Source organism: Amblyomma americanum, chromosome 10, assembly GCF_052857255.1.
Source record: "Amblyomma americanum isolate KBUSLIRL-KWMA chromosome 10, ASM5285725v1, whole genome shotgun sequence".
NCBI classification, from domain to species: domain Eukaryota; kingdom Metazoa; phylum Arthropoda; class Arachnida; order Ixodida; family Ixodidae; genus Amblyomma; species Amblyomma americanum.
This window is the reverse complement of record NC_135506.1, coordinates 90,812,618-90,884,706: the sequence shown is the minus strand read 5'-3', so window position 1 is coordinate 90,884,706 and position 72,089 is coordinate 90,812,618. Positions and strand designations below refer to the sequence as shown.

The 72,089-nt window shown below is 47.3% G+C and overlaps 1 protein-coding gene across 2 annotated transcripts; it reads right to left on the bottom strand.

Moving 5' to 3' along the window:
• Positions 1 to 19,896: 19,896 nt before the first annotated feature.
• Positions 19,897 to 37,060, bottom strand: LOC144106239 (uncharacterized). 2 transcript variants are annotated; one of them, XM_077638998.1, is made up of 3 exons: positions 36,889 to 37,060; positions 26,539 to 26,884; positions 19,897 to 21,404 (listed from the first exon to the last, which is right to left on the bottom strand). In XM_077638998.1, the coding sequence occupies exons 2-3, from the start codon at positions 26,839 to 26,841 to the stop codon at positions 20,337 to 20,339; spliced, it is 1,371 nt and encodes a 456-aa protein (XP_077495124.1). In that variant the 5' UTR covers positions 26,842 to 26,884; positions 36,889 to 37,060; the 3' UTR covers positions 19,897 to 20,336. The 2 variants fall into 2 exon arrangements, with proteins under 2 accessions (XP_077495124.1, XP_077495125.1); XM_077638999.1 differs by lacking the exon at positions 36,889 to 37,060 and adding an exon at positions 35,513 to 35,662.
• Positions 37,061 to 72,089: the final 35,029 nt, after the last annotated feature.

Below are 72,089 nucleotides of genomic sequence, written 5' to 3'. Positions count from 1 at the left end.
ATTTCGCCTAGACCGCCTGTCAAGAGGCGGGGGTTTACTAACTTTAGTCTCTTCAAAATTTTGCCACCGGGCTGTGGTATCTTTTCAACAAATGTCTCCTGACTGTGAGATTTTGGCAATAGACTTTGTACTTCCTGGGTGCTCTCCATTTTCAATAGCAAATTGTTATTTCCCCAATGGAGTCCAGGATGTTAGACCTCTGGATTTTTTGCTCGTAAACTGTAAAAACCCAGTTCTCGTGGCTGGGGACTTCAATTCTCACCATGTGTCTTGGGGTTTTAGGACTAATACATGCGGCAAGCGCCTTTGGGACTGGGTTTCTGATCACAACCTGATGTGCTTAAGTTCAGGATCGGCCACTTATCTTCGCTCACACACTCAATCTGTTTTAGATCTCACGTTCATTTGTCCTGGAATTGGCGTAACGAATTGGTCGACAGTTTATAGCGGCACCTCAAGTGATCATATACCTATTCATTTTGATATCATATGTCGTGTTACTCCGGCGTCTTCTCAGTTGCGGTCACATGTAAATTATGACATATTTCAGACGGCGTTGCGCTCTGCCCTTGCTCCAGTGTCTAACATCGCCGAGGTTCACCAGTCAGCAAGCATATGTCTGGCTATTAAGGAAAGCCGTAAAAAATCGGAGTTCCTGGTGAGGCCAACAAAACGGAATTCTTCTAACTGGTGGAATGCGGACTGTACAAGAGATTACAGGCGGAGGAAGGCAGCATGGAAAAAGCTTCTTCATAACCAATGTCCGAATAACTGGAGTGATTATAAATTTATTGCAGCCACCTTCAAACGCACAGTTTCTAGCGCAAAGGAAAAATATGACTCAGAACACTTCGATTATCTTCCAAAGGCGGGCAACCGACGTGCACTATTCGGTGTTCTACGGTCTAGGAAACAGCTCATGTCCTCTCATAATTTTCAGTCACTAGTTATGTCACCTGTAGAAGCTATCCAGGCGGTTGAATTAATAGCCACAGGCCTGCAAAAGCGGTTCTCGTCTTTACTACCTTTGCGACCATTGTTGTTTGCACCAGTCGTACCAAATGATAATGCCTCACAAGTAAATCTATCATAGCTTTCACAAGTTGTCCAGAGATTGCCAGCTGCTGCTCCTGGTCCTGATGGTGTTACCACAAAGATGCTCAAGATTCTATTTGAAGAGTCTCCCAACTCCTTATTGCACCTAATAAACTACTCTCTCAAACACGCTTGGGTACCTTCTGAGTGGAAGCTGTCCAATGTGATCCCTTTACTTAAACATCAGGGTGGAGGCTACGAATTGGATAATATTAGGCCAATTTCTTTAACATCAAACGTGGTAAAGTTGATAGAAAGGGTGTTACTAATTCGGGTGTCAGCCATTGTGGACCGCAAATGTATACTCAGCCCGTGCCAACTCGGTTTCCGGCCACGGTGTTCGATATGGAATGTTCATGCTGATCTTGAGAGCAGAATTCTCCTTGCTCGTCGTCAACGCCTGGTCGCGGCTTTGGTTACGTTAGATGTCGCCAAAGCTTACGACAGTGTAGAACACTCCATCCTGATACATAGGCTACAGTTTCTTCAATTTCCAGATTATATAGTTGCATGGATATCTGCATTTCTTCATAACAGAGAATTCTTTTGCGTCCATAATGGTGTTCATTCAGAGAGGTATAGACAAACGCGAGGTGTACCGCAAGGAGCTGTTCTTTCTCCTGTGCTCTTTAATATTCTGTTAAGCTCAATTCCTCTCCATCGCCATGTACGCACTTACGTCTATGCGGACGACATTGCGTTTTTTGCTGCTGCACCGGATATACATTCTCTGTATGGTCTGTTGCAGCCAGATTTGAATACACTTGAGCACTGGTTGAGCGCATTACACCTGAAGTTAAATGTTGGCAAGTGCGCCACTCTTGTTTTCCCTCTATTCACTCCTGTAGTGGTCTCTCTCACTTGCCAGTGAAAAATAATACCGCAGGTTCAATCCCTAAAATACCTAGGGGTCATTTATGACAACAAACTCACCTGGCGACCTCACATTGACCATGTCGCGGCGAAAGGGGCTCGTGCCGTGGGCATGTTACGGAGATTATGTCACCACCGATACGGCGTGCGTAGAGATGCGCTATTAATGATCTACATAATTTATGTCAGGCCAATTTTAGAATTTGGATCAGTGTTGTTTTCAGGCTCGGCTCCATATAAACTTCGCCCTCTCGTCCTTTTAGAGAGGGAAGCACTTCGCATGTGTCTCGGCCTTCCAAAATTTGTGGCTATCAATGTGCTGTACCTTGAAGCCCGCATTGCGTCTCTCTTATCACGACTTCAATTTCTAACTGTGCAAACTTACCTCAGGATCTATGAATCCCATTTCCACCGTTCCCAAAGCATTTTCTGTTCTCAGCCGATCTCCTTTTTTGGTGTCCCCTGGTCTCGTTTCAATTCCCCTCAGGTAGTGTTTGTGCAAAGATTACTTCAGCCTTTAGATGTAAACATTTATGATATCCTTCCTGCGCTTCGCAATGGGCCCGCTATCCACATTGTTTTCGACGACATATTCCCAAAAAATTCAAAACTTTTGCCACCGAGTATTCTAAATGGTCTTCTAGAAGATCATCTGAGGACCCTACCTACAGATATAGCAATAGCCACTGATGCATCGCAATGCAATGAAAAAGCAGGTGTAGGAATATTTTATTCGCATTTAGACCGGTCCTTTTCTCTGCGCCTTCCAGATTTCATCCCTATTTTTCAAGCAGGGTTTCTAGCAGTCGTACTTGCTCTACGCAAGCTAGACCCCTCTATTACAGCAGTTGCAGTAATTACTGATTCTTTATCTTTGTGTTCGTCCCTCGCTGCACATGTTGACGGTCCCATTTTATCAACTTTCTTATCCCTACTTCCTCCGCATTTGAGCCTTGTTCATTTAGTATGGGTTCCCGGTCACAGCAGTGTGACAGTAAATGAGATTGCTGATAATCTCGCAAAGGCTTCCCTCAGCGGCCCCGTGTTGCCAATCATCCCAGCTACAGCCTATATTACAGCATCTAGATTTAGGCGACGTGCGTTTTTAAGCACGCAAGACACATCACTTTTAACATCGGCGGATTATGAACCCCTTAAATATTATTGGAACATGAAACTTTGTTGCTCTCGGCAGCTTGAAGTATCACTGACAAGGCTGCGCTGCCGCATCCCCCCTCTAAATTTCTATTTACACAAGTCGGGTTTGGCGCTCTCTCCCCTTTGTGCATTTTGCCGTGAGCCTGAATCTATTGAACATTTTTGGCTGTATTGTCGCCGATTCAACTCTCTGAGAAAACGGTTGCTGGAGGAGTCCTTGCAGCATCTTGGCCTTAGTTTGAGCAGCCCGCTCTTGCTATCATTTGGCGCCACCACATTTGGGTTCAGCCACAGATCTGTTTGTACCGCTGTTCTAAATTTCCTGATAGAATCTCACCGACTGCCTTGCTAAGTGTTCCTACCTTTTCTTTTCTATCAATTATTACCTTTTGACTTAATCATTAATATTTAATCCCTCTCTTTATTATTAATCCTAAAATTTTCAAATCAAAACACTCATCCCTTTTCTGTTCATGACAAAAAATTCACCGGTGTTGCGCTCCCACGTGCTTTTCCTTTTGTTAACTGCGTTCAGGTGAATAGCCACCCGATTTTTGGCCGATCCCCCAGTGTGGGTATGTGCCATCTTTTGATAGGCTAACAACAACATCATGTCTTAAGAGGATGAAGAAGAAGTTGCGGGATGAATCTCCCGCGTGGGTATGTGCCATATTTACTGAGGTGGTTTAGAAGAACTTCTTGTTGGGCTAGTTAGTGCATTGCTTTGAATAACCACGTTGCGCATTCAAAACAGTCAAAGACAGGAAAAGCCAAGAAGACGGAAAGAGCGAAGAACAAGAACAAGGCCGCCGACCCGGACCTGCCTGCTCCCGCCGCTCGTCCCGTCTTCGATCTTGTTGCCTCCTCCGGGCTCCCTCTTCACTCTTATACGGTGGGGCCGTTTCACGTGTTGGTGTTATGACCAAGTCTTGTTTTTTTTTTATCGTTTAAACTGTATTTAGGGTAAATGTCCTCTTAGGCTTTGATCTGTGTCTTTAGCTTCCGCGGCTTTGATTGCGGCGCCAGGTTCGCCAGCCTGCTGGTCCAAAGCTCGCCTTTAGAATCATCCGGACGGATCGGCGTCAGTGACATTCCAGTGGCGCATATTCCTACTGTAGACGGAGCCCTCAAACAGAAAAACTCAAAAATAATCCAGGAGCAGCAGAAGGTTATTACCAGCCACCCCCTGGAGATCTCTGAGGTGCGTCCTTTCGGCCGGAAGGGCATTCTGCGCCGAGCCTAGGATGTGCAGTGCATGGTGTACTTCCTGCATTGCACATCATGCGCGTCTTTTTTGGGTAATCCTTTCATACAAGAGCAACTCGCTTGTTCAAAAGGCATTATCCGTGACGTGGACCCATCGGCCTCTCCTCAAGAATTGCGTGAGAGCTTTAAGGACACCGGTGTTGACGTGTTATCAGTACAACGCTGTGGCAGAGATGCAGATGGCTCTCGTGTGCCGACAGAGCCCGTGATCGCAACTTTTTCAGGATCCTCGTGCCCCTTGAATAAAGGCCATGGTGTACCGTTCCGACCCGCTTCATTCTCGTCCTTTGCAATTCATAAATTGCTGGCCCTTTGCTCATAACATAGATGCTTGCAAATCTGCTACTCATTGCCCGCTTGGCGGCGACACCCATTCATCAAGCATTTTAACATCTGATGTGGCCAGTCGCAGTCTCTGTCGCGGCGTTTTTCCCGCTGATGATGCTGGCTGTCCCAAATGCTCTCATGAACGGAGTGTTATGCCCATCATTCAGCAGTGGAGGTGCTCCAGAACTTATGCCTGTGAACTATTTGACAGGAAAAGGCATTGTTATGCGGGCCTTGCTAGGTCATTGAGTCTGATTCAGAAGCAGTGCCGACTAACTCTGTGTTCTCAGCCGTTGAGAAGGCGCTAGCAGGCGTTGCAGATCCCATGTTGGCTACCTTCACTGAGCCTCTCTCACAGGTCATTTCTAGTCGGTTTCGCTCTTCACCTGCTGGTTTTCCCGCTCCACCAAATAGTCCTTCCCATAGAATCTCTGGTGACTCTCCCAGACTCCTATTTAGGCTACGTCCTCGTCTGTGCCTGTCCATGACGCCGGGGATACCGGCCTCTCTACCATTTGCACTTCCGAAGTCGAGATGGCGAGTCCTTTCTAGAAACGTTGAGCTCCTTCCTCTTAGTCGAAGTCTCCCTCCCAAATAACAAAAGCAAGAAACGTTCCGCCAGTAATCCGCATAAAATCTTATGTGCTAAAAAAGGCTACCACAGCCTCTCTGCTTTTACAGCGACCATGGCAAGGTTAAAATACTACAGTGCAATAGTCGTTCAGTTGCATCTTCTTTTCACGATTTACAGAACCTTGTCTCTCAATTCGAACATGAGATAATTTTATTTCAAGAAACTTAGCTTACCCCATTAGGCCATTCTCTCTTAAATATTTTCGGGTATTCCGAGCCGATCGCAATTGTGGCCAGGGTGGTTGCTATTTAACATTTATTTCTTCTAATATATTTCATCGGGCGCTTGTGTCACACCACATTCTAAGACATGACTGCGAACTGTTGGCTGTTGATATCGCAATTCCACAGTGTGCTCCACTTACCGTTGTTAATGTCTACATTTCTTCAGGTGACCAAAGCACAGGTTATTTAAAAAATACCTGCGTTCTAACTTCAGAGTGATAATAGCTGGCGATTTGAATTCTCATCGCGCAATTTAGAGTTTCCGTACAGATGCACGTGGGCAGCTTCTTGGGCAAGGAACGTACGCTGGTGCAGCAGTTTGGGAGTTACTTACATGCGTGCCGATTCACAGTCTGTCATTGACTTAACATTGGCAGCGAACGGAGTTAAGGCCTCGTCGCGGTCTCCAGTGGGTTGTGGCACTTCCTCTGCTCATTTTCTGATAACTTTCATCATAGTAGCCTGTCCCCTTAGCGCGACTTTTTTATACAGAGATTCGTCAACCGCGCACTTTTCCGAAAACTTCTGCAATCCTTTTTCACCTCGACTGCAGCATCTGCAAATATGAATCCTGCTCAACAAGCTTTCTCTTCCGTGTTAGGTGCCACTGAGCGTTCCGCGTTCATAGTGCAGTCTATGGAGAAACGTAATCAGCTCTCCCTATGGTAGAACTATATGAGTGTGAGAGAGCATATCGTCTTAGGATAGCTGCCTGGAAGAGCCTCTCTCGTAATCACTTCCCGCTGAATTGGACAAATTAAAAATTTTTATCTGCTTATGTAAAAGGACCGTTGCTAATGCGAAGGAAGGAGGAGTACAATACGATTTTGAGCAGTCATCTATTAAGCCCAATTAATCTTAAAGCTTTGTACCGGTTCATAGAACGCAACCATAATTCGCCGTGCTCTCATGTAACAGAGTCCGTGATGTTACCGCCCCTGGAAGCAAAACATCATCTTGACCAGATAGCGAAACGCCTTACTGTGCGCTTTCAATCGCAGTTGGTGATTCCCTTCGTCCTACCCACACCGCGCGCAGACTACATTGCGGTTCAACCCTCTGAATTATTTTTCATAATTTCTGGACTCGAACCTGCAGCTCCTGGATACGGCGAGGTCGCTATCAGTGTCTTGAAGTCTCTTGTGTATGACTTTGCCACTGATGTATTTCATATTGTTAACGTGTCCCTTGAGACAGCTCGTCTTCCTCCTGAATAGAAAAAAGCGAAAATAATCTTACTCCTTAAAGAAACTAACAAGGGTATTGTTATCGATAACATTCGGTCGATTTCCTTGTTGTCTAATTTAGTAAAACTTATTGAACGCATTGTTCACAGCCGTCTAATAATTACTTTATGGCATCACATGCCTTCAATGCTTCTCGGATAGGGTTTTGTCGAGAGTGCTCGATCTGGACTGCTCGTTTAGATTTCTAAAGCGGAATTAGGGCTGCAAGGCTGTAGAGCATTAAATAGTTTTGAACAACCCAAGCAGCAGAGGTAATTCGCCTAATATTGGAAAAAGAAGGTTTGGCATTGGAACTTTGTAGGACCAGCATTTGCCAATACATCTCCAATAATGGGCTGATCACCTGCGCTGCTTGGGAAGCTTGACGACATTCGGCCACCTTTTTACATTCTTACATGGGTAGAGCAATTGCTAAAAGATTAACTTTTCCTCTTCTGACGGTTTCTTTAGTTCCAAAACCTTTTCGCAGACTACAGGTGTGCCTCAGGGATAGGTACTGTCACATTTACTTTTTAACAGACTCATGCGGGACACATCTATTCAAGGTGACATCAAAGTGTATGTGTATGCGGATGACATAGCCTTTTTCGTACCTACTAGAGATATTCCGTCACGGTACTGGATATTGAAAATATACGTCAAGGCCCTGGAAGCCTACCTCAATGCTGTTCAGGTTACATTCAATTCTTAACGTGAACATATCTTCCGTTCTCGTTTATCCACCAGCGTCCCCTCTTCGTATCTGTCTACTGTATCGTGGCACCCAAATCGAACAAGTTGAGTCCTTAAATACCCAAGTGTATTATACGACCCTGATTTAGACCAACGACCTCGTATCAAAAGTATTCTTCTGAAAGGTGTGCGGGCTCTCCGTCACCCGATGCGAATCTAAGACCAATTTTAGAGTTAGGCTGCGTTTTGTTCTCCGATGATCCTTGATACAGAACTGAACCCCTGGTTTCTTTAGAGAGGCGCTCTCTACGGCTTCGCCTGGGTTTGCCAAAATCAACTGGAACTTGTGTCCTCTTTCTGGAAGCCCGCGCACGAGACTTGATCTCTCGCTACCGGCTCCTCGCAGTGCGCACCTTCTTGAAGGGACTTCAACCTATGCCTGGAGTGGCTCCACCAATTTTTTTGACAAACCCAGCTTTTTTTCTTGAGAAACAGTGGCCGCATTACAAGCGGCCTCAATTTGTGATTACAGCGTACCTGTTGTCTAGAAGTGCAGTGTCGCTTAGGGCCGTGCAACGCGTTAGTATTATGCAGGCTGCACCAGCTGTTTCCTTCGATCGAACGCTGCCGCAATATGAAAAGAACTTGACTGCACATGTGCTAAAATGTATTCTTAAAAATGTCTGTTCCAGTATCCGAGCCATGCTTTTATTTTCACAGATGCCACTCAACATGGCGAAAAGCAGCCGTAGGTGCTTATTCCCACATACTAGATTGAAGTTATTCCAACCGGGTCCATGATTATACGTCAGTGTTTTCCTGCTGCATTTCTCGCTACTCGTTTCGCAAAACGTTCTCCGCTATAATTCTTACGTAATCATTTCCTCGGACTTTTTCTCAGTCTTAGCAGCGCTTGAAAGCTCGAGGACTAGGCTCACGTACCGATCTCTAATGCACTTTGTACCCCTTCTTGTGCATGAAGTTCCATTTCAGTGGACTCCAGGGCACTATGGCATCATTCAAATTCGATGGCCGATTTCTTAGCGAAATCAGCCATCAATTGGCCTGTTTTCTGCGTCCTTCCAAACCGTACCCTCCTGACCACGTCCCGATATGAACGTTTTCTACTACACCAGAACCTGAGCGATGAGCCCATAATTGATACAGCGGACTATGAGCAATGTAAGTTCCCATGGAACATTCCTTCATGTGCGTGAATGCAATGTAAGGTTTTCATCTTGATCTTGCGCTGCAGGATTCCTTTATTTACGCCGTTCATGGTTCACGCTGTCGAATTTATGTGCGTCATGCGGGGACGATGAATCCTTAGACCATTTCGTCCTCTCCTGTCGGCAGATTGCATGGCATAGAATTAAGTGTTTGCAAGTTCCTATAGCTCAGTTAGGGCTGCCATTTACTTTTCGCATCTTCCTTTCCTTTTGTGCAACCGTTAAAGGGCGTGGCCTTTAACAGTGATGTAAGGTTCTTCGCAGGTCCGTTACCGAGAATTTCTGTTAACTCTTCATTGCATTTTCTTTATTTATTTATTTATTTATTTACAATACCCCTAAGGGCCCTCGTGCGAGGGTATTACATAGGGGGGGGGGCGATACAAGCATAAAATATGGCACAGGCATTAGAAACAAAATACACGTAATAATTAATTAAAACTAGTAATGTACACAAATAACAACAACAAACAACGCAGAAGAAAATACTCAGTAAATGCACATAATACAACAAAAATACCAAATCTGTTAGTCCATGGTTTGTTTTAACGAATGCTGAAACGATTGTGGGTTAACCTCAGTAGCTATGTGTGATGGCAAGTTATTCCAATCTATTATAGTGCGAGGAATGAATGATTTCGAGTAGAGCAAAGAACGGCATGTGACGCGTTTTATTTTGTTAACGTGGTCGCGGCGAGGAAAGACTGCAGGGTGTGGCAAAAAGAAGTCGTCGTGGAGGGTGGGATGGTGATACAGTTTGTGAAGCAAGGTTAGGCGAGCGAAATGGCGTCGACATGATAGCGGTTCCAACTCGGCACGTTGTTTTAATGCTGTGACACTGGTGAAGCGTGAATAATCTGAAAAGATGAAGCGAACAGCACGGTTTTGCAGGGATTCAAGGTTGTTTATGATGTAAGCTTGATGAGGGTCCCATATGGCAGACGCATACTCAACTTTCGGGCGGATTAGCGTGATGTAAGCAAGTTTTTTTAAGTGTGAAGGCGCGTGTTTGAGATTACGCCTAAGAAGGCCGAGTGCGCGATTTGCTGATGCTAATATTGTGTTAATATGGTAATGCCAAGTTAGGTCAGACTGAAAGTGAACTCCTAGGTACTTGTAAGTTGTTGTAAGTTCAACTTTATCGTTATTGAGGAAGTATGTTGTAGCAATTCGAGTGGAACGGTTAGTAAACGACATTAACTTTGTTTTAGATGCATTTAGAGACATTAGCCAGGAAGAACACCAAGCCGTTACAGCGTCAAGATCAGTTTGAAGTGATTGGCGGTCGGTTTCATTAGTAATATTACGATATATTACACAATCATCCGCGAATAACCTAATTTGAGACGATACACACTTGGGTAGATCGTTAATAAAAATTAAAAAGAGCAGAGGGCCAAGTACACTTCCCTGGGGGACTCCAGATGTTACGAGGACAGAAGACGAGTTAAAGCCGTTGACAGAGGTGAATTGTTTTCTGTTATCGAGGAATTGTTTTATCCATGAAATAACGCTGGGATGGAGATTTAAGTTTGTCAATTTGGTTAGGAGCCTGTGATGGGGAACGCGATCAAAAGCTTTAGAATAGTCTAAAAATACTGCGTCAACCTGTAAGCCAGCGTCTACTGCGGAAAATATGTCGTTAGTAAATCCAGTGAGTTGTGTGTCGCATGAATAACCCCTGCGAAAACCGTGCTGGTATTTGAAAATGATATCGTGCTCCTCTAGATAATTAATTACTTGAGTATGAATTATGTGTTCCAGGAGTTTACAGATGTTGCTGGTTAATGAGATAGGGCGATAGTTAAGTGGAATGGTGCGGTCTCCGGATTTGAAAATGGGTATTACTTTCGCTGTACGCCAGTCGTCAGGAATTGTACCAGATGATAATGATTGTGAAAAAAGTGATGTCAATACTTGATAGAGGTTTAGAGAGGCATTCTTTAGTATTTTGTTATTAAATCCAAGGTGATCAGAGCTAGTAGTAACTTTGAGGTTATTCAAAAGGGCTAGAATTCCTGATTCGTTAATGATAATTTCTGGCATGGAAGTGACGGAAGATGACTGTAACATGGGCGAGGAAGTGGTATCTTCATGGGTGAACACTGAGACGAATGCGTCGTTAAGAAGCAGTGCACACTCAGTTTCAGTTACAGGATCACCGTCAGGATTAGTTAGTACGATTTCGGGGTGGGAACTCGGATTGATGACGCGCCAAAATCTATGACAGTTATTGGTTAACATGGTGGACAGGTCGTGACTGAAGAAATGATGACGAGTTGTATTAAGCAGTGACTGATATTCATGATCGCAATGCCTGTACTTTGTCCATGATGATGGAAGACCTGTTTTGACTGCTTGGCGGTACAAGCGTTTTTTCTTATTATTAAGACGACGAAGGCGATTTGTGAACCATGGTGCATTTTTATGATATCTGATGGTGATGACCGGCACAAACTTGTCAACAAGATTAGTTAATGTGTCTTTAAGTGATTTCCAATTTGTTTCGACAGAGCGAGATGAACAGTGAGCTAGGAAGTCCTCCGAAAATGATTGCAGTGCAGAGTTAATCCCATCGAAATTAGCGCGGTTGTAGCAATGAATTCGCTTAGTGGATGTTTTCTTTCTACCAAATGGACGAGTGATGTACCCGGTGATGATTTCATGATCGGATAGGCCTTGTAAATGCAAGATACCGAAACAAACCTCAGGGTTATTTGTTAGGACGAGATCAAGAATATTTGCCGTTGTGGCGGAGCGGCGGGTAGGATCAGTGATAAGTTGAACAAGCGAAAAATCTAAGCAAGTATGAAGGAACATGTGGGCTTCCTGGTCACTGGGGTTAACCGTAAGATTAGGCCAAACAATGTTTGGGAAGTTAAAATCACCAAATACAAGGAAAATGGAGTTAGGAAAACGCACGTATAAGTCACTCAATATTCTATGAAATTCACCTGAAAATGTGGCAGTGCGTGAATGCAATGTAAGGTTTTCATCATGATCTTGCGCTGCCGGATTCCTTTATTTACGCTGTTCATGGTTCACGCTGTCGAATTTATGTGCGTCATGCGGGGATGATGAATCCTTAGACCATTTCGTCCTCTCCCGTCGGCAGATTGCATGGCATAGAATTAAGTGTTTGCAAGTTCCTATAGCTCAGTTAGGGCTGCCATTTACTTTTCGCGTCTTGCTTTCCTTTTGTGCAACCGTTAAAGGGCGTGGCCTTTAACAGTGATGTAAGCTTCTTCGCAGGTCCGTTACCGAGAATTTCTGTTAACTCTTCATTGCATTTACGTCTCAAAATTTATTTATTTATGATTATTCCTTTAAAACTAATTTATTTTAGCCCTTCTTTGTTTCCCCGATGTTCGTTCCAATTTCCCCCTCTTTAATGCGAAAGCCCTAAGAGTAAAATAAATGAAATGAAAATCTTTCCAAATTCGTTACTTCTTTTCCAAGATTTCTTATTTTTTTATTTATGAGCCACTTGAAGTAAATCTGGATGACTTTTGCTGCTGTTTGGGTCTCCACGAAATTATGACCAATCCCACATCGTTGGTATGTTCCATCCCTTTAGACGCAACAAGAACAAAACCAACGGCGGAGCGCTCACGCTAGGCCAGCTTCCCGGACATACCACAGACGATTTCACTAGCCACTGAACCCCCGGATTACTGCTTTCACATAAACAGAAGAAAACACAACCACATGGTGCCAGTAGGATCGGCAGCCATGATCTCCGTTTATCGCGTACTGGGCTCTGCCAGCTGAGCTATGGCGGTGGCTGTCGAACCTCGCCAACCTCGTTCGCAGCAGCAGACGTAGAGCGCTCTGTACTAACACAAGTTCCAGATGCCTATATTCTGCAGGAAGCCAGCCGACCGCGGCGCGTCGCGGTTGCTACGGAAGCTCTGTGCAGTGCAGTCGACTGGCACGTTATGCGGGAGCTCGCCGCAGCATGCCACCTTGAGAATAGGCGGTGGACAATACGTCCGCGTTGCTTCTCATGATCTGACAATATATAAAGAGGAACTAAAGAAAGCTATAGGAGCAACGAAAAGGGGGAAACCAGCTGGTAAGAATCAGGTAACATCAGATTTGTTTAAGGACGGAGGGGAGATTGTGCTACGAAAATTGGCTACCCTGTATACGTAATGCCTTGTTCCCTCGAGCGTACCAGAAGCTTTTGCAGAACCCTAACACTATAATAATCCGTAAAGAAGGAGACGCCAGGAGCTTCAAAAATTATAGTCCGATCAGCTTACTATTCGTTCCCTACAAGGTATTTTCTAAAGCAATACCTAATAGAATCAAGAAAACGTTAGACTTCGACGGCCCAAATGATCAGGCAGGCTTTCGTAGAAGATATTCCACAATATACCACATGCACACTGCGACTCAGGTGATAGAGAAATGCGCAGAATATAACCAACCTCTATATGTAGTCTTTATTGATTACGAGAAAGCATATGATTCAGTCGAAACCTTAGCAGTCCTGCAGGCACTGCGGAATCCGGGTGTACAAGAGCCTTACCAAAAATACTGGAACATATCCACAGCGGTTGCAGAACTCAAATAGTCCTCCATAAGGTCAGGAATAAAGTTCCGTTACGAAAGGGTGTCAAGTATGGAGATATTCAGAGGTATGCAGAGGCCTGGATTGGGAGTGGTTGAGGATCATATTTAACAGAGAATGCCTTAGAAATCAGAGATTCGCTTATAATGTCGCATTCCAAAGTCACTCTGGAGGTGATGAACTGCAAGACATGGTCCATTATATAGAAAGGCAGGGCAGTAACTTTGGCCAAAAAATTAATATACAGAAAACCAATGTAATGTTCACAGTCTCCGAAGGAAACAGCACTTTACAAATGGTAGCGAACTGCTGGAAGTGCTAAGGGGATGCGTCTGCTTAGGGCAGCTATTGACCATAGGTAGAGAGATACGAAGAAGAAAAATGGCGTGAAGTGCATTTGGCAGTGTATGGAAAGAAAAAATAATAGGTGCAACTTTAATAGACCGGTAGCGGGCTTAGTGGGTGAGGGAACAAACGTGGGTTAATTACTACCTAGTCCAAATCAAATGGAAGATATGAGCTTGTGCAGGGCATGTAGTGCGAAGGCAACATAATTGATGGTCCTTATTGGTTACAGACCGGATTCCAAGAGAAGGGAAGCGTAGCAGGGTGCGGCAGAAAATTAGATGGGCGGATGAGATTAAGAAGTTTGCGGGGATAAGGCTGGCGCATATGGCACAAGACAGGGTTACTTGGAGAAATATAAGAGAGGCCTTTGTTCTGCTGTGCGCATAGTCTGGCTCATGATGATGATGATGATGATGATATGAGAGGCAATATAATACAAGGTGCGCTGTCTCGACGCCAGGTCCATGTCCATGGTCAGATATGCCAGAAAGCGACGCCATCCGGGCCGTCGCTTTGCACAGCTGTTTTTCCGGCCGGCATAACAAATCTACTGTTTCTTCAATCCGCGGTTTGGGATCTTTTTTCCTGTACCGTTCCCTGTAGTCCTTTATTTAGGTGCTTGTATTTTTTTCGTCACTGGAAAAAAATTTCGCACTGCATTCTGTAGTCCTCACTGTGGCCGAATATAACAACATGAAAAAATAATGAAAACACTTTCACCATTTCAGCAGACAGCCCTTATTAGTGGCACCAACATCATTTTTTTTCTGCGCATCTACTGAAGCTGTAGATGTTCCTAAAAATCAATCCATAATAGCTCAAATGCATGCCCTTTGTTGTACGTAAAATTTCAGAGAAACAAGACAAGAAGAGCCACTTCACGTTATGACGTGGAAGCTTCAAAACGTGGATTGTACGGTGTGTTGTTGGTTTTAAATTATCGAAACATGCACTGGTTTCTTGGTTACAAACGTAAATGAATAGCACAACCGCGAAATTAAGCTTTGTGCATTTTCATCTCGTTTTCCCGTCCACACCACAGGAAACCTGCTGTGAAAAGTTCTTCAAGCCCTGTCATTAAGAGCCCAATCTCCAGCTATCGTCTTTCTAAAGAGGCACAGCCTGTGGACGGGTCACGTGAAGATGTCCGATTCTACGCGATCTTCAGACCTCTGCAACGTGTTCCTCTGCAGCACGCCCATCCAGCAGCCCGGGTCGCGGGCCCTTTCTTTCTTGGCCTCTTCTTCGCGGTCAGTGACTGGACATAGCTGGGAAAAGCACTGGCTGGTGGCGTTCGACTACGGCGGCCCGCAAGTGTTCATCTGCGATGAAAGTTATGCAAGTCGGCAATACGCACGTGCAGATCAAAAGGGACCCTTAGACTCAAGATAGAAGGAGACTTGCAGAGTCTTCTTACGGTAGCGTTCCGATTTGTTCTACCACAGCACAAGTCGTTGCACTTTAAGCTCCTTTCCCACATTTGGTCTGAACCACCTTTATGTGCCCTCCCGAAGATTCATAAGTAGTGTCGTGATGCAACCGACAGTAGATTTTGTACGTTCGCCCTTATGCCGCCTGTCGCGCAACTTGTATAAGGCAAGACCGGACCTGTACAGACTGATTCAATACGTAACCCTTTTTATTTAACTGAAACGGTATGGGCAGATAGCGACAAAATTACGGTGCCCTTGCATATCAAGTCACTGTTCACTAGTGTTCTGGCGGATCTGACTGTGAATGAGTACCAGTCAGCCCGACCGTACGACGAAGGACTATGGTAGAGAACCCCTGTCGATGCATCGCAGCTTCCAAAGCTGTTACAGCTCTGCCGGCAGAACTGATACTCTCTCTTTCGGGTTGCAGGTACAAAGAGGTTTACGGGGCCACCATGTGTTCGGCTGTCTTGGTTACCACCGCCAACTTCAACATGGAACTATTACAAATAGGGCGATGGCAGCATTCGAGCCACAGCCAAATGTCTGTGTACAGTCCATCGACTATTTTTCTGCAATATCAAAAAGAACGCTTGGCTGCTTTCACAAGCCACATGAAAAACACAGAAAAATTCGTTCGGTTCAGTGCCGAGGACGAGCCTGCCGGCTGTCTTCCTTTTTCTGCACGTCTTGAATGAGAAACGTAGCGGCTGCCTTTCGTTCAATATCTGCGTAAAGGACATACAGCTGATGTTCCTCTTCTTTCGGTGTACCGAAAGCGTTACGTGGCTACTTCCATCATCCGTCGTGACGAGAAAGTCTGCTCAAGATCTGAATATTGGGTTTCTCACCTACCACAGTGCACCAAGAGGTCATGGATTGCGGCGTCTCAAGCACTTCCTTCTTCTATCTTTACTCCCGAACTCCCTCCCCTACGCAGAGCATCATGTCAGCGAATATTCACGCCGGCTAAAATCTGTTTTTCATTAAAGAGTTATCTCTCTGAGTACCGATCTAAAGGTGTCATCACGCCCAGCACAATCGGTTCGTCTTCCTTGCCCCAATCAAGCCGCCTTCCCTTATGTACGGAGCGTCAACGAGTCTTTGGTCGGTGCACTGCTTACTTACGATATTCATGTCACTCACGCCTCAGCGTGCAAGCTGAGGAACGCGTTGGTACCCTTAAATGACTGACTACAGAAAGAAAAGTTTCCTGGCGTAATTTATGGAATTTTTCCGCATACTGCGACTATTCCGACCGAGGCGAGAGCGGGAACTTCAAACGGCGATTCAGGGAACACAAACACGACGTCATCAGTGAAAAGACTGGTTCTAACGTGCTTGCTAACTTGCCCCGGCGGCCGGGGCGGCGCCGAACGCCGCCATCTGGGCTTTGTCTTGGGAGCGGCGTGCAGCCGCTTGAAGCAAAGCTTGACACCGAATTTTGGGAGTAACCGTCGAATTTGAATCTCCGGTGGTAGGCACCGAGGTCCACAACATCGCCTCAGGGTCGTAGCCGCGCACTTCTTGCGCGGAAGTCGCCATCTTGTCCTCGGAGGGCCAATTCCACCAGGCCAGGCGTTGGCGACGCCGTTAGGCTTAACGACGGCGCCGACGTGGTCGGTCGAAAAACGGCCGTAAATTTAGAGACAATCGGCCTACCTGGACGAATTTGGAGTCCAGGTGTTCCGCTTCGTTTTCCGGCTCGTTTGACGCCAGTTTCGCCGGGGTAGAATGATTTGGGACGTGGCCCCAGCCGAAAATCGGCGGAGCCGAAGAGACACACGTCTGCTCACGTCGCGCGCTCGCAGCGCCCCCTCCTCTACAGCTTCTGCACACAACTTCTGTCCACAGCTTCCTGTCGCGCCACTCATGAGCCAAGAAATGCTTCCGCCTTAAAAGAACGCATGTTTTTGGCACGCACTTAGAAAATCATTTGCAAGACACATGAAGATATAAGTATGTGTTCTCCTCCGAATAAAATCTGTCGCGAGTCTCCGCCTCTCCTTGTGGTCTTCACGGCCATGCTTGTGTAGCACAGTTCCTTGCTTAAATTTGTGCTTGTGGTTTTTGTGGGCTGATTGATGTAAATCTAAATATCTTCTTCGCCTCTTCTGAGAGCCCGTTTCGCACATTAAGAGTCCAGCTTTAAAGGTTCTATTTTCAGGCTAGGTTTCAGACTTTGACGTCGTTAGACGGAGAATACAGCTGCAAATACAGAGCTTCCTTCTGAACGCACTGGGTTCTGGCAAATAGGCTACTCGACTCGCACAATCCGGATGTGCTGAAGGGGGTTCCAACTTGTAGCGTGTTCTCTCCACTGCCCTTATAAAATGGTGTGAGAGGGAGGCAGGGATGTCAATAAACGAAAAGTCGCTCAATAGCATTTGTTCTACCACGGTATACTTCTGGAGCTCCCATCCTCTTCCCTTGGAACTTCTGATCCGCGGGCAGATCGCAAGCACCTGCCGGAAAAAGAATGGCTGCAGCCTCAAATATAGACGGCTCTTCAATACACTGTCAGCCCAAGCTTGATTAGTGAAGAGGGGGCCATTTTACCTGGCGTACTATTGTGAACACCCATTAATAAGCCTACGTACACAGAATGTGTATAAGGGAATCATGGACGCTTTCCCCGCCCTTGTTCTGGGAACCGCCCATCAAATCAATACGACGCCGGAATACACCTACACATGGTCGTTAAGGTCCAACATCTCACACCACTCTCCCAAAACGAGCATCCTATACATCTGGAGAGAGTTGGCCCTCAACGCGACCACATCTACGTGCTGCTCCTATCCCGGTGCTTCATGGACATCATATTAGAGAAGAGGTTAACAGATGAATACAGTTGGCTATTTCATGTTAAACATGACATTTCGCTATCTCCACTGGTCTATTGCTTCGACACGTAGACACAGTGAGGCAGCCTGAAGCGCCAGTTGTGAACCTGCCGCTTTCTGTTCGTTTTCAGAGGCACCTCGGTGAGCACAGGATCCCTCAGGCGCGCATCCAGATGTTGGTGAGGAAGATAAGCGACTCTGGCAGCTACCACCTGACGAAGACCAACTGCCGAAAATGGGCCGAGCGCTTCCTACGCGAGCTTGGTATACAGATAACTCTCTGCAAACCTCAAGCGGAGGACGTCGTCGAGCGGGTCATCATACCGGTGGCTGTCGGCGGAGCTCTGCTAGCAGGCGCTGGTGTCCTGGCCGCTCTCTTCGCTTCCGTACCGCGTCGAAATAATTGCAACTAACTGCAGCAGTAACGCCGATTGGCTACCAAAAAAGATACGGTCCTTGGACTTCAATCCGAGTATGCACTTTCGCGGATTATTTGCGGCTGTTAATAGTTTTGTCGCTAGTCTCTACACCATTTTAGGGCTGCGCACATATTCCCTGGTGGAGTCAATAAAATAATGAAGTTGTTTGTAAGGAGTTTAATTAAATACAATAAACTTTCAGTCTCAAAACCGCCCTTTAAAGGAATCCGTGGATAGAATCGCCACAGCTTAACGCAGAATTGTCACAATGATGATGATGACGATGATCGATTTCTGTCATAACGGCATCTCTGGCCAAAGAACGCCGTGGCACAAGGTATTTTTGATAACTCAAGGTGGACTCAAAGACCTATTTTCCAAGCATTTCACCCTCATTGGACGAGCACCAGGCCAGAGGAAAGCTTGTACCCATTGTATCAACGGTGGGTACCCGGCGGAACAGGGGATCGAACCCCGCACCTCCCGCATGCGAGGAGGATGCTCAACCACTCGGCCACCGCTGCGGTAGAATATCGTCACAATACGAGCGTTTATCGGGGGCATTAGTTCGTTCCAATAGACGCAGTTCGCAAATTTAACATGTTAGCTGCGAGTACGTATGTCAACGGGTACAATGCATTTTACGTATTTAGAGACTAAACTTTTTGTACTTTCTTGAGGCAAATAGTTTACTATGATGCTACGCAGAAACAGCGAAACGATGTGAAGCATAAATATGAGTAGACAGTCTCCATCGCAAGGAGTGTCACCTCTATGGTGATGGAAAAACTTCTGTGCAGCATTTCAGGAAAATATACAGTGCAGAGGTTGGCTTCTGAACTGGGCTGTGTGGATTATTTAGCAGTGCCAGCATTTAAAATATTTTACCACTGCCCTCCACTGCCTGCGGCCAGTGCGGCAAGCCACTGCCTGCGGCCAAATGCGCGGCATACAGTTTTTCAGTAACAAAATTAAGTAATAAATTGAGGCGAATAATAAAGTGTTATTTTTATTTGGAAGAATATTCTAAAATTGCTACTTAAATACTTCACAGCTCGGCACAATCCACAGACACAGATGCCGGGGTGATGGTGGGCAACGATGAGCACTTTATTTCACAAGCATTGCTTTTTCACAGGTTAAAGTGCCAGAGATAAGTGACCGTCTTTGTCGCCTTCATATCTACTTTCGTTGCTGCACATGTGTGACATTTCTTGGACCCCTATGTCGCACAGCGCGCTATGAAGAGAAAATAGGCTAAAGCAGTGGCACGCCACAAAAGAACAGCGCCAGTTTGTTTACATCTGTCCACGGGACAGCCTGCGGGGCTGTCATTATCACTTCCGAATTGAAATTAGTTTATGAACTTGCTCTGCGCTTGCAGTGATTCAGCGATGACAGCTTTGTCTCAAATAATCAACATCCTCGTACAGGGGCTTCATAAATGAAATATATATATATATATATATATATATATATATATATATATATATATATATATATATATATATATATATATATATATATATATATATATATATATATATATATATATATATATATAAAACTCACACGACGGTTACGAATATGTAACGCGAGATTCATCGATAGCTCGTGTAATGGTCAAGTGATGCACCCATGCACTGGCAGGAGGCTGTTCCAAACAGAGCCACCCGCTGGGTAGATCGGTGGTACACCCGGTGGGTGGGTGTCATTAAGGCACCCACCGATTACGCCAGGGACGGGCGCCTAACAGCTATCATGTAAACATTCCTTGACGGAAGCTGGAATTGTGGTGATGCGACCAGAAATCAAGAGGAAAAACTTACAAAGTGAGCACAACTAACTACTTTCGCCTCACTAAACGCTCATGTTTCTAGCAATTCACCGCCTGCGTCTTAGCTGTTCTTCCGTAGTGGGTATGTGCCATCTTTATCTGAGGCCAACCAACCAACCAACCTTGACCCAGCTGAAAAACGAAAACAATGGGGACTAGGCGCTAACCTGAACATAAATTGTTGCCTCTCCACGCTCAAAGGAGCCACTTTCTTGAAGCTGCGATTGGCTAATGAAGAATATGTGGGCGCATTTCAAGCCTTTTGCTAACACTTCAGCCTTATTCGCACAATCAATAGTACTCCACGTATTACGTGTCGCTTGATCGAATAGCCATACTTGGAACAGGTCCAGATCCTTACATGGGGCTTCCAGAGTGGAGCCAAACCGCAGGAGCACTTCTAACCTGCGGTGGGGCCCATTAGCCTTGACCACGATGGTAAAGTGCGCATCCCTGCTGTGCCATCTTGTTGCCTGAGGAAAAACAACTTTGCAGCTATCAGAAGACGGGTTGAAAAATTTGTCTGCATTCTTCAGGTCAAAGAAATAGCCAAGGCTCTTTCCTTTACCCCGAGTCTTCCAGTACCATCCCTTGGGTGGCATCGTTGTACTGCCCATCTCTTCCAAGAGAGCTAGAGACTCGTTAGCTGCGAGTTCCAGCTTTTTGAAGGCGTGCCGTATTTCCAGAGAGCCCGGACCTCGCGTCCTTCGCCCCTCTTCGGCGTAGTGCTGCTCCAGTCTACGGATCAATGCTTCAATTTGCAACCGCAGCTTGTCAAGAGTCGTTGCAGGCTCCCCTTCAGCTTCCGCGCACCCGCGATTCTGAACCTGTTGTTTTCCAGTCGACGCTTCAGCAGCTTTCGGAAGCAAGGCATCACGGCAGTTCGTCTCTTGTACGGTGAGCTCCTGCACCTGATTACACAAAGTCGGAACGTTTTCCTGGTGCGGCTTCCTCTGTGGTGTCCTGTTATCTTCGAAGCCGGCGTTAACGGCTTGCGGCCTGGAGGGACCACCGGCCTCTGGAGATCCTTGGCCGTTTGCTGCCGTGGGGTCACTGCTGCGGCAATCGGCAGCGTAGTGCGCCGCTAAGCCAGTCCGCAGGACCCTGGCGCCGCACCGAGGACACTGCGCCCTGTGGAAGGAGCACTCTCCCTCGTAGTGTCGCAGGAGACCGGTCAAAGGGCCCACGAACTGGCAGCCTTCCACTTGATTCCAGCAGTAAGCCTCGGAGGAAAAATCACACGCAGGCACAAAAAAAAAGAAATGAATACGCACTCCCTTCATATCTGAAGTTTCAGAAGGACACGTCACACACACCACGCTTCGGCGGTTCATGTTTTTCGGCACGTTACCTAAAGAAAAGCAATGTATGTCCGATGCATAAGCAAGCAATATTTACTTTTTCCGTTTCATACGAAGGCAACAAACATGCAGTTACTCAACGCGTCAGAAGAGATTGAACGCGGAAGCCTGGTCCATTTTATTCTCTCCGCGACTATACAAGGCAGAATGGCCAACGATCGGGCGACGATCGGACGTCAGTCTGGCGACCTCGTTTAAGTTCCTAGTCTGGCTGATCGGACTGGTAGATGATTGATGGCAGAATGGAACACAGCACTGCGCAACTTTCTGATATGGCAAACCAAGTTGACTGTGTCCGTCTTTTCTTTCTACGTGTCAGAAAGGTGCGCTGTACTATTTTCATCGCTGTCCTCAGCTAATGCTTGTCTTACCGGTTGGCTCAGCCCTTAACTTTGATGTGAAGCCATGGCCCTTTTGCGAGCGGCTAGTCGCCTGGGCTTTGACTTATTTCGAGCCTAAGCTGAATGCAACAATTCAGCACCTCTGCATTGTAGTACAGCATGCATCCACGCGGTACGAAAACCTTTTCAACCAAAATAGGCTTAAAATTTCAACATGCCAAGGACATAGTTCCTCATAAATTGTCTGTTTATTAATTCGTTAGCATTATATTGGTCTGTTCACGAGAAAGTGGTGACCGTCGTCACTCGTGGTGAAATATTCACCACGGACATGATGAAATTATTACAGTCAAAGCCATTTATAACAGCCGTAGATATTCGCTTAATTACTGATGTTTGCGGTGCTATCATGAAAATATGCATAAGGACAATAGCAATCCACCTAAGATACAACAAACATCTCTGGCCACACAACTCGATTATAGCGAACGAAGAGGCTTCGTAAACTGAACCCCGAAGTTGGATAGCTCAAGCTTCCAGCCGTCGCGGACACTGGAGAGCGTCTATCAGACTCCGCGACACCGGCTCAGAAAGAAAATAAAAAGGCGCCATTGAAACTGTAGGTAAACACCGGTCAAGCACGCGCCGGCTGCCTGCAAGGTGAATCAGGGCATGTATGCGCACCGGCTCGTCAAAGCATCCGAGGCAGAAGAAGTTACTGCGCGTGGTCGTGGATCAAGTAACGGCAGCGATAAGGGAAGTTTGAATGCCTTGCTGGTCACGCTGTGGTACTGTGCTGCTAACATGTACAAACAGCGCCAGATACAAGACCGTGCGCTTCATACATTGTGTGCACGTGTGCGCTGCGCTGTTTTGTCGCTGCATGTGCAGAGGAACGATAGATGGCGCTGTCGAAAACACACGATCGAACGCGTCTAGACTTGTGCCAACCCGTTGTTGATGCAGAACTGGCCAGATGTTGACTCCGATGCCTACGTTTGCGCGGAGACAATAGGCGTGTTTAGCATACCAGAGACGTATTAGCGGAGACGTATCCCTGTTTACAGAGCGCCTCTTGCGCGCACGCAGTGACGTGGGTGGGGCAAAGCGGGGCCACTGCACATGCGCACGAGTCGTCCGGCAAACCGGCGTACGTCTCTGTTAATACGTCTCCGGTATGATAAAAACATCAGGCAAATGCAGTAACGCGTTGCCGTTTCTACTGTTGGTAGGCCTAGCCTGATTTGCCGTACGGTAGCAGTTGCCGTAGTTACGGTGTTTACCGCACGGTGGGGCTAGAAGCCGTGCTCTGACGGAGCTGTTGTACGCAAAGTACTAGCATTTCCCAACCACTCAGAATCTGATTAACGTGGCCGACCTGACACCAGCTGCCATGGTCACTTGAATCACGTTTAGTTATACCCCGTCCTGAAAGCAGATTTTTGACAGCAAGGGTCTCAAAGAAAGGGAACATCAACGCCCTGAAACGCTGAGACAGCGCTGCGGTAGATTCTGCTTTCAAGAAGTAGACGCACTTCAAGCAGTTTTTTCCCGAATTAGCGCCACTTTTCGCGGACTCTGCAATTTTGGCTGTATTGGGGAGTCCGTTTACTGCGAACATCGGATACAACGAACGAAATTCGCGTGACGGTCAGGTTCATGATAAGTGGGCTCGACTGTATATGACCCTCGGATATAGCGAACCTTACTATGCCACCTCGAAACAGAACAGACGTACCTATGCTAACGCATTCAAAAGATTCGCAGATAGTAGCCAACGAGTTTTTATAAACAGTTCTTTGTCAGCCTCATTATCAACCACATTTCAATAGTATATAGTTTAAGTGAACAACATGGCTTGGAAAATTGGTTTCGCAAGGAAGCATTAGTTCTTCAATGAGTTGGATTTTTTTTGCTACTTTGTATGCATTAAGACAGAACCGAAGCAAAGAAAGATTGCAAAATAGAAGTTGCGACGAGACGACAGTCGGAATCACTCCAGGATCTAGTAACGCCCACAGCCGTTGCCGGATTCTGCTGTGATGAGGGTTAGCCATTTCTTCGTTGCTTAGGTCCTGTACACTGGAACTCACACATTTAGATGTAACTAAAGACGCTCTCGCTAGTCGCTGCATGAGCTCCTAACAAAATGGCGTTCCCATACTCTCAAGATCAGCCAGGTGATAGGTACAGTCGAGCCCACTTAAAACCAACCTGACAGTCGCGCAGATTGCTTCCGTAGTACATAAGGTCCTTAGTAGGTGGACTTCCCATGTTACAGCCAAAAATACAAAACTTGGACAGTGTAAGTCCTTTATGCGCATCTGCTTCAAACCAGGCCCTATAACGGCCCTATCTAAGCTCTCCAGCGCTGTCACATTCCCCTTGCCGATACCGTTGCTACTAGCATGCTGGTTTAGGGAGGCATTGAAACTAATCGCGCAGGAAGTGCTCACGGGAACACGTTGTAGGTCGGCCTCCTCCGAGCCATCGTCCTCATGAGTTTCCTAGAAGAGCGCGAGTTCACATACTTCGCGTACTATTATTTTTTTCTGGGTATAACTTTTCGACATCGGCACCATCATCCGCACCAACGAAGTCGACCCAGGCGGCCACAGGTTGGGCAAGCTTCCATCGATAACGCGTTGCCAAAAATCTACAGTCTTCCGATAACGTGATATTCGACAGCGTTCTCAATCGTTCCTGGGTCCATAAACGCTGCCTTACACAAGCAGTTCTTGATGTACTCCGCAGACAGTTCCATCCGCAGGACCTTATCATTGCACGTCGCGGCACCTGGTTGATCAAAATTGCTGTCAGTATGGACTGGTGGCGCGTCGCCGACAGGAAGCGTTGAGCACGTGAATTAAGCCCATGTGAAGTGGCTAGTGTTGCCCCTTGCATTATGGACGAACTCAACAAGGCACTCGACGAACAAAGTCGTCTCTCATCCTTATGCCGCCTCTAAACGTGTTCCTAGAGACACTCCGTCATCAATTCATCTGTGTTGTGCACGTAGCGTATGAGAACGTATCTTACAAAGCCCTGCACCTTGCGAGTCTTCCAGATGACAAACGGCGACCATCCGTATCTGCCATTCGTGCTCGTGCACAGAAAGCCGCCAAATCAAAATTTGCTGCCCTTTCCGCCAGAGCTATATCGGCGTCTCCTCTCAAGGCATGCGTGTTTGACGGCGACCTCGGGTAATGAGTTTTGTATGAATTGCTTACGCCCCATATTAACTATTTTCTATTTACTTTTTACTGTGTTTGCTTCTTCGGTCATCGCGTTATTTCCGCAGGAATGGGGCAGGGGGTGAGAGCGAGGCTAGGAGGCGGTCGTCGCACTCCTATCCAGCAAGAAGCGGAAGTTTTAAACGCGATAGCTCTAGAGGCTTCGTTCTCCAGATAATCCGCTGTCGTCGTAGGTCGGCGTTCTCTCCATCAGCATTGTGAGCGAAAAACCCTCGGAGAAGGAACCTAGGTGGGCACCCTAGGTCAGGTGACCTTGTGGCATCATCATCATCATCACAACCTGCCTGCCGTATTGTGAGAAAACTGCGCACCGTGGCAGATGGCAGTAAATTAATAATTGGCTGCAAAAAGTAGTCCAGGAGGAAAAACCTGGCTCGCACAAGCCTCATCGATGCCAGCACCTTCCATCGCAGTCATCAATTAACCGCTGCACCACTGCACCATGGATGGTACGAGGACTGAGGACTGCCAGAGATCTGTGAATTTAAAGTCGACAATGGCCAATTCCGCATATATGGGCGTTAACCTACAAAAAGTATCGCGTCATGCCCTTAAGGCGGAGCTTAAGTGTCCCCTTGAATTTTTACTGAGCGGCCAAGTTTCCAGCGCCCGCTCGTTCGCTGTAATCGCGTTGTGCAGCCACACGTGTTTGCTGTAACTGAGACGCAGTAACATTGCCTTAATGCACATTTTGACGATATAGCACCGCCCTCATTAGTAATTAGCGAGTGTTCGTTATACTGTGGTCGTTATAGTTGGACTGTACCTCATAAGGCTTTTGAGAGGATCATCAAGTACCTCAGACTAAATATAGGCGAAAACTTTTACTGCGTTTTGAGCGCCGAAAATAGCCCTAAAACGACACGGAAAAGAATTTTAAAGACAAGTAGTCTCAGTCCTCTCGTCTTCGCTTCGTGCAGATTTTTAGCGCAAATTGTTTTCATCCTTCAAAAATAATGCCTTACCAACTCGTGCCGCCGTCTACGTTTCCAGAGTTTCAATGCGCGCACAGTATATACCAAACAATTCTCGACAAAAGAAGCATGTTTGAGCGGCGTTCATGAACGCGTTTTTTATATATAATGCAAGTTTTACTATAACAATCAATATATCAGCAGATCCCCCGACAGAACTCTTGTATTTTTTATTAATGTTTTTGCTCCCATCAAAAGCGTTCCCCTTTGGTTTTATATGGCAGTCTTAACTGTTCGATGCTATTGAAGGAAACACTTTCAAAGAAAGATTTCGCTATATATAGGAAGAATGGGCCATTATCTTCTATATTTTCAAAAAGGTATCTTACACTTTTCCAGACATCAAATTTTTTTGTTCGGGATTGTTGTGCATGTTCGGTGCAGTAACGCAGTGCACCATTTCAAAGTCCAAGTTCTCCACGCTCACCTTGAAGTTGTTGACTTTCCACGCTGGCAACAAGTTTTTGGTGCACTCTTTTCCGTCGAAACGTTTCTGGTCCAGGGGACAGTTGCCGCCACCGCCGCCGCCATCTTTGCCAAGGCTACTCAAGCACGTCTCGCATAGAACGTGCTTGCAAGGCAGCCGCAGTGTGTTGCTCACAATCACTTCGCAAAGAGAACATGCGTACTGGAGCACAGTGTCATCTGCAAACCGGATCGGCCTCCAAGCGACACCTTCGACACCTCCATCGCCTAGCCTCAGCATCTTCCCTGCTGACTTGTTCGTCATGGTAGAGAATCAGCCGCCCTGACGGAGCCCCTGGGTAGTGGTGCTGAGGAAATGAAAGGCGCAGAACACAACATCTACAGGCCTGTAGCTTTCCGCCCAACAGTTCATGATCCACAGAATGAAACGCTTTTGGTGTATCGAGAAAAAGTCCAAGAACGCCCCACCTTCATCACTCGCGTTATTAAAAAAATTAAAAGCCACCTGCCAAGCTTGTCCAGTGGCACGAACAATAATTAAACAACCATAAATGTTTCGATGAAACAAATGTAATGCACGTTTGGAAACTCACCGTAACATAATGGATATGATTTTCCAGCATCAATGCAGTATCAGGCAATATCGAAGTGTCGCAGCTGATTTATTTGTAGTTCTTCCCCCTTTTCTTTTGAATAAGGTGGTACTACAGCTTTTTCAAGCCAATAGGCAATGTTTGGGTCGAATTAAACCTATGAATCATTGCAAGTATGACGTATTCTAGAAACGTCGAAGATTAGTCAGGGCGCTTCCGCTGATAGGCCATGTAGACCAGGAGACTTATGGGGATGAAAGCTTAATAACTTGCAAGTCATCATCTGCGCACTCACATAAAAATGGCGATTCTCAAAAAAATGACAAGTTAAAGACATTCATGCATTGAAACATTATGAATTGTAGACGCGAAGGAAGAGTTAAGCTGGCCAGCTAGTGAGGCACGCATGCCACTGAATTTTCTCTCAATTAAATAATGAGCCCGTGTGTGCTTCCGGGCTCTTAGCCGCCGAACTCTGTACGGGTTCCTATCCGACTGAAAAGATTCTGGTGTCCCGTTCAGGCACTGTTTTTTTTATTTCCATTGAAAACAATTTTTTTATCTTAATGGTCTAGTCGATCCTCAAGAAATACAATTTGTTAGATTTCCAGCGCAAAATACCAGCAGGTAATAATTTACAGGGATCTGCAACATATCGTATAAAGTGTATCAGCGGCTGCGAATAGTAACAAAGGAGTGAGGCGATTTCTCGGAACATGATTGCAAACGGAACTTGGGGCGAATAAAGCTGCGTTCTTTGCAGCTTTTTTTTCCTTGTTTTATACTACAACCGCGTAGCTCCTTGTTTATAGAAATAAATCAAATCAAATCAAACACCCGTGCAATCGCCGATCAGGTTTTGGTTTCGAAGATGGGTATTCAAACCGAAACTGAGAACAAATTCATATTAATGTTGGTGGCGAATCCTGTCTGCACAGAAATGGTGGAAGGCGTGTTATCCAGCCCACTGTTTTCTGAAGTATTATTTACTGCTTTCGCTACATGGAATAAAAAAAACTGCTCGCGACTTGAATGATGCTAAATTCACCTGAAACAAAAATGTCGCTGCTAATTCCAACGGAATCCTGGATAAATCTTCGGGTCTTCTGTGTGAACAATTTTGTACAAAACATCTGAAAAGGTTGTAGGAATTCCTTGCGTCCTCAGCGCGAAACAAAGACGAAACACGGTTCCCCTCATCTGAACCAAGCGCTGCGCAGTCGGCTCTCCTTTCTTTCAAAAACGCTGTTTTCTTGGACAAACGAACAAGGCGGGTGTGGGCGGAAACAAAAGACAGATGTATGAAGGCAAAATGCGCCAGTAAGAACGTTTCAGCAGTCAGTCTACACACTGCCAATTTATCTTCTGGATTTTAAGCCCAGCAAAGACAGCACACAGAAAGGAGACCTGCGGGACATGCGGTACTTGCAACACTTTTATTTACTTCAGAAACCGCTCCTTAAACAGCCTCGGGGGGACGGTGGAAACAACAGGATGACTGCTCGTGCGCTACATCTCGAAGGCGGCAAAAAAGGGTCACACAGGGGATTCAGCGGAAATTAAAACATATCTAAAAACTTATTCTTTCTTATTCATCAAGGCACTGGCAATTTTACTTCTCATTTTTTATACGCTGCAAATTATTTCTGCGAAACGATTGCGCCGAAAAGAGAGCGATTTCTGTGAAAGAAGCAGCCATGAAACTATTAAATACAAAAACGTCGCTTTCCTCCTCGTATGGTCAAGACAAGACGATACCAGCTAATCGGCACGGAAAGCGACCATCGTGGTACAGTTTGTCAATGCTTGAGTGCCAAATTCTACACGGATATTTAGCTCTTGCACTATCAGCATTTCTTGACGTCATAAAAAATCAGTATTTACGTCATCAGTGATATCATTATGACCCAACAGCAAACAAAAAAGAAACAACCCACAATTTCCGGTAAAATCAGCTCCAGCTAAGTGCTCAACGACGCGGAGAAAATGCTGAAAGAACTGCGAACGCGGGCTGCCAAAAATTCTACACAGAAATCAGTAGGACATTCAGAGAACGCGAGTGCCGGGTGTTTTTTTTTTAAGGTGGAAATCCTACGCCCTTTTCTCCGTAGATGGGTGAAGAGGAACTATTTACATTCTACCGAGGAGTATTACTTGATTAACTAATTCGGTACATTTATCGCTGTTCAAACAAAGACATCGACCTGGTAGTTTTTTTCCCGCACAGCTAAGCAAAATGCACCCCAAAGTCGCCGAGATTGCTGCGAATGTTCGTTTTCAAGGCAGCAAAACCATCTCCCCACATCATAAGCGACTTACGCAACTCGCAAAAATCGCTGAAGCTGGTGCCCGCCAGAAGCTGGCATGAAGCGTGTAACTGCGAAATGCTTACATCGAAGTCCAAACCAAAACAATGAAGCTAGAGTGTGATCGCTCTCTTCAATAGTATCTACTGCAAGTTAGCAGATTATACTACTGTGCATCCATTTCTGGCACCTCGTTTTCGTGTTAAACCCCACTTATATTTTGAAATGGCTCCAGAATAGTCTTACGTTTTAATGCACAAAACTGAAGACACTGTACGAAAAATTTGTGGTTGTCTAGTGCTTACTTCTAAGGGCTGGTTTCAAGCAACTAGTGATCTTAAACCTCTTTTAACGGTTGTAATCTGTGGCTTGCTTATATTGAAGATAAGTTGGCAGTGTACGTCAGTCTGATTAAACCGCGAGTCACTTCCGTCCCGGCAAATTGGAGAAACCTCCGCTTAAGCCACAACTCCGTACACCATCCGTTGTGAACGTAACTGAAGAAGGAAATGGCCCTAGGGTCTGCAGTTACGAACAGGAAGGTTCTGCAATTGAGACATATTCATAGAATAACAGCCAAACGGCTCAAGGCCAAGTGAGACACACAGAAGGAATGGCGGAAGGGATGAACACAACTATGCTTTTTGGTTCTACATAAGCCCTTGTTTTGCAAACAAACTCATTGTCAAAAACAATAAAGTTACTACAAAGATAAAATTATAAATGCGCTAAAAAGTCTTCGGCAGTCATGTCTGTGGCATTCTGGAAAGAAACGGTGCAGTTATTATCAATACAGGCTTTGCCTGCGAAAAAGAATGTCCGATGAAGAACAGAGTGAAAGAGGCCTTCCACATGGACAGAAAAGCCGTAACATGCAGCTTGATTGTCCTTGAGGAATTCAACAACTTCTGTTGAACTTTTAGTGTCAAAGGGTCTCTAATCTTGGGGTCATTCAAAACATTCTGCAGGGATCTGCTGACAAAATACTTCCACGTGCCCCTTTCACTCTCAATTGCGCGAAACGGAACGTTTGGTTTATGCGTCTTGGCACATAACAAAACTTGCAGCCCACCTCCTTCGCTATGTGTGACCTCTCTAGACAGCCGTTATAACCAGGATACGATATACCAGGAGGAAGAAGAGGAAGACGACGCTGCTCGATCTGTTGTCACCTCAGCTCAGTAATTTTGCCTTGTTTTCTAGTTATTAACTAGGTTATTTCCATCCTTGGAAGACGGCCGCGTCTTTAAGGCGGTACTGTCCCTGCGGGAAGGGTACGGCAGCTCCGGCGCCGGTATCCTTAAAGGGACAGCGCCATCCGAAGGAGCCCAGTGGGGCGGAGGCGGCCATGGCATAACATGGCGGGGATCTGCCAGTCATCAGGGACGTCCAGCAGTGCAGTGCGTCATCATCGCTCAGTGGGGACGACTCAACTATCGTCGCCTCTGACGAGGAAGTGGCTGACATGGCGGAAATGGACAACGATGGCTTCAAAGTGGTGAGTCATCGGAAGCACAGGGCAGTCGGCATCCCAGTGATAGTTCAGCCAAAAGAGAAAGGAGTTGACTTCAGAGAGTGGAACCCTATCAGGCTGTTCGATGATATTAAAGTACTACTGGGATCTGCTCCGATTCGCAGTCGCTTCACAACGCAAGGGGCTCTTCATCTAGATATCTCAACAGAAGAGCAAGTAGACATTCTTCTGCGGTGCTCTCAGATCGGTGGCATACGAGTTCAAGCCCGGTTGCCACACTCCTACATGACTAACACATGTGTTATAAGGGGAGTACCAGTGTGGTATTCGGAAAGTGCCCTTCTTGACTACTTGAAACCGCAAGGAGTTCTGCACGTGCGACGGTTAATGCGCCGGGTGGAGCCTGGAGAACAACAATGGGCAGCGAAGCCTACAAACTCTATTGTGCTAACGTTTGCTCCCAACGCCGAGCGCCCTGGAATAATTGACCTTGGTTTCACCAAACATGCAGTCCACGAGTTCGTTGAAACTCCTCCCCGGTGCTTCAGGTGCCAACGCTTTGGACATGTAGCGAGAGTTTGCAACAAAGATCAACGTTGCAAGCGGTGTGGTGGTGGCCATGATTACAAAGAGTGCAAGGCAGATTTTGCTTGCGCTAATTGTGGAGGTGACCATCCAGCGAGTTTCAGTGGCTGCACATTCCGTGTAAGCGCCTTACACCGTCGCAAGTCCTCCATTAGTGGCCCCAAACCACAACCTATTGAGAAGCCGATACATGGAAGTGAAGAGTTCCCTGCGCTCGAGTCGCAAGCTCGGGACGTGGTAGCAAGCGACGTCGCTGCACGACCTGATCCGAGCAAGTCGGCAACGGCCTCCGAGGGTGAGTTGGCTGTTCGATCTGCTTCTGCAAAAAGTGTCCATGTTCCTCAGCGACCAGATCACAGCAAGACTCGACAACATGGAGGACATCCCCTTGCCTTAAAAGATATGCAGACACCAGCTACCGTGGCCAAGAGTGGGTCCCAGTCCCCGTCTTTTGTCGAAGTAGTGCGCCAGTGCGTGCAGCAAAATAAGGAGCTCAAAAGCCGGAATCTCTCCGACCTTCTACGCGTTTTGTTTGATGTCCTGCGTTCATTTAGCCAAGCGATGCAGCCTGGCACTTTGAAGAACTTTATACAGCTGGTGCTTTCCATTGAGACCTTGATCACCGCCTTCGCAGAGAACTTCAACTCCTAGATGGCCAGTTTTCTTCAACCTGTTGCAACTAAAAACCCTAGAAAAGTGCCGTTTATCATGCAATGGAACTGCGCTGGGATTATAAGTCGATTGGCAGAACTAAAATTGTTCTTGAAAGAGAACTGTGTTCCAGTACTGGCCCTCTCGGAGGCTGGCTTGCCAAGCGGGAGGTCTTTGCCGGGATACGTCGCCCACAAGAATTGCAGCATCAAGTCTTTTCCCGCAGGAAGTGCCGCCCTTTACATACGAAGGGAGATTCCTCATGTGGCTTTGAACGTCACCGATCTTTGAACCGACAGTATTGAGGTAGTGGCTGGGAGGATTCGGCTCGCCTTCAGAACTCTGTCCATTGCATCAGTATACGTGTCCCCGCGGAAGAAGGTCGATATGGCTTCGTTTCTCCAGCAACTTTGTGAGCGCTGCCCAGCACCCAGAATCATCTGCGGTGACTTCAACGCCCACCACTCTGCTTGGGGTGACAGGAACACAGAGCCTCGCGGACGCCAACTTGTAGAAGTCATCGACAGTTTGGACCTGTGCGTGGCCAATGACGGAAGTCCCACTTTCTTTCAGCCTCCAACCTCACCCACATCTATAGACCTAACCTTACATTCACCTGACGTCCGTGTACAGTGGTCAACTAGAGCTGACCGAATGGGAAGTGATCACTACCCGATAATTGTGTTTACTGCCGACTTCCATCTGCGTGGTCCTAAAATTTGCCATGTTGTTAATTGGGACAAATACAGGGAGCACTTAGCCTGTGTTTCCGGTGATGTGACAGACAAAATGATTTATGCTAAGATGGCTGCTACCACGGCGCTCAAGCTACCTGATCATTTTCCGACTCCGGATTTAAAACTCAGGAACCTCTGTTCAGCGCGCAGAAGGGCGGAGCGACAACTGTTGCGGAAGAAGGACGACAGAGCCTTGAAGACAACTTTCAACAGGCTCAACTCTGCCATTAGACGTCATGCGAACAAGCTCTGTAGGTCCCAGTGGGCATCCTTTTGCGCTAGTTTGACTGTTTTCTCACCGATAACGAGAATTTGGCGTGTCGTTGGCAGTCTTGCTGGTGGCTCTCGTCCGAGTAAACCTTTCGAGGCGCTTGCATTGCGCGCGCAGAAACGTCTCAGATACTTGGCAGAGGAATTTGCGGATGCATTTGTAAATTCCAGACCAGGCATTCATCCCTGCGCTCTACCTGCTACGTCTCCGTCTGTTATGGACGCCCCGTTCACACTTCGAGAACTACAGACAGCGCTCCGCAGCCTGCGGCGTCGCTGTGCACCAGGTCCTGACGGCATTACCAATCAAATGTTACAGAACCTGCCTCTGGAACACCGGAAGATGCTCCTAACCTATCTCAATCGAGTGTGGGAGTCTGGTGACGTTCCCCCTTCATGAAAGGTGGCTTGTGTAGTCCCACTGCTGAAGGCCAGCAAAGAGATGACAGACGCGGCCTCGTATCGTCCTGTATCGCTGACGTCGTGTGTGGCTAAGCTCATGAAGAAGATGGCAAGTAAGCATTTGTCTTGGTGGCTTGAGGATATAAGGGCACTACCAACATGCATGACTGGATTCCGCACAGGTTTAAGCGCGCAAGATAGCGTCCTGGACTTGATAAGCCACATTGAACATCAGAGTGCTTTTGGACTTTCAACACTAGCTATTTTCCTAGACGTATCAAAAGCTTATGATAGCGTCCTCCAGAGCTCAATACTGAATAGTCTGCAGGTCATAGGCGTACAGGGCTATCTTCTGCGATTCATTCACTAATTTCTCAGTGATCGTAAATTTAGAGGGCGGTTAGGCAGTACAATGAGCTCCGAAAGGGCGGTATCGCGAGGGGTACCTCAGGGTAGTGTCCTGTCCCCAATGCTCTTTAATGTTGTCATGGCTGGTCTTCCCGCAAAAGTGCAAAAACATTGTAGGCATGTCCATATGTCGATATATGCAGACGACATTTGTCTTTGGTTAACCGGATATCAACACAAACGCTTAGCTCTATTAGCGCGACAGGCCGTGCTTTCAGTTAAAAGTTACCTTCAAGGTGTTGGGTTGACTCTCTCGGTGGAAAAATCTGGCTTCGTCCTGTTTCCAGGTAGGGGACGACGGCATGCGCGGCTGAGCATAGACCTTGATCAGTCTTGCCTTCGTCAGGTTAACCACATACGTTTTTTGGGCGTCACTAGTGACTCACGTCCACAGTGGCGACGAGCTGTGGACTAGATTGTGGCTTCACTATCTTCGCGTCTCAATGTGCTTCGTAGAGTTGCTAGTGAGCAATGGGGAAACCATCCTGCTTCAATTATCAGGCTTCACGATGGCCTGGTGACAAGCCGCATAATGTACCAGCTCTCTTTAATTTCCCCCTCGGTATCGCAGCTGGAACACCTTGAGGTTTTGCACAGAATGGGACTAAGGAGGGCTCTCGGCGTTCCGCAGGCTGCTCCAAACAATGCAGTACTGTATGAGTCTCAATCGAAACCTCTTCGGCTAGCCGCTTCACAAAGACTTTTGCTGCAAATTGGCCGCCTCAGAGAGACTGTTGCCGGGAGAGCGCTTCTACAGCGCCTTCGAAAGAGATCTGAGTCCCGGGCGTACTTGGCTTTAAATACTCTTCGTTCTCTGGGTCTCGACCTTCGAGATCGACCTAAGACATTGAAGCCACCTTGGTCCTTTCCGAGCCTCGATTGTTTCTTGACAATTCCCCACGTTCGCGCTAAGCGGAATTCTCCTTTAGCGGCAATGCGTTCGCTCGTACTGGCGGGGGGGGGGGGGGGGGGGGGGGGGGATATGTAGACGCGGTTTCAGTCCAAATTCGGGACCCTTTCTTTGCTGCTGTGGCCAGTTAAAATTGGCCTCGCTTCTTGTCAGCAATGGCAACCGCAGCGCTGGGCCATTGTATGGAGAACAGAGAATACATTTTTCAAGGGTTTATTGATGCATACCTGTATATATGTCATTCCCGTTACTTTCAGTCTAAAAGAGATATTTCTCAAAATAAGATATATGTCTGCGTTGCAGCATTCCGTACAATGCAAACAATGAGGGTCGACGCACCAGCGATGTCAAGTTTATATCAAAGAGCGCAGTTGACATTTTCAGTGCATTATTTAGTGCATCATTCACGCAATACATGTGCGATAATTCCTGCATAATTTTTCTGCATTATAGAAGGATCAGTCTGTGCACAGTGGGTGTATATAATTTAATGCATGCACGATGTACCTACAATCGTAGATAATTGCAACAAAAATTATTTAGTATTTATGTAAACGCGTGAAAGTAAACCACTATGACGCAATGGCCTTCCCTGTAAATGCTGATATATGCGACACCAATAAAATTCAGTTAACATACAATTGCATGATCGGATCCCACGATGTACCGGCTGTTTGAGGACAAGTCCACACGACCGCTTCGTCAACAACAGTGACTAAATCACTGTTCATGATCCCCGGCGTTGAAATGAGTCGTCGCTCCCGAGAAAGCTAGGGCAGTTAGCGGTTCCCTTCGTATTCGTGCAGGTCTCGCTGCACTCTTCGCAATTTCGAAGCTCACGAGCACGAAACGAAACACCACCATACTTGTCGCAGCACTGATATGACTTACACATGAAGGAACACGATGCCAAAGTGTCTGTGACCGGCGCCGCGAAGCAGACAACAACGCCCGAGATAACGCGACTGACTTGAGTTCGCGAAACACGCAAAGGATGCGTGGCGGTTGCAAGGGCCGCGCGGGTCAGAAATTCAAATGGGAAAGAGAGTGAGGGAACTTTTCTTTTTTCAGAAGATTGTTGGTGTTAAATCTTCTTCTTTACTACAGACGCTGTCGGCGATTCCTCCTTCTGTTCATCGTTCACAACGGATCGTGTACGGAGTTACGGCTTCAGCGGAAGTTTTTCAAATTAGCTGGGACAGAAGTGGCTCACGCTTTCCTCCCCCTGATTGTGTCACGTGCCATTCCCCTAAAGATGTCTTATGCAATACTCTTGACCGTTTTAAATGCCGGCTGGGATGAGGAATGAATATGTTCATAGTGTAAAAGGCAGTTAATTCTTCAACGAACGCGGAAGATTTGTGTAGCTGATTGGTAATGTTACGGGACAACATAAATGTGACGGATGGAGAAAAGGTGTTTTCGTACACAATTTTTTTAAAGCGACTTGTCATGTACGCGTCTTTTATCAAATATTGAGAGGAAAAAAAAGACCGGTTATGACCCGCAAGAAAACAAGGACAAGGTCATATAATGAATTGCCTTTTGCTAAAAACAAAAAAGACCCTAGAAAACCTCACTTATGAATTTCTGGCAGAATAACCCGATCTCTACCCCAAATTGAGCTGGAAAGCAATCCTCTGATCTTCACCCCTCGAACTGCGAAAGCAATATAATTGAAAAAGAAGGTCCCTACGAACACATTGTGCAGTGCGAAAGCAAGCGCTGCGCCGTTCCTCTCCTGGGCCAGAATAATTATCCAAATTTTCAATCTTAAGGCTAACGAACAGATACCCCGATTGATTAGGTCCATGATCGCGCAAGCCAGAAACGGACATTTATTTTAGAATCTTTTAAGCAATCCAATTTTATCTCACTTCAAGAAAATACTCCCTTGTGAAGTCGCAAGTGAGAAAATTCAACAACTCGTCTCATGCTCGTCTAGCAGAAGTAACACGAGTAATATATAGATGGAAAACAGCACTGCATAAATTAGAGGTAGAACAGTCGCTTACCCGAAAATAATGACGGGTGATCAGCACCTGGTAGCTTGCAAAACCTTACGGCTGTTTTCTAAATGAACATCATCTCGCCCGCAGTAACTTCTACACCCTGTGCCGCGAAGCGATCTCGTTCGTTCCACGCCGCTCGGCGTGCTCTTATAGCATGTATAGCTTCGGACTCGTCACGAACCTCCCGGCAGAAACCGACACTCTCGCCGCAACGCGGAGCGAAATAAGCTAAACAAAAAAGATGACCTTGGAAGCGTATCGTTGCTATCGTTCTCTGCAGGAGCTCCCAGCTGCCGTTCGGTGCTCTATAAACGGCGCGCAGTGCCCGGAGTCCGGAGTCATTAGAGTGACCGGACGCTGCAAAATATGAACGAAGTGCGATCACTTTCGCCGCGTCGACCGGAGGTGGCGAAGTTTTGTGGCAACGTTGCCGCCGTGTTTTTCTTTCCTTGCCTTTTTTCTCTACGCTGTTTGCCCTTGGAGACCAGTCGCTTGCACAACGCTGTGTCAATGGAAACTCATTCGTGTGTTGTTGCACCGCCACTGTAAAGTTCACACCCACAGATACTGATTTCGATGCTGAGAATAATAGCCATCCTTGCGTAACGTGCTCCGTTTTTAGTCCATTCGTAGTTAGTGCTTTCGCTCTTTCGAAAACCTTCTAGTTTTAGAGGGAAGTCGTTCCTGTATTCGCGTAGGATTGTATGATGCCTTAACCAAAGGCAAAAGTTGAATTGTGATGAATCGGACTGATGCGAGAGCATTTCTCCTGTCGCTCGCCAGTCATTTCAGCTGAGTCATTCTTAGTGCGGCGACGCTTTCCGCTTTCCTACAAGTAGAGAGGGAGAGGGGGAAAGAGGAGAACAGTTGGTAGAGGACAGTGGTGGCAGGTGTATGACGATGACGCCAGTCGCCTGAGTATTGCTCCACCGAAGCCTCTATGCTCTCGCATAAAACTTCGTCTCCACATTTCATAACTTAATTACGTGACTCGCAAAAATCCCTGAACTGGTGGTCGCCTGAAGGGTATGAGAACAACATTCTGACTAGCAGATACAACCTTAGACAACGACAGCAGAGAATGATCGCTCGCTCATATGGAAACTGCTCCACATCAGGGGATTCCCCTTCATACATGAAGGAAGGGTTCCTGATATCCGCCGACGGAAACTCGTAGGCGAAAGGCCAGGGTACAGGCAACCGGGACAGATAGTGTTATCTTTTCCTAGAAAGCTGATATGCGGCCTATTGAGAATGTATAAGCCTGGTGCGCTTCTGCCCTTTTTTCCTTTGGTATAGATATAGCAGTGATGTAGAGTCTTTCAGCGCGCCATATCACCTATGCCTCTAAGCACCCCTCGAGAGACCAGATACAGGAAAATTTCAGTTTTCTGCGACTGCCTCGGATTAGGCTTTTCAGTCTTTGACGGCGGCACCTGATATTCTGAAAATAAAAAATGTTAAATATCAGCTGCCCGGCCATAAGCTGTCATGGCTTACATTCAGGGCGCGAGATTTTGAAAAGAGTGACGTGCGAAGAGAGATCGAATAATTTTAAAGTTAATCCGGTCTACGCTTATCCTACCCTCTCGGAAGCTTGCAAAGCCATTCTTGCACTGGCTGTTTATCACGAACACAGGGCTTTTTTTACATATGCCCTACTTTTGCAGACAAAACTCATTGTCAAAAATTGTAAAAGTTATATGAAATTCCAGAAATGCTAAACAATTTTCGGCAGTCATCCCCGCGGCATTCTGCATAACCCATAACGCATGTATGATGCTTTAAATAATGGCCAAACTTAGCGTAGCGCCTCCTTCCGCTTTCCTACAAGTAAAGAGTGAGACGGGGAAGATGTGAACATTTGGGTAGAAGACAGGGGTGGCAGCTGTGTGACGACGACGCCTGTCGCCGGATTATCGCTCCAACGAAGCCTCTATGCTCTCGCATAAAACTTCATGGAGCGATCCATGGCAGAACTGGCCGCGGGGTGTCTACGTGATACTGACGCCTTCACTCCGGAGTTCCCACGCGGTGTCTGTGGTTGAAGAGTCCGTAAACTCGACAAAATGATAAGATTAAGAGGTCGTAATGAACGCAAAGAAAACTTTCAAAGACAAGAGTACACTTGCTTGTAAGCGCGGCACTGGCACACAATGCGGTGAACACTTTGTGCATGCAGTCGTTATGTGCGGCAATAAGGCCTGCTCTTGTGACCTCCAGCACAAGCAAATTGTCTGCGTTCGTCGTAAGCGCGGCTCAAAGACAGCTAAGCCTGATCCTTGAACAGGATCCTTGAACAGGATCTGTGGCCAGAGAAGCAAATCAGCAATATGAAAATGACCGTACTGATCTGCCACAATTCTTCGTGCTGGCTGGCCAATCTTCGCGACCCATAGGGGCGCCTAGTCCAGTGGAGCTCCCGCCTCCAAGAATTCGACTACTACACCATTATGCATAAGTCTGGCCAGAAGCACGAAGGCGTTGACGCGCTCTCGCGCGCACCCGTATGGTCAGCTGATGAGAGCACGAAGGACGAGATTGGTTTTCTCGGATTTCTTAGTGACTCTGACGCAATTACCCGACAGCGAGCTGACACAGACCTCCTGCCTGTCATAGAGCATCTGGGGGGTAGAGCTGCTGACGTACCTCGACAGTTTTCAAAGAATCTCTCTGCCTTCTGTCTGCTGAATGACATTTTGTTCAAGCAAAAACTCCAGTGCTGTTGACCGAGCGCACCTCCTCGTTATGCCGGCAGACATCTGTGTGGGCATTTATTTCGCTTCCCACGATGAGCCCTCCTTCGGCCACTTGGGCACGCACACTCGCTCGAGTACGCCGAGCGCATTATTTTCGATACTTGCTGACGCCGTCGAACGCCAAAGGCTTCAACGAGTGCCAACGTTCCAAAGCGCCGCCTCTCAAGCCCGCGGGCTTGCTCCAACCTATTGCACCGCCTCAGATAAGTTTGACCAAGTCGGCATCGACATTCTGTAACCATTTCCTTCGCCATTGGCCGGCCATAATTGGTTTATAGTCGCGACCGACTATCTAACATGGCAGCGGAAACCATGGCCGAGCAGCGTGGCACATTTTCTGAGAGCGCCCGCTTATTTTATGCAGAAAATTGTGTTGCGTCATGTCGCACCGGACCAAGTAAACATCGATCGAGGCACGGCGTTTACGGCAGAGCTCATGCACGACGTGTTCGAGCTCAGTCACACGAACCATCGCAAAACCACTGCCTATCAGCAACAGTCGAACGGGATCACAGAGAGACTGAACAGAACCATCTCGGACATGATCGCAATGTACATAGACTCGCAGCACGAAACCTCGGAAGAAATTCTCCCGTACGTCACATACGACTACAACATGGGCATCGAAGATACGACCCGCTTTACACCACTTTGGTGTGATCTACGGCCACGACTTTCAGACGATGTTGGATGCCATGCTTCTGTGCTTCACTAATTATCCCCTGCTCACCCCAGACGCCGCAGGGTTTGCTCAGCGCGCTGAGGAAGGACGTCAACTGGCGCGCATTTACAATCAGTGGCAGCAGAGCACGGATGCGCGCCGCTACAAACTACATCGACACGTGTCTATACAATCCAGGAGACCAAGTTGGGGTGTGGACCCCAGTACGCGGCCAAGGATTCTCGAAAAACTGATATCCCTTCACTCTGGACTTTACAAAGACTTGCTCCGTGCCACGGAAGTGACCTACGGAGTTCTTCCAGGCGGGACTCTGCAGCCTCAGCGTCCCCAACCCCGCTCCGAAGTCATACACGTTATCCACACGAAACCGTGCTTCACGCGCTGATGTGCGGTACACATGTCGCGTGGGCCACCTTCCCCCGACTCCCTTATCCATTCTGCTCTTGTGCTAATAATTTTATTTCGCTCGTAAAACCCCTCTCTCGAGCTCATCCCCGCTTTTATTTTTTGAAAAAATTAATGCCACCAGGTGTTCTCAGGTGACGCATGAAGGTTGCAACATCAATGTGCCCCGCGCGTGCTGGCTGCTGAATACTGCTTGTACAACTGTCGCCGTGTCTTCCATGACAATACTTTTAACATCCCTTACCCTGTCCGTGAATTTGAGGGCAACTCCGTCTTGAGAAACATTATTTACTACGCTCCTTATATAGCATTAAAAAGCACGCCGCTGACAGCGTCATAATGACACTAAATTCATAAAGAAAAGAAAATCGCTGGCATGTAGATATCACCCAGGGCAAAAGTTACAAGTCTTTTATGTACACAGTGAGCTTATAGTGCCTGAAAAGCTTATAGACACAACTCGGGAAATAGCCCTTCGGGGACAGCTTCAAATAGATGGCCTTTGTTGGACACTGAAATTAATGGCGCCAGTTACGTGCGCAGATACCGCAAAAAAAGAGCTTTTAAATGAAGAAATGAACGCCGCGATTACGCACCGATTACGTTGACGAACGTTGCCCCGTTGCTAATACTGGAGGCAAGCTGCAGTGCTGCGCAGGGTTGCACAGTAAAAGCAGTCGCACAGTAAAAGGGTGTAACAATAACGTAGCCAGCTTTGACCTGCACGTCACCCAGATTATCTAATCCGGTGAGCTGATTCACCTTTTGTGACAGCCCGATGATTGCGGGGGAAATATCAGTCCTTCACCTATAACATTCCTGTTGCGCTCAACAAATGCTATTCTATTCATGAATACAGTGTCAAGCAGCTGCATTCCTATTTTGCTAATATATGATTTCTACTGCTGTTTTTGTTCTGTTAGCGATATATCATATTGAATTGCACCATGACGTTATATGCTCTGTTATTACTCTGTTAATATGTTATTACTGTTGTTGTTCTGCTTTTTGTGATATGCATCATGTTTGCTAAATACTATGTGTATGCTATATTGATCAATTTGGTTTTTGAACTTTTTGGGTGAATGTTCATTTATATATTTTTTGTAAACACACGCTATTGCCATGTATTTGGACTACTGGGCCTAGTCAAGCTCACAGCTTTTAGCTCAGAAGGCCTTTCCAATTTCTGGAAAAATAAAATAAGTGTGTATGTATGTATGTATGTATGTATGTATGTATGTATGTATGTATGTATGTATGTATGTATGTATGTATGTATGTATGTATGTATGTATTATGTATGTATGTATGTAAATTATGGCGAGTAAGCGCACGCACAACGCGAGGACATATGCATCGGCTTGTGATTGCTTCTGGCAATTAATTTGCAAAGCGCTGCGTGAGTGTGTTTTTAGGACAGTAGTAGATAACTGGGACAATGCGCCTTAACTAATGATGCCCACGCACGTTAAGTTATTGCAGCGGCTGCCATTAGTCACGCAGGGCGGAAGACGGGAAAGCACCCGTCCTGTCTTTTTCTATTTCTTGGTGCCCGTCTGAAGTGCTCCTGCTTATAACAGCTATTAGAGTCGTAAGAGCAGCAGTATAATTACTATATTTGGCCATTGGAAGTCTAGTACCAAGAAGAGAGCGGGTATATCGCACGAGGGCCTGCTGATCTTAAAATTGATCCGAAGCGATCTAAGCACTCCAGGAAAGAAGAGCTGAGGTGGAGGGGGAGTTGAAGAGAATGAATTCTTGTTGGGAAGTCTAGAAGGCAATGGGCAAAATTGGCGGATGGTTCAGGGTAGCTATAGTATGCACAGGCGTAGTATGTTTTAACAAGAAAGCCAGTGTCGGCGTGAGCAGGATGTTGAAGTGCATTTGGCGAAGGTATCTAGCCCTGCTAAACAACTGCTTGTAATCAGTTTTTTTCTTAAGAAAATGGCAGACTGCTGAAATACGGAAGGCAAAGTTATACTAATGGTATTTTTTTCACTAACTCAGGATTGACGTCACCGATGCCAGCAGACGACGAGATGTCCAGCGATGCGATTAGTTAATGATACAGTTAGGCTCGAATGTAATGCGTGGAACAATGAAGTGGCTGCGGTAACTGAAACCTGGTATGTCCCCATCCGGTTCTTAGACCCATCGCTCAAGGATAACTGGGAGTGTGTGGTGTTCTCCTTATGTTTGTGTATTACTTTAATTCGCGCTTTTTAGAGTAAGAATCTGGCTCGCCTTCTCCGTGAATTCCTGCCCACCTTATTAAGCATCATATTACTGTGACTGTAAAGCTGAATTAGAGCCTGTCCTAATTATATACCGGGTTTTCGTACGTGCACACATTAGGTTGGAAACGGATACCATCGAAGATATTTATCACGAAAGCAGAGTGCAAGCGTGTCAGCTATCATTGGGGTGCACTTGTATAGCAAAAAGGACTTCTTTATTTGTCAGAATACCTACTTGCCATTCTCGCACTTTCTTCGTGTGTTCGTATTTCTTCAGCCAGCTTTCTTTGACCTCTGCTTATGCATATGCTTTAAACGCTGCAGCAGCCAAGTGGTTGTGACGTGTGTTCGACCCCTGCGCGGCGATCGAATTTAAATGGACGAGAATTTCTTGAGGCCAGTGTACTTTGCGATGTAAGTGCACGTTAAAGAACTCAAGGAGGTCGAAATTTCAGAAGCCCTTCACGATGGCGTCCCTCATAACCTGAGTCGCTTTGGGACGTTAAACCCACAAAATATAAACCAATTATGCTTCGTTTTCCACTGCGCCAAATAGCGATGTGTTTTTACTTGTTAACGAGGTGTCTTTTTTTTTTTTTTGCTGTGTAAGGTCTTTTGACACTGCTTTCATACGACCGGCTTTGGCTGTTCGCTAAGGTTGCCTCTTTGGCTTTTATCTTTCCACTGTCCTCTAGGATTGTTTTTAGCTGTTTAGAAATGTTTTCCTTTGTTCCTTTCTAACGCATCGCAGTCTTTTGCTTTCCGCGCCTGTGCCTATGCCACTTGTAAGAGGGGAAAATGAAAAAGAATGAAATGTGGGGGGGGGGGGGGGGGACGCTACATAGCAACCCCCAGCCGGGGGAGCGGGCCCGGAGAGAATCCCCTGATCTCCCCTGGGACGTAGCGGAGAGGATGAATGAAATGGATAGGATGTATGGTTGTCGGGAAAGGGGTTATGGGCATTGGAATGGGAAGGGGGAGAGCGAGTTTTTTGTTTTGATCCCTCGAATATCTTGACTCTACTGCTGGCCTGTCTGGCCAGGACAGGGAGCGCGTCAAGATTGCCAAATGGTGCGGCCCCACTCACGGGATGCCCGACCACCCACCAAACGCAACGGGCTCCGAGAGCCGGAAACAGGAAAAACCTAACCTGGTGTCAGCTACCTCGGGCACCTCCATGACTTTCAGGGTTTGTTTCCAACCTGGGGACTAGCCGTTGAGTGATATGCGCAGTTTTTCAGACACCGGAAGTATGTGTGGTGTGATCTGGTCAATAGAGGCAGAGGTCGTCAGCCTATCGGCCCTCTGGCCTTTGGCACCATGACAAAGCACCTCCTGGGGGACCCACCTGTGCTTCGAACCAACCAACCATGCACTTATTTTCTTGCCTAGCTTGCTCCATGGCAAGTGAAGAGGAAGTGTTCAAGGCTGGGCTGACCGGGCTACAAACAAAGAACGTGGCTTATGGTGAAATGACCCGGGCCTACTCTGCAGTACTCCACAACAACGACGCTATTCGCACTGGTCGCACTACGCCCCCCTACCTCAGCGTCCTACAATGACCGCAATGGCCCCGCGGTATGCCGTGAGGCTGCTTCCCCGAGACACCGCTTCTGAGGAGCCTGACTGTTGTGAACCCCCGCGCGGACCTGGTTTCTCCGTAACCAGAAACCGGCGCGTCGGCCGCCTGACGTGCACACCGCCGCGTGCGATGGAAGTTGCATGTATTTCAAAACATTCTGACTTGTCACAGGCCTTCCGTGCAGGATTTCGTGGGTCCAGCCTGGTGTATCTCCAGGCCTGCCTCCGCTCAGTCATCGGACCCCCAGAGCGCGAATGGCCCTCACAGTCGGCTGGGAGTCACTGCCCCTCACACGGGGTTTCGCATCTCCAAAGGACGGTCCCCCGCCAACCCATCCCCACCTTTATCGCTGCACCGGAACAAAGCCTAGTTGCCGAAACTACGCCGGCCCGTACGATCACGCCACACTGTTGGATCCCCCACCCCCCCCCAGCGTCCTAGACATACATAGTGTGCGCAGAGAAAAAAAAAGAATAATAATGTTGCCCATCCCGCACAAGAACTACATACGCGTTGGCAGGAAGTAGCGTAGTCGTTAACACGCTCGGCAGCGGTACGGAAGGATGGTGGTTCGAATCCTGCCTAGCACAAAGATTTTTCCTTTATCGACACACCGCTGAACATCATCGGTGTGACAAGGCTTGAGACCGATAAGGTCATGGCCGCAAATATGAGTCGCTAATGGCTTTCCCCTTAGTAGCCATGCCTTCCTAACTTGTTCCCTTGGGAGATTGTAGTTTAGTCCTTTCGTAGTTAGTCTGTGCTCTTTTGAAAATTTTGTAGTTTTCCAAGCGAGTCGTTCCTATATTCGCATACCATTGTGTATGATCCTTTAACAAATCGCAAAACTTGAGTTGTGATGAATCAGACTGATGCGAAAGAGTTTCTCTTTTCGCTCGCTGGTCACTTCAGCTGAGTTATTCTTAGTGCGGCGCCTATTTCGGCTCCCCTACAAGTAGAGAGACTGAGGGTGGAGGCGGAAAGGGACAACTGTTGGTAGAAGTAAGACGACGGCGCCAGTCGTCGGATTAACGCTCGAAAGACGCCTCTATGCTCTCGCATTAAACTACATCTCACATTTCATAACCGAATTACGTGACTCAGAAAAATCCGTGAGCTGGTGGTTGGCTGAAGGGTATTACAACATTCGAACCACCAGAAGAAACCTAAGCCATTACAGCAGAGAATCGTCGTTCTCGCATGTGAAACCTGCTCTACATTAAGGTATTCCCCTTCATATGAAGGAGGATCCCCGCTCATGGAAGCGCGTAGGCGAAAGGCCAAGATACAGGCAACGGTTCCAGATAGTGTGATCTTTTCCTAGAAAGCTGATATGCGGCCTATTGAGAATGTATAAGCCTGGTGCGCTTCTGCCCTTTTTTCCTTTGGTATAGATATAACAGTGAGGTATGCTTCTTTCAGCGCCCCTTATCACCCATGGCTCAAAGTACCCCTCGAGGGACAATATAGAGGAACGTTTCAGTATTCTGCGACTGCCACGGCTTAGGCTGGTCGCTCTTTTACGGCGCCACATGATAGTCTGAAAAAAAGATAAAAATTTTAAATATCCGCTGCCCGGCCATAAGCACTCATAGCTTACAGTCAGGGATCGAAATTTTGAAAAGAGTGACATGCGAAGAGAGATCGAATAATTTTAACGTTAATCCGGTGTACGCTTAGCATGCCCTCCTGGAAGCTTGCGAAGCGATTCTCGCACCGGCTGTTTGTCACGAACACAGCGCTTTTTTTTGCATATGTCCTTTTGCAAACAAAACTCATCATCAAAAACAGTGAAAGCGCTATAAAATTCTAAACGCGCTAAAATAATTTCGAGAGCCATCCCCACGGCATTCTAGAGACACCTATATTCGCATAACCTTCGCATAAAGCTTTAACAAAAGGCAAAATTTGAGTTGTGATCAATCGGACTGCTAGGAGATCATTTCTCCTGCCGCTTCATACTCATTTCAGTTGAGTGATCCTTAGTGCGGCTCTCCTTCCGCTCTCCTAAGAGTAGAGAGGTAGACGGTGAAGTGGCAAGAGGAGAACAGTTGGGTAGAAGACAGGGGTGGTTGGTGTATGACGACGACGGCAGTCGCCGGATTATCGCTGCGACGAAGCGCCTATGCTCTCGCATAAAACTTCATGAAGCGATCATGGCAGAACTGGCAGCGGGGTGTCTACGTGATGCTGACGCCTTCACTCCGTAGTTCCCACACGGTGTCTGCGGTTGAGGAGTCCATAAACTCGACAAAATGATAAGATTAAGCGGTCGTAATGAACGCAAAGAAAACTTTCAAAAACAAGAATACACTTGCTTGTAAGCGCCGCACTGGCACACAATGCGGTGAACACTTTGTGCACACAGTTGTTATCTGCGGCAATAAGGCCTGCTCTTGAGACCTCCAAATTGTCTGCGTTCGTCGTAAGCGCGGCTCAAAGACAGCTAAGCCTGATCCTTGAACAGGATCCTTGAACAGGATCCGTGGCCAGAGAAGCAAATCAGCAATATGACAATGACCCTGCTGATCTACCACCATTCTTCGTGCTGGCTGGCCAATCTTCGCGACACATAGGGGCGCCTAGTCCGGTGGAGCTCCCGCCTCCAAGAATTCGACTACACCATTACGCCTAAGTCTGGCCAGAAGCACGAAGACGTTGACGCGCTCTCGCACGCACCCGTAGGCTTAGCCGATGAGAGCACGAAGGACGACAGTGGTTTTCTCGGAGTTGTTAGCGACTCTGACGTAATGACCCGACAATGAACTGACCGAGACCTGCAACCTGTCACTGATCATCTGGAGTGCCGAGCTGCTGACGTACCTCGACAGTTTTCAAAGAACCTCTCTGCCTTCTGTATGCGGAACGGCATTTTGTTTAAGAAAAGCTCTGTTAACCAAGCGCACCTACTCGACGTGCCGGGAGAGCTCCGCATTGATATCCTTTATTCTTGCCATGATGACCCACCTCCGGAAACTTGGTCTTTGCACGCACACTCACTCGAGTGCGCCAGGCGCATTATTAGCTGACACTTGCTGACATCATCGAACTTTACGGCAGATGCTTTACGCCAGAGACGGAAGACTGCGAATCCCTTCTTGCACTGGCTGTTTGTCACGAACACAGTGCATTTTGTTTACATTCGCCATTCTTTTGCAGACAAAACTCATCTTCAAAAACCGTAAAAGTGCTATAAAATTCTAAATGCGGTAAAACTTTTTCGGCAGTCATCCCCGCGGCATTCTGGAAAGACAGCTATATTCACATAACGTTTGTATGAAGCTTTATCAAAGGCCTAAGCTTGAGTTGTGATCGATCGGACTGATACGAGATCATTTCTCAACGAGTGCCAACGTTCCAAGGAGCCGCCTCTCAAGCCCGCAGATTTGCTCCAACTTATAGCACCGCCTCGGAGACGTTTGAGCAAGTCGGCATCGACATTCTGTACCCATTTCCATTGTCATCGCCCGGCCACAAAGGAATTACAGCCGTGACCGACTACCTAGCATGATAGCAGAAACCAAGGCGGTGTAGCCTGGCTCGTCGCCTGAGAGCGCCCTGTATTTTTATGTAGCAAATTGTGTTCCGTCATGGCGCACCATCCCAAGTAATCATCGATCGAGGCACGGCGTTCACGGCACAGCTCATGCACGACGTGTTTGAGCTCATGCACATGAGCCATCTCAAAACCACTGCCTATCAGCCACAGACGAACGGGCTCACAGAGAGACACAACAGAACCATCTCAGACATGATCGCAATGTGCATAGACTCACAGCACAAAACCTCAGACGAGATTCTCCGGTACCTCACATACGACTACAACACGGCCATTCAAGATACGACCCGCTTTACACCATTTGGTGTGGTCTACGGACTCGACTTTCAGACGATGTTGGATGCCATGCTTCTGTGCTTCACTAATGATCACCTGCTCACCTCAGACGCCGAGAAGTTTGTCCAGTGCTCTGTGGAAAAACACGTCAATTAGCCCGCATTTCCATTCAGTCGTAGCAGGGCACGGATGCCCGCCGCTATACTATTCGCCATTTTAGCAGTTTTCTACGTGTGTTCGTATATTGATTAGCCAGCTTTCTTTGAACTCTGCTGGCTCTTATGGTTTAGCCGCTGCGGTGTCTCAATGGTTATGGCACTCGGCTGCTGACCCGAAAGGCCCGGGTTCGATCCCTACCATGGAGGTCGAATCTCGACGGAGGCGAAATTCTAGAGGCCCGTGTACTGTGCGATGTCAATGCACGTTAAAGGACCACAGGTAGTGGAAATTTCCGAAGCCCTTCACTACGGCATCCCTCATAGCATGAGTCGCTTTGCGACGTTAAACCCCCATAAACCAAGTCTGCTTACGCTTCGTTTTCCACTGCGCCAAGTTTCGATGTGTTTTAGTTGTTTACGAAGTCTGATTTCACTGTGTATCACCTTTTGACACTGCTTTCAAACAATCGGTTTTGGTTGTTTGCAACGTTTGCCTGTTTTGCTTTTACCTTTCCACTCTGCTCTACGATTGTTTTTAGCTGCATAGAAATGTTTTCTTCTCTTCTAAGGCATCGCAGTCTTTTGTTTTCCGCGTTTATGCCTTGCCATTAAGTTTTAAGGCGGTTATTTGCTGCCATCCGCAGGTTCCTGTTGACGCGGGCCTTCTGTCGCCCTTCCTTCTTCTGTTTCGTTTTGTTGTCGTTCTTTCTTGTGCTCCCCTCAGTAACGGCCGTTTTACACTTGTGAGTTTCGGGTAAGTGACAAGCCTCTTTGCAGGCTTCGTTGTCATTTAGGGCTCACATTACATGAAAGTTTGCTGGTGTCTTGCGCATAGTGTAATGACTTTGGCTCTAAGCTCGAGCTCTACTCACGCAATAAGACCGCAAGACAGCTCGTGTCTCTTAACGCGATGCCGTTAAGGTTGCCGTTCAACGGAAGAAGCGGCGTCGACTCGTCAACATCGTGCCGCGAACCTCACATCATACATGACATCACCAGACTTGTATGTATAGGGTGAAAGTGATGAAAAAACATTACATGCAACGCAAATTAGAGGCCGCTGGATATCTCAAGTGATGTAATTTTATAAAGCAAATCATTTACACTTCAGAAAAACTCCAAGACTTTTTACTCATGGTTCCAACTTGCATATCTTAGGGTGTGAATCAGGCACTCTAACCCTACGCCACGCATGCACGCTTGTACACCTTGCATCCAAGTCGTTCTTTATAGGCATGTTGTGTGGCCATTCACGTAAAGTAGTATCCTATGACTCTAAGCTAATGAGTATGTGCGTAACTATAGAAGTTATAATTATAGAAGCAGTAAATAAGCGAATAGCAAAAGGCATGCTCGCCTTTCATATACCCTATTCATTGCGCAGTATATATAGCGCTGCCGGCATGTGGCGGTCACCGGGAAACCCACGCGATTTATGTACGGCGCTGCCCCAACAGATTTCGCTCGAGCAGTATTAAGTCTTCGAGTGCGTAACCTACTTCGAAAAGGACAGTGTGCGTGTCTGCAAAGGGATACGCAAAGAGGGCCGAAGGCCACTGAATGGACAAATTAACGCTGTAGCGTCGTACCCTTAATGGGGAGCTTAAGTTTTCCCCGAATGTTTCAGTGCGCTGTAGCACTTATAGTGGCTATTCCTCGCATTTCGCCGTTGTCTGTTTGTCTGAAGCCAGTTTTGCCTCAAGCTAATTAATTGTGAGAGGCTGCTCAGCAAGAGCAACGTGGATCGCATCCTAACACAAGCAACCTAACTTAAGTCCCACCGATAGCAGCGCCTTCCCTTAGAAGGGCAGTGGCGCATCTCTTGACCGCTGCACCACTGCGCCAGGGGGGGTGATAGTCACAGGGATCTATGAATCGAACGCATGCCCAATTCCGCATATATAAACACTAACTCATCATCGCCATCCGAACAACTTCCATCTGTCAATACTAGTTCGTCCCACAAGGGCAGACGGTGAATCAGGACTTTTATGTCGGCGTGCTCCAATACATGCGTGATGTACTGCGATGCCGTTGCCCTGACTTATGGGCATCTGGACAATGGAGCCTTCTCCACGATAACGCAAGGCCGCACACTGCTCTCAGCGTGAAGAAATTTCTCACCAAGCACAACATTAGTGTACTCCCACATCCGCCATACTCGCTTGACCTCTTCTCCCCATGCGATTTTTTTTCTGTTTCCTCGTGTGAAGAGAGCCCTAAAAGGTCGCTGGATGGAGAGCGTGGAGGCCATTCAAGGCGCCACGACAATGGAGCTGACAATCCTGCAAAAAGAAGCGTTTTCCAACTGTTTCCAAGACCTCAAGAAGCGTTGTGAGCTGTGTAGAGACTGCAACAAGACTATTTACAAGGGGTGCTGCACAAATAGTTTCAGTGTTAAACGCATTTTTTTAATGGACTCAGTCTCGTAAGTTTGCGGACAAATGTTGTACATTGAATCAGAGCTGCGTAATGACAGTTATTCATTGAAAGTTTGCTTTCACTCTACGTCTGACTTCCGAGTGCGCCTCGACCTAATGCTGGGCCTACACTTTGTCGAGGGGGGAAAAATGTTTCTCCTCCACTAAACTTTCGGTAGGGATTAATGAATGGCATGAGTCATTTTTCCATGCCATAAGTCATGCAATGAGTCATTCTTCAGTATACATACCTAAACCAGTTTTATTTGACGAGTCATTCTTAGTCATATAGTCATTAATTATTGTTGGCTCTTAGTCACCTTTAGTATACTTATCTACTACTAGTCACCTATAGTTCCTCATATCAGAACTTCTGTCTTCTCTGTTACCGTTATACACACATACATCACCTACAGAGGCTTTGTACAGACACAGGACAGTTTGCGCCAACGCGGCATTCCTAATGCTTTGCCGTTAAAAACGGAAGGCGGGTGTATTATGCACGGTTATTCAAGGAGCTTGGAAGAGAAGGTACAGATGCGTTATTGACATAAGCCTCCGCACAGCTTAATAATTATTTCCAGGAAGGAAAAGAAGACATTCTAATCACGTCCCCTTGAATATTGCATTTGATATATTGAGTGGATACATTTCACTATAGCAAAGCCGTAGTGTGTTCGATATTGCGGTAGTACGAATATTTTAGTCTCAAGGGACAAAAGTGTGTCTGGAAGTATAGACACACGAGTGTAGTGAATTAAGCTTGTTGAGTAACGTTCATATTTAAAACAGCGCGAAGGACGGCACACAAGGAAGGAGACACTACCAGCGCGGACACCACAGCGTTCGTGGTGTCGCCTTCCTTGTGACCCGTCCTTGGCGCTGTTTTAAAAATGAGAAGTGTAAAATGTGTGTAATGTGCCACAGAAAACAGTCACCTTGGTTCCAATCTTTCCACTCTCATTCGTGTTTCTTTAGCGTTGCATTCGACCACAGAAGAGGTATTTTTTTTCTGTTGTGCTTTTATAAATGCATGCAAACCTCTACCCAAACAACATTGTGGCAGGCAGAAATTTATATTTTAGGCGGACACGATCAGTTGGAACGCCGGGTGTGTTGTCACGACTCAAGTATTTTCGGGGCTCTGTAGGTCGCCGCTAGCGCGCTGTTTTATCTATGACTGAAGATTAACTCTGAATACCCTATTATGTACATCCTCCGTCAAAAGTTGTCAGGTCAGAGCGCTCCCTTCTAGTGAAATTAATATTCATTGAGTGCCCCGATTAGCGGATCATTCAAAGCACAAGTCAGGCAGCAAGTAGAAACTTAATGCTAGGATTTCAAAGCTCTTTGGTATTTATTGCTCTCGTGATAGCTCCGTTATGCTACCCAAGCAATCAGCCTGTGGCCTGAAGACTTTTGAACAAGATTGTGCACACGGCGCACCACAGGGCAAAGTAGACAGCACGCACAGAGGCAAGCCAAAAAGATATCCACAAGTAGCACAGGACGCGAACGCTCACTTGCGCCCGACCTTTTTCAGTCCCAACTGCGGAAAGAAAAAAGGAGCATGAATGTACAAGTGTTTCGCATTATTGTAATCAGTTTACATCAGTATCAGCCTTTTAAGCCCTATCACTGCGCTGTTCCTCACATACAGCGAGTTATATGGCGCTTGGCTGCTTAGCTGTCACTTGAAAGTTACCGATGGACGGAATCACGATTATGCGCGGGCCATAGTACGTCGTTTAGGGCTTATCACGATAATGCACCAGTTATCAGCAAAGTTCTTCATTGTGCCTAAATGAAGTGCAGCCAGGAGACGCGGCCTTCCTTGCCCCCATAACTGCCGGGTGCGCATGCGCCTACCATCGAGCTCTTTTTCTTGAAAAGCGCAAGTTCTAGTAAAAAACTCTTATTAGTGCGAGGGCAGTATTCCAATGGGTTAGCCCCGAGCAAGATCCTTGGATGTTTGTATGCTTGCGCTGTTTGTGGGTTAGAGCAAAGTGAAAGCAATCAATAAAACAAAACTAAATTGATCTTCACTGCTGGGATTCGAACCCGCGGCGGCGAGAACAGATCCGGTTAGTATGCCGCTGTGCTAGTGCACTAAGTTATCTACGCGGCTTTTACTTTATTGCATGGAAATAGTGCCGAAAAGGAAACTCTGAATGCGCTTTTCACAAAACACCAGGCTGTGTAATACGAACCCACCATACCCCTGCACGTCCCACCTTCCCAAACATCAGAAGTCTGGGAGGCACACACATGCATTCATATATAAGGGAGCCAGCTAGGCGGCTCTTCCTAGGCAGCATATACTCCTCGCACCAGGTGCACAGCTCAAGAAACTAAAATTTCGATGGCCGCGGTAATTCGGTGTGGCGGTATGTCATACGGTTCTTCCAGAGAGTAAATAGACTCAGGCTGTCCATTGCACATTGTCTTCTTGATCCGCTAATAGTAATACTAGCATTTAACTAATATTCGCTCTTTGAGCTATGTAGCGGTAGTGAAAGAGAGTTGTGCCCTGAGTGCGTTGGCATGGACAACTTTGTTGCAGAAAGTCGGAACTATAGAGAAATACGCGCTGGCGTTACTTTGATTCACAAACGCGACACAGCAGTATGGCAGAGGCTTTCATCACTTGATCTCACCCCCCCCCCCTTCCCCTGCTTATGCGCATGCGCTGCGTTTGCGCAGGCGCGCTCGTCTGCTTCTAACGGCGCCGCGACCGCCGCGGTCCCAAAGCCGTTCGCGGTGCTAGCGTGCGGTGCAAGTTCAAGTCAACTGCTTGAACATTCTACTTGAGCAGCGTCAGGGAAGAGGAGTGAGGGAATGGAGTCGTCTGCTTCCACGCCGGTACTAACTTAATATGCACCTAGGGGGTGAGCGTTGCCGGATCGCATAGATGACTATGCAACAGCAGTGAAGAAGGCCTACGCAGAGTACTCTACTCTTCTTGGCGCCTCGCCGCGCGCATTTGTTTTGTTCTCATTTAATATAATAATAATTGGTTTTGGGGGGAAAGGAAATGGCGCAGTATCTGTCTCATATATCGTTGGACACCTGAACAGCGCCGTAAGGGAAGAATAAAGGAGGGAGTTAAAGAAGAGAGGAAGAGAGAGGTGCCGTAGTGGAGGGCTCCGGAATAATTTCGACCACCTGGGGATCTTTAACGTGCACTGACATCGCACAGCACACGGGCGCCTTAGCGTTTTTCCTCCATAAGAACGCAGCCGCCGCGGTCGGGTTCGAACCCGGGTTCTCATTTGCTCTCGTTTGCATTTCTTTGCCAAGGGCAAGGCTGTATGCGGCGCTCCCTCTAGCACTGCGTGCTAGTAGTAATGGTTTATGGATAGAAAAAAATAGAACAAAGGAGGAAAGAATGTTGCCGGACGTGGAAATTGCTTTAAGCACTGGAGCTGCGGCCCTCAGAAATGAATGGTACATAATGTTATGGTGAGGCCCCAAAAAAGAATAAAAATAAGAAGGCCTCAGCCTGAATGAAAGGGGCAGGGAGAAGACAGCGATGGTAGCGTCAGGGATAGAGAGACTTATATGACCAGTGTTTACAAAACACAAAAGCTAAACAAATTCGGGCCACTCGTGCGCGACACCTCCGGGCACTGTTTTAAGTATAACCGCGCGCGAGCAACCACTGCCCATATTCGCACAGCACATAAATGCACTGTATTATAAACAAATACGCGCGGACGTAGTGTCCTGTCGCTGAGAAAATGAATCTAATCCAAAGACATTGCCACGAATCTTTGCCGTGTTTGCTTGTTCCTTATCCAAAGCTGCCGCCACGCCGCTTTATCAATTTGTGGATGCAAGATGCGCCCATCCGATTGATCGTATCCAAGCAGAATCGATTCTACCTTGTTCCCGAATGTTCTAGTAACTTTGTACGCTTTATCTCGAAACTTTATTATCGGCTTTGAATTGGGCACGGCTGAGAGCGGCGGGAATTCTGTTCGACAACCGCCGAGCACGCTTGTTGCTTTCGCCGCTGCCGAGTCAATCAGTTCATTCTGGGCGCAGGTCAGCCCAATAAATAGTTTTATTTTAGAAAAAATTCAGGCTGCCTTCCACCCTGCTTTGACTGCCGTCACCACTATATGACATCTGGTGGAGGTGCTGCACTGTAGACCTGCATTGCTACCGAAGATGGAGGGCGACGCTGCATCTTCACCACTCGTTCAACAGCCACGTGATGCACCCGTATTCAGTGGTCTACCCCACGTGGAAGCCGAGTAGTGGTTAGACCAGTTTGAGCGTGTGGCGACATAAAACTGATGGGATGACGAAGCAAAACTACGGCACGTCTTTTCGCCCTGAATGGCCCATCTGAATCCTGGTACGAGAACAACGAGGCTTCCCTGCATATGTGGAAGGAATTTAGGAAAGAACTCGTGAAAACATTTAAAAGCATTGTCCGCAAAGAAGAGGCCGAATTACTGCTCGAGACGCGCATCCAATTACCACCAAATGAGACCACCCTAGTGTGCGTCGAAAAGATGTGCTGTCTGTTCCGACGCGCTGATCCTCACATGACAGAGGAGAAAAGGATGCGCTTCTTGATGCGAGTTGTGAGAGAAGAATTTTAACGCGAGAGCGTTAAGGGCCCCGTGTCGCAGAAAAGCCGGTGTCATCGGCGGCGTCGGCGGCGTACGCCGGGAGCGAAAAATCCCAGAAGCATTAATAAAACCGAATAAGAAGTTGGTCGAGTTGGGGAATCGAACCAGGGCCTCCGGAGTGCGAGACCAGCACGCTGACCACTCCGCTACGCCAGCTCTTTTTTTTGTCTTTATTGTCTGTTTTGACCGTTTACAGCAGATCACAAACATATGTTCTGCGCTGCACTCTCAAACATTAAGAGCGGACATGTGTTTCACTCACGTGAGAAAATAAGAACTGTCTCAAGGAACACTACTCCCCCATCATCTCGATAACTTCATCTCCAAAACATAACTCCTTGTACACTTCACGCAGCTTAAACGTGTTTCCTTTGAAGTAATCCCGGACAGACCGCGCATCTTCATCGCAGTGTCGTACAGCCATCCTGCTTCGCCAAATGCTGTGCAGGCCAAGAAGGAAAATTACATCGTATTTACGAAGATCCAGCTGAACGTCCAGGAATCGTATCCCATACGGCGTCACACGGACACGGACACGGACACGGCTAAAGTCATTTCAACTCGCTTCAACCAAGGACGTCTTTATCTCGACGGAGATGCGTGCCGTGTCACACGGCAGTCCTTTAGCAAAGGAAGTTTAAGGAAGTTCCTAGCGAAAGGAGATGGAAGATCTCCCTTGCAGACTGAAGGGAGTACTCTTGTTCCCAGCGTGCTTGAATTTCGAGTCAGGAAATCACCCTCAATTTTATTAATTTAATTTTTACCCCCAATTATTACTGTTTTATTGCATATAATATAGTGGTTGAGCACTGACAAAGATATTTGAGTTGAGAAGCTACATTCGACTCTCGAACCGGGCGTTCTCGGAATGGCTGCTGCGTTTGCCCTGACTGCGCCGTTTTTTTTCTCTCTCTTAGATGACCTTTTTAAGATGCAATACATAAATATTTGTATTTTGTAAGAAAAGACAAGTAACCAAACCTTTATGCAATATATAACGTGTTTCTTTCATGACTGCGCACTAGGTGAGCAGCGCCTAATTGGTCCCTAGCGGCAGCTTTCAAAAGCTCGCTTATAGGCCGTGTGACCCGGAGCTAACTTCTTTGAGGTGAAACTCCCTTGCGGTCCTTTAAGGGAAAGAAGTTTGAATCCGAGTTGCCCATGTGACACACCTCTAAGTCTTTCTTTATTGTACGCTGGAGCACTTCCCAAAAGAGCAGCGCATCCCAGCAATCCAGAGTCAATAGAGCACGTCCGCCACGCCAGCTCGATGGTTTAGAATGAACAAAGACGCGTCTAGTGAACACGGTGTTGTCTTAGAAGGGTGCTCTAGGAACATGTACCATTGTGTATATTAGTAATTACGGGCATGAAAACTATACAAGTCGCGGTTAATTAAGCTTGTAGCAAAGTACGTTTCCGCTACTTTTCCTCTTCGCTTGCCGCGCACGTAGCGCCATCAGGTAGCGCCCACTTAAACCACTCCCTCTTCCTCCTCGCAATGTGCGTCACTGCCCTAACCGATAGCGGGCGACGGCAGCCCAGGAACAACTTAGCTCACAAGCGATCTGTTTTGTCAGGCTGAGGCCAAATCTCCGAAAGCTCAATAGCTTCAGTGAAGCATCCACATCCCACTAGTTTCTGAACGCGGAGCGGATTTTTATTCTTAAAAAATGTTGATGTGTATAAAAAAAATGTTGAAAGTTCTCCGAGCTATTTTGTAATCGCTGTGAAAAAAACAGCCACAAGGTACATTGCGATTTGTAAATTTAGTTCCATGTTCCTTCCGAAAACAAAAAGCTCATCTGGCATGAAAATAACTATGCACCTCATTGCCATTAGTTACAGATAGGGGCATGGGACGAGCAGCGGTACACTTATGGGTCACTCTTGGAACGGATGGTTTGAGGCAAGAGGGGGGGGGGGAGGATTTCATTTCGACCGTGTATTTTTGGTGCCTGTTTTGTCTAAAAAATAGCGTTTAGCATGGTGTACCTATGTAAAGTTTTTTTTAGTGGCACTATCTGGGCTAATCACCTGCATGGTTGTTCAATTAAATTGAAGGAAGAGTTGAAGAGGCGAGGGGGTTCGCTCCAGAGGATTTCAGGAAAGAGGGACCTTATTCTTGACCGCTAAGCAAGACAATGGTACTTTCAACATGTCTGCAACCATTGTCAGCATAGGTAAAGCTGGTACAGTTGGAAGGAGAGGTGAAGCATGAAAGCTTCACACCGACAGTGGATGCAATCTAGTCATCCTCGAATACAAGCTCATGTAAAGTGTCGAGAAGCTAGATTTTTACCGTCCTCACCACCAGTCTAACTATGCCCACTGCAGGACAAAGGCGTTTCCAATATCCCTTTATATTGGCATGCGGTATATGGGAATTAATGTCCGCAGCGACCCACGGGCTTTGAGGGACACCTTTGGAGGGGGGGGACTCCGGATATATATCGACCACTAGGTTCTTTCACGTGCACTGACATTCCACAGTACACTGGCGCCTTCCTTTTTGGCCGCTATCGAAACGCGATCGCCTCCGCAACCTCAACCACCTGCTTCAATTGTGGGATGCAAGGCGAGGCATGCTGAAACGGTGGAAGCTTCAAAATCCCAACAAGAAATTTAAGTTTGGGATAGCCCATAATATCAAGGGATGCCGAAGCATTCGCGGCAGAGCTAAGTGAGCAGAATTGATTTAACAAATTGGATGAGATACAGGTGGCGCTTTGCTTGCCCACAACACAGAACCTTCTCAAATGTATCATGCACCCACCGCATAGCAAAAGCGAGCGCAGCAAAACGGCAAAATAAAATTACGCACTGCTTCCAGGGCCCCACAGATGGCTTACTATTGGACCTGGAGAAAATGCACATGGCAAGATACGAACGACAGGACGTCTCCAGCTGTGACGGAAAGTATAGTAACAAATTAGACAAGGATATCGCAAAAGTTAGGGCAGCTTGGTCAAGCTAAGGAAGAACACAACACAGGTAATGAAAAAATTACCAGCAACGCAAACCTGGATGTTAGATCCATAGTAAAGCTCTCGGGGTGCATGGATAAATGCTGGATAGAAGGAAAGATCCCGCAATCCTTGAAGGAAGCTGGAATCAGGCTAATACCTAAGCCGGGTAAAGAGCTCAGTATAGACAACCTGTGAACTATTTCACTTATCTTATGCCTGGGCAAGTTCTTGCATGTTGCTCTCAACTGCCTGCAGAGTTACTTTGAAGAGAATAGCTTAGTACCTCGCACTACTTTCCGCTTCAGACCCCGCCTCTCTACACAACACATACTGCTATAGCTTAAAGAGGTAGTCATAACGAAAGCAAGTAGACCAATAACAAAAGCAACTGGACTTAAATGGAATCTTTGGCAACGTTAGAAATCATTAAAATTCTACAAACCCGCAGTATATCGGGAATGCATTCTTGAAACTCATCAAAATTATCAGAGAAGGCACCCCGCAAGGGGCAGGGCTATCAACTATACTTTTTTAAAATTGCACCTATAAAACTCTCGGTACAGCTCCAGGAGGCACACTTTTTAAGCGGAGAATATAATATGGATTAGATATGGATCGGATGGGGAAAGCATGATCTTCAAATGAGCCTTGCATGCGACTTTTTCCTCTTCACAGAAGCTAGTAGGGCACGCAATTCAGTCATATTCTGGTTAGCGCAAAAAATAATGTGTTTGTCCGCTCTCCATACCTCTACGAAGCAAGGCTGTCCAGTGTCCTCGCTGCTGTTTATTTTTATCTGGAGCCGCTTTGTTAGATCATTCCATAATACAGCAATCACATTCTGTGGTATCACTGCTGTGGACAACAATGATAGAATGCTAACCAGTGCGGGCAAACATGCATTGTTGTGCGCTAACATGGCTGGGAAACCATTTCCACAGCAAGTCAGTATTTAGCCTCTAATGCGCAGATGAATTGCTCTAAACAATTAGATTCGTGGAATCACTCGTGGAAATCAATACCACCCTATTATGCTGAAATAAGATGGCCCCGTAAGCCGCCTAAACCCCTTGCTGTTCTGCTTCGCGCATAGAATTAAAAGGCACAACATTGAAAGCAGTAGGTCCCAGCTCTTAAACATCACGCTCGGACTCTTCTTCCACATCTACTTCCATTCTTCGCACAGTCCAGGCCTGTAACGTATTTCTGGCTGCCAGAATTTATCATGTGCTGCCGGTTCTGTATACGCTGCACGATGAAGTCAAATAGCCTCCTAATTCTTTCGAGCTTCATGTGGTCTCTCGGCTGCGAATTTTTGCGTTGCGGTTAACTATTGAGGCCTTGTTTCAATGTCCAATACAGAGTTCCTCCAATACATTGGATTAGTGTCATTCCAGCCTGGAAATGTTGATCGATTCCTACTATATGTGCAAGGAATTTCCTTAACATCTGCTGGCCACCAAGGTTAGCTTAGTTTGTAGAGTGAGAGCCCGCGATAATATTCCCGCATTAGAGCCGCCAACGGTCTCACGAATTTTATATGACGTGTTGATGTCGGAGGTTGTAGCTGAGGCCATCCGTGTCCTACTGCTGTTGTATGTTAATACGGGCCCGTTGGCGTGCTTCCTCAGCGCGCTGAGCAAACTGCTCGGCGTCTGACGTGAGCAGGTGACCATATAACCTCTTAGTTGAGTGCCAGTATACGGCTTTCGAAAGGGAGTAAGACCCAGTCGGCACTTCTTGCCCAAGAAGAGTACATTTTAGACCATATTTAAGAACGAAAGGTAATATTAGGCATATTTATAGATTTTGCAAGGGCCTTTGACCTCATTAATCATCAGCTACTCATCAGGAAGCTAGAAAGATATGGCTTTCTAGGTGTGGCTGCCTCGTTAACCCGACAATATTTAAACAATAGGAAGCAAATTGTAGATATAGAGGGATTTTGTTCAGATTCGCTAGCAGTTCATTGTGGCGTGCCGCAAGGCAGTGTTTCGGGGCCATTACTTTTTAATTTATACGTGAATGACATAGTAAGCGTAGCAGCAGCAACAAAATTTGTCATTTACGCCGACGATAGGAGTCTATTCTTTTCAGCAAATGATACTGATCAAGTAATTTGCCATGCGAAGGAAAGCCTAGCTAAGCTAGAGAAATCGACTGAAGAAAACCTTTTAAAAATAACCATGCAAAAAACAAAGGCAGTTTCATTTCACGCCAGAAATCAATCTATAACAACTAGCCAAAGTGTCTTGCTCAAATCAACCCCAGTTGAAATGGTGCCTTGTATTAAAACATTAGGTGTTACATTTCACGAGACCTTATCTTGGGATGCACATATTAACTGCTTAACAAAAAAACTCTCGCAATTAGTCGGCCTCGTATATCGAAATTCAAGTATACTACCGCGTAATGTACAGAAGACGTTACGGTATAATAAGTTGTTTTGTTCAAGACTTAATTATTGCCATTTAGTTTGGGCCTCTACGACGCAAAACAATATACACAAAATTCATGTTCTGCAAACAAAGTTTCGCCCCACCGCGGTGGCTCAGTGGTTAGGGCGCTCGACTACTGATCCGGAGTTCCCGGGTTCGAACCCGACCGCGGCGGCTGCGTTTTTATGGGGGCAAAACGCTAAAGTGCCCGTGGGCTGTGCGATGTCAGTGCACGTTAAAGATCCCCAGGTGGTCGAAATTATTCCGGAGCCCTCCACTATGGCACCTCTTCCTTCCTTCCTTCCTTCTTTCACTCCCTCCTTTATCCCTTCCCTTACGGCGCGATTTTTGTGTCCAATGGGATGTGAGACAGATACTGCGCCATTTCCTTTCCTCAAAAACCAATTTTATTATTATTGAACAAAGTTTCTACGTGTCGTTGCAAGTGTCCCCATGTGCTATCCCTCGGCTTGTTCAGGTGTCGAAAGATATATGAGACAGATACTGCGCCATTTCCTTTCCCCAAAAACCAATTATTATTATTATTAAACAAAGTTTCTACGTGTCGTTGCAAGTGTCCCCATGTGCTATCCCTCGGAACGATTATTTCTCATGTATAATGTGATGCCTATTACGAAGACATGATTATCGCCTGTTTAAACAATAAAAGCAAGAGATGACAAATGCTACACGTTTCTTGCGCCAGATAGGCACACATAAGAAATCATCCTAACACATACAACACGCAAAAGTTTGAGAGATGGGAAGTTTAAACATGTAGGGCAAGATATGCCTTATAAATGTTAAAAAACCAGTTACCAAGACGTTACCAAGACGGTTACCATAAGTTGCATAAGAGAAACATACAACCCAATAATATTACTTTCAAGAAACTTCGTCACTACTTTATTAACTAAAAAAACATCAAAACAACGAAATAATATCACAACATTCTATCTCAAACCATCAGTTTCATTTGCTATATTGTCTTTATATAGCTCCGGCGATGAGATTTGTTTAAATTGTGTGCCCTCTTGGTACAGTCAGGTTTTTGGGGAAATTTCCTTTTTTTTTCAATGTAATAACTTTTGTTTGCTGTTTCACACTTTGGTGTATATACATTTGTTCGTGACTGCTGACCGCTACGTGTAGCTGCCAGTGTGGGGGCCTGCGGCCTTGTCAAGCTGCCTTAATTACAGCTTTTTCTGCAGGCTTCCGGCATCATGTGCTTGTGATGCAAATAAAGTTATTACTATTATTAGTGCAGCATGGAAGGATGGCATCCAACATCGTCTGCAAGTCATGTCCGTAGACCACACTAAATGGTGTAAAGCGGGTCGTATCTTCGATGCCCGTGTTGTAGGCGTATGTGACGTGCGGGAGAATCTCGTCCCACGTTTTGTGCGGTGAGTCTATGTACATTGCGATCATGTCTGAGGTGGTTCTGTTGAGTCTCTCTGTGAGCCCGTTCGTCTGTGGCTGATATGCGGGGGTTTTGCGATGGCTCGTGTGACTCAGCTCAGACATGTCGTGCATGAGCTATGCCATTAACGCTGTTCGTCTACTGGTGATCGCTTGTGGCGATGCATCACGACACGACACAATTTGCTGCATAAAAATACAGGGCGCTCTCAGGTGACGTGCCACGCTACACCGCCTTGGTTTCCGCTACCATGTTAGGTAGCTGGTCGCGACTGTAATCTATATGTGGCCGGCCTGCCACAGAAAAGGGGCCCAGAATGTCGATGCTGACTTGGTCAAACGGGTTCGAAGAGGCGCAATAGGTTGGAGCAAGCCCGCGGGCTTGAGAGGCGGCGCCTGAGAACGTTGCCACTCTGACGTAACGTTGGACGATGTCAGCAAATTTTGGCCAGTAATACGCCTGGCGCACTCGAATGAGTGTGCGTGCAAAGCCCAGATAGCCTCAGGAGGGCTCATCGTGGCAAGCAAAAACGATATCGGCGCGTAGGTCTGCCGGGACAACGAGGAGATGCGCTCGGTCAGCACTGCTGGAGTTTTTCTTGAACAAAATGCCGTTCCGCCGACAGAAGGCAGACAAATTTCTTGAAAAGTGTCGCGGTACGTCAGCAGCTCGGCCCTCCAGATGTTTTATGACAGGCAGGAGGTCTGGGTCAGCTCGCTGTCGGGTTATTACGTCAGAGTTGCTAAAAACTCCAAGAAAACCACACTCCTCCTTCGTGCTCTAATCGGTATCCGTCGCACTGCGCCATTCCTTTCCCCAACAACTACTACTACTACTACTACTACTACTTATTATTATTATTATTATTATTATTATTATTATTATTATTATTATTATTATTATTATTATTATTATTATTATTATTATTATTATTATTATTATTATTATTATTATTATTATTATTATTATTATTAGCGCGCCCTCCCTGCCACCCTGGGAGGTGGCATGCAGTTAATGGTTGATCGCGAGAGATTGATCACCAAATGAGCGCTGCGGCCTAGCTATTGCTACAGTGAATAATAATAATTAGTTTTTGTGGAAAGGAAATGGCGCAGTATCGGTCTCACACCTCGGTGGACACCTGACCCCCACCGTAAGGGAAGGGATAAAGGAGGGAGTGAAAGAAGAAAGGAAGAGAGAGGTGCCGTAGTGGAGGGTTCCTGAATAATTGAGAACACCTGGGGATCTTCAACGTGCACTGACATCGCACAGCGCATGGGCGCCTTAGCGTTTTTCCTCCATAAAAGAAACGCGAAGGCACCCATGTGCTGTGCGATGTCAGTGCGCGCTAAAGATCCCCAGGTGGTCGAAATTATTCCGGAGCCCTCCACTACGGTGCCGCATGTCAGCCACAAGGCTGTCAGCAGGCCACATCTCTCACTCTCATCACCGCCACACGTATCAAAGGACAAAGGAGACGTCCGCATAGCCAGGGAGGCATTATGCGCTCTTCCTTTCTGCAAAACCATCGCCGTCTAGGACATTGTCAACGCCAACTCCAATGAACACAGTGAACGCTGACATCTTTCGCTTTGTATAACCTGGATTAGCTGAGCTAATCCACATTAATTTTTAAAGTGAAAGTTGTAGTGGCCGCGAACTTGCGATTGTGCCGTGGCGGTGCTCCGAGGAGGTACATGACGTCACAAAGCGCGCCTCACCACGCCTTTCCTCAAAATCCAACTTTAATTTTTAAGTTTTTTTTCTTCTTTCCCTCTCTTTTCTATCCCCTCCTTTACGGCGCTGTTCAGGTGTGCGCCGAGATATGTGAGACCTTTACTGTGCTATTTCCTTTCCTCAAACACCAAACAAAACAAGTGAGCCAATGGCGTTCATAGAGTTCATTGGCGTTGACAACTTAGCAAAGGCCGTCCATTTTCATGAAAGGAAAGGCGCACAACCGGCTCCGTGGGTCAGTGGAGACCTCAATCTCGCTTTCATGTGCTTGGCGTTGGTTTCCAACTGCATAAGCCTGCTTTGATTGCGTTCCGCACACTGGATAGGCAGCGCGCCCTCCCTGCCACCCTGGGAGGAGCCATACAGTTAATCTTGATCGCAAGAGATTGATCACCAAATGAACGCTGCGGATAGCTATTGCTGCAGTGCCGCATGTCAGCCAGAAGTTTCCACAACGTTGTCAGCGCTAATGCATTCGGGCCACATCTCTCTCTCACCACCGCCCCATGTATCAAAGCACGAATGAGGTGTCCGCATATACAGGGAGCCAGTTATGCGCCCTTCCTTTCCTCACAGCCATCGCCGTCTAGAACATTGTCAACGCCAACGCCAATGAACACAGTGAACGCCGACATCTTTTGCTTTCTATATCCTGGATTAGCTGAGCTAATGCACATGAAGTTTTTTACGTGCATGCAGGAAGTCGTGAGTTTTTGCATCACGAAACAAAACTAAATGGATTTCTTGAGCCTGCATAGGCGGGAAAAACTTTTAAAATTATTGGCAAGCGACGTTTGATGGGGATAAAAAAAATTATTGTTTGTTCAGTATAGCGAAGCTAAATTTTACTTGCGCAAGAGTGAGTCGGATCGATTCTGTGCTAATAAGCTGTTCGCTTTTTTTTTTTTTTCACTGTACACCGCAAGTTAAATCGCCAAACCTTCACAGAAATCACGCTGACTGCGTGAAATGAATGACAGATTTTTGTGTCGGGGATGTTTGACTGATTTTCACTCTTTATTTCCATCGATTCTATTTTTCTTGCCAAGGCAGTTGAAAGTTTACTGTTAGCAGTCCCAAGAAAAATCATAGTATTTGTGCCACAAAGATTAGTGAGGTCGTGGCGGGAAAAAATGTGTTTATAATGGCTGCTGACACCTGCTATGAAGTCCGACAACTTTTGATTTTGAAATTAAAATATAAAGCTCTCAGCATCACCTTTCATTTGAATATGTATCTTTTTTCATGTCATTTTAGGTTCGCACTTTGGATGACACTCCACTAACGGCATGCTATTTTAGGACCTTCCGCAAAAACTCTACAAAAAATTATGCGTTTTTTTTTCGTCGCCGAGGCATTTTCTGGGCACTTTGAGTCCCTCGATCAACGTCATTAACATGTGTGCAACTTTGACTACCTGCTGTATACGGCAGTTCTGTTGCACCTTGAGTACTTCCGCTGGAACTGCAGCCAGAAATGCAAGCTAGTGAGCATTGCGTGCATGCAGTACATAGTCATAAATGTTAGGTGCGATAGGCCGCCCGCCTCGAGCATGCAGGCAGGAATTGTCATTCAATTAAAGTGAAGGCGATTGTAGTCAGTGAAAAGAGCCAGTTTTTTTTACTTGCTGCTTCGATCAATTTTTAAGTAATGAAATAATTGCCTTTCTAATTACATTGTTTTATGTGTCAAAAAATTAAGCTAGCATTGCATAATATGTGCGCATTTTGGATAATAAAATGTTGTTCCAGGTTAAAATACTATTAGGGCTAGAATTTTTGACATTGGACTGAGGAACGAACGCATATGAAGGATTGTCAACAAATCTGCGTTAGGATGCCATGGCTGAATCAGCGATATTCTAATACGGAGAGAATGTGGTATATGCGGTATTATCGCTCATAAACGGCCTGTCGGTGATAATGAGGATGCCCTTATTTCCCGCTGACCTATGGTTTCGATAAAATCAAAACACACTGATAATATTCAAATAACAGGAAAGCAAGGGCGTTCTTTTAGGAATGCTTTTATGCCGTAGGCGTTTTATATTTTATTTGGTGGTGGTGGTGGTGGTGGTGGTGGTGGTGGTGGTGGTGGTGGTGGTGGTGGTGGTGGTGGTGGTGGTGGTGGTGGTGGTGGTGGTGGTAGTGGTTTTTTATTAAAATAATAGTAAAAGGGAAGGAAAATTTTTTTGCTAGTCCCGGCATCTGCCATCGATACTGAAGCACCTGAGCTGGGGAGCGGAAATAAAGGATAGCAGGCAGAATGCAGAAATTAAATGAAAGAGGTGACGGGACAGGAAGAGAGGATAGGGGGACAAGTAATATGTACAAACTATTTACACAATAAGAAATGTGCCCAGGTTGTGCGCGTGATTAGTTCATTTTAGAGGAATTAAATCACACACGCGCAAAGCACTGTGTTGGCTAGAAGTGGAATGGGGCGTCCAGTTATTAATCGTTCAAGGTAGAACTCACGGAGCGTCCGGTCACTGCGTGTAACTACCCGACGAAGAACAGACGGGACGTCAAGCCGGTGTGTTCGAGGAATGCACACAGGCTCACCAAAGTCTGCTCACGACAGCGCGCACTGCCCTGCGGCCACAATAGCGTCTTGATGGAGTCTGGTAGTATGCCCTGCGCCCTATAGGCCGCAAGCATATCGCGACGATCATCGGCAAACGCGGCACAGTGAAGGAGCAGGTGTTGAAGTGTTTGCACTGCACCATATCCGTCACACACATCACTCGTCGCGATTCCGTGACGCTCCAGTCGTTCCCCGGGCCACACGCAGCCAATGCGCGCGCGGAGGATCATTGCACGTTGTGACCGTGTAAGTGCGCGACAGCCGGTGACACTGTCGATGCGCTCACCTCCCGCGATGCGTGGGTCGGGGTGCTGCTTTCGGAGATGGTCGTGGATGGCCGCACGCACGTCCTTCAGCGCAAGGGGCAGATCGCTGGCAGGTAGTTGGTGTGCAGCGGTCGCGAGGTCGTCAGCTTCTTCGTTGCCGACGATGCCGCAGTGACCGGGCACGCACTGTGCACTCACGGCACATTCTCTCTGAGCGAGGCGCACGATGCGTGAGTGAATTTCCCGCACTAGTGGGGTACCGCGGCCGTTAGGTTGCAGGCGGCTGAGGGCGGCGCGAGAGTCGCACAGCAGACCTCTCCTGGGTGGCGGAGGGCCGATGGTGAGCAGCAGGTTCAGCCCGAGTCGGATCCCCATCAACTCCGCCGTGGTGGAGGAGCCCAGGAAGGTTGCGTGTTGCTGGCTGTGCAGTCGCATGGCGGGGATGGTAGCCGCCGCTGCAAGGGAGCAGCTGTCACGGGCCACTGAGCCGTCGGTGTACACGAGGAGATGGTCCTGGAGCTCCTCGTGTATGACGGCTCTGGCCAGCTGCTGTACAGCACAGAGGGGTGTGCTCCGCTTTCCCGCAATGCCGACGATCTCTCGCTCTACCTCCTAGACAGCAGGCCAGGGCGCGCAGGAGCCGTAGGGGGGTGGATCTTGTGTCAATTGCTCATACTCGAGCAGCGCCGCACCCATTCGTGAGCGCGGGTGCGAGCGCATACGCTGCAGCAGCGAGCCGCCGTCCGGTGCGCGGTGAAGCCGGTCGATGTGATTCAGTGCCCTGCGCGCTGCTTGGAGCTCAAGTGGCCACGCTCCTGCCTCGGCCAACGTTGCGGCGCACTGCGAGTTCTTGGGCAGGCCTAGGCACACGCACAGGGACTTGCGGTGCTGGAGCTCGAGCTTCTTCAAGCACGGCTTGCGCTCCTTGACGAGCGGCAGTGCATAGAACACCGCCCCCAAAGCTGCGGCATTGTATAGCCGCAGCGCGGCTTGCTGGGAGATGCCCTGGCCTCGAGCGGTGAGCTTGTGCACGGCGGCGATGATCCTCTTCATCTGCAGACAGGCCTTGGTCGCCGCGGGGCGGAAGCAGAGGCGCCAGTCGATGTCCAGGCCAAGGTACCGCACCGATTTACGCCAAGAAATCGCAGTCCCGCCCAGTGACAGTGGCGCAAGGTGCGCGCGCGAGCGCGAAACGCAGGCCATGGCCACCACCGATGTGTCCGCGCTCAGCGACAGACCAAGGCCGCGCAAGCTGGCATCGATTGTGGTCAGGTCTCCCTGAAGGCACCCCCGCACGCGGAACGCCTCGCCCGGTGGTTCCCGGCACCACAGAGCTATGTCGTCTGCCTATATGGGCATGTACACACGGTGTCGGCCGCTCGTGGGGAGGGAGGCCGGCACCACTGACATGGCCATGCTCATGTCCACCGGGTCAGGCTTGGAGTGCTTACCCCCTACTCGTACGGGCATGGTGCACCCGCTCAGGAAGCCATGAACGTATCGCAAAAGGTACCCGCTCACACCGGCCCCCTCAAGCACCGCGAGAATTGGTCCGCGGTGAACGTTGTCAAAAGCGCCCGAGACGTCCAGTAGTAGCAGCAGCGCAACCTGGCCTGCCGCCCTGGCATGCTCCAGGGCTTTAACAGCGCCCAATATAGAATCAGCCGTGCATATTTTATTTGGCCAAAGTCGGAAATAAATTTGAGGTTATGGTCTAGTGCCTGACCCAAGAAAATTAATAATGACCAGATTAGAGGAGATAAGCATTCATCTTATGTAGGCAATTAATGTTTTATGATGCCAGTTATGGGTGACTGATGCACTCCGGCTTTTTTTGTTTTCAAATAGGCCTCTGTCAGCTCACAAGCAACAACGTCACAACTTCTTTCCAGCGCGATCGTGCTTTCTAATAACTGTGCGGGTCCGTGCAGGACTTAATGATATGGAAAATGAGATACGGTTTTATTTCTAAGAATAAACTACTCTCAAGTAGTGGTTTGTCGCGCCTACTTTCGACCGCGTCTTTACCCGTTGCGCTGTAAGTTTTCCTAATGCAAAGACCCAACGAACCCTTGATCGAGATTTTACCGAGGGTGCAGTTCTTTTGTGCCGGTTCTGCCTTCTTCCTAAATAATGTTCTGTATTTTCCTGAGACATCAAATGTACGTCTCTCAACCTATTTATTTCTTCCCACGCTTGCGATGTGATAACTCGGGATCCCAAGGCGTGTTTGGAATGTCTTCTGCGGCACGCTTCGAATTTTTGGCGGTCTGCTGAGGTTTCAATAAAATTACAGAATACCTAAGTACGGAGGAAAATCAGAACTTTTTCAAGCAGTGCTAAACCAGTTGATTCAGCACCATGGTTGCAGCGCACTTCTACACAGCACAGCAGACGATGAAATGAACAAAGAGGAAAGTACAAATGAAGCGCGAGCTCACAATTGTATTTTAGACATCACTTGTGAGTGAGAAGCAGTTGTGGGTGTTGTGTAGTAGCACGTTGCAACTAAGAGCTTCCGGAGCTCAGGTACCTGCTTAAGTCTATTGGTTGCTCTGCTGCGAATGCTAAAAAGCGATTAAAAAGGCTCTACCTTATAGAAATGCAAGTGATTCCGCTCGCTTTTTCTGACCATCAGCGTGAAGAATGTTCCCATTAACTCCCACTTTTTTAAGAGTTATTGACGAAGAGGTACATGGAATGAGTTTGACCATGCTCCCTAGATAAAAACATGGGTTCTAAAATTAAGCTTGGGGCGATCTTTTAAGGGCCTAAATCCTCCCTCGATAGTGTCTAATAGTAGAGAGATTTTCCATTTCCGGTGTCTCAGAAGGGTATAACTCAGGTGATCGCCTTTCCGTTTCATATATACAACTTTAGTTTCGCTTTCCGTGAGAGGGGCAACGTATTTTGACACAACTCTAAACCTATGACGATTACTTCTGATCTTTGCATTTATCAGTCCAAGACTAGCTCATCGTACTCCAGAAGAGCCAGTGCCGTTCACTTGCCAAGCGTTCGCCAAGGCCTCCGCTATGAAGTACGGTCACAAAGCAGCAAGATGTTTAACTTCCTGTGGCGTTCGAGTACACGCCACATGTGCAATGTGCACCTCTGCCGCAGCAAAGGTTGCGGCAGCGAGGGTTGCGGCAGCGAGCACGCAACTAATTCCGTCCCCATACTTCGTACAGGTTGCAATTCACGCCTGCAGTTATCGACGGCCTGGTGGAATCCAGCGGCATCTGCGGGAGTGACGTCATCTGCTGATTCACGTAACAACACACGCCCGCTGTTATCTGCATACTCGTGAAGTGAAGCGACATCTACCGGAGTGACCGTATCTACCGGAGCGCCTACAAAAGGGGGTGTCCATGAGCCAGCCCGTCACTTGGCAGCAAGGGTTGCGGCAGCGAGCACGCAACTAATTCCGTCCCCATACTTCGTACAGGTTGCAATTTACGCCTGCAGTTATCGACGGCCTGGTGGAATCCAGCGGCATCTGCGGGAGTGACGTCATCTGCTGATTCACGTAACAACTCACGCCCGCTGTTATCTGCATACTCGTGAAGTGAAGCGACATCTACCGGAGTGACCGTATCTACCGGAGCGCCTACAAAAGGGGGTGTCCATGAGCCAGCCCGTCACTTGGCAGCAAGGGTTGCGGCAGCGAGCACGCAACTAATTCCGTCCCCATACTTCGTACAGGTTGCAATTTACGCCTGCAGTTATCGACGGCCTGGTGGAATCCAGCGGCATCTGCGGGAGTGACGTCATCTGCTGATTCACGTAACAACTCACGCCCGCTGTTATCTGCATACTCGTGAAGTGAAGCGACATCTACCGGAGTGACCGTATCTACCGGAGCGCCTACAAAAGGGGGTGTCCATGAGCCAGCCCGTCACTTGGCAGCGAGGGTTGCGGCAGCGAGCACGCAACTAATTCCGTCCCCATACTTCGTACAGGTTGCAATTCACGCCTGCAGTTATCGACGGCCTGGTGGAATCCAGCGGCATCTGCGGGAGTGACGTCATCTGCTGATTCACGTAACAACACACGCCCGCTGTTATCTGCATACTCGTGAAGTGAAGCGACATCTACCGGAGTGACCGTATCTACCGGAGCGCCTACAAAAGGGGGTGTCCATGAGCCAGCCCGTCACTTGGCAGCAAGGGTTGCGGCAGCGAGCACGCAACTAATTCCGTCCCCATACTTCGTACAGGTTGCAATTTACGCCTGCAGTTATCGACGGCCTGGTGGAATCCAGCGGCATCTGCGGGAGTGACGTCATCTGCTGATTCACGTAACAACTCACGCCCGCTGTTATCTGCATACTCGTGAAGTGAAGCGACATCTACCGGAGTGACCGTATCTACCGGAGCGCCTACAAAAGGGGGTGTCCATGAGCCAGCCCGTCACTTGGCAGCGAGGGTTGCGGCAGCGAGCACGCAACTAATTCCGTCCCCATACTTCGTACAGGTTGCAATTCACGCCTGCAGTTATCGACGGCCTGGTGGAATCCAGCGGCATCTGCGGGAGTGACGTCATCTGCTGATTCACGTAACAACACACGCCCGCTGTTATCTGCATACTCGTGAAGTGAAGCGACATCTACCGGAGTGACCGTATCTACCGGAGCGCCTACAAAAGGGGGTGTCCATGAGCCAGCCCGTCACTTGGCAGCAAGGGTTGCGGCAGCGAGCACGCAACTAATTCCGTCCCCATACTTCGTACAGGTTGCAATTTACGCCTGCAGTTATCGACGGCCTGGTGGAATCCAGCGGCATCTGCGGGAGTGACGTCATCTGCTGATTCACGTAACAACTCACGCCCGCTGTTATCTGCATACTCGTGAAGTGAAGCGACATCTACCGGAGTGACCGTATCTACCGGAGCGCCTACAAAAGGGGGTGTCCATGAGCCAGCCCGTCACTTGGCAGCGAGGGTTGCGGCAGCGAGCACGCAACTAATTCCGTCCCCATACTTCGTACAGGTTGCAATTCACGCCTGCAGTTATCGACGGCCTGGTGGAATCCAGCGGCATCTGCGGGAGTGACGTCATCT

Excerpts from the sequence above, each read along its gene's own strand:
- LOC144106239 (XM_077638998.1), bottom strand. The coding sequence starts at position 26,841 with ATGACGAACAAGTCAGCAGGGAAGATGCTGAGGCTAGGCGATGGAGGT. Across the intron at positions 21,405-26,538 it reads GGAAAGTCAACAACTTCAAG|GCTTACTGCTGGAATCAAGT; the intron begins GTGAGCGTGGAG and ends TTTTCCTCCGAG.